Raw genomic sequence first — 71719 nt, 5'->3', positions numbered from 1 at the left:
TTGACACTAAAAAGAATAATCTCTTTGTGGTGAAATCCCCACCTGAAAGCTTCTTCATTCAGGTAGGGGGAAGCAGCTGATATCTTGTCATGTGGTAAGCTTTGCATTACACTTATTCTGTTGGCTGACCCGTTGAAATAGAGGAATTAAGCTGATAGATATTCGCCATCTTCTTGCAGCCAGCTTGGGACAAAACTCTCTCTTATCCTGCATACCTTTTAGATTCTGAAACAAGTAGGAGTTGTGGTCAAGCTTCGAGACATCTGGGTCTTGTTGACCAAAAAAACAAGTGCTTCACTGAGCTCCTTCATCACTGAAACTCAGGAACTTCTTGAGCTAATGCAAGAAATCTTCAAAAAATTCCACTATCCTCTCGATTGAGAGATGGGATGACATTTGCAGAATTCTCACGTGAAACCACCAGGCAGCACTATAGTGACAGCGGACCACAGTCTGTTAGCTAATTTGCAAAAATGGGTATTTCTGTAGGTTGTCAACATCTAGTAAATTACAAGTTTATTATTTAATTCAAACATCGGAGAGGAGTTATGATTCTCTGAGGTTACAAAGTATGCCAAAGCTATGTTTGTAAACAATCTGCAGTTGTTCAGTGGGAATCAAATATAAAAAGAAAGCGGAAATAGCCCAAGCTAAAACAAGGTATTAGAATACTTAAAATCATGGCTAACATGCAGAGAGGGAAAAAGCATTCCTGGGATTCAGCATTTCTGCATCACTACATGTCTGCACATTTCCTCTTCAGAAGCTGGACATCAACATTTTGTTTACCTTCTACCTTCACCAGTGTTACATATTTGATGCAGGACAACTGCAGAAAGGAGAGGAAAGAGAAAGAAGAGGAGGGGGAAGAAGAGAAGGGGGAGAAAAGGAGGAGGGAGAAGAGGAGGAGGCTAATTTTTATTCATCATTCATCAAAAAAACCTAAACATGAGGGTGAACCCATATAAATAGGGTCAAAAAATAAGAAATAGATTCCTACAAATAAAACAATTCCGAAAAGGTCCTAAAATGACAATTTGCAAATAAATCCCAAATGATAATATGCAAATAAATCCAATCAACATAAAATAAATCTAACTAAATAAATCAATCTAAAATAAAATCAGGCTGGCTGAATCGCTGGGATCACTGAGCTGGGGTGATCCTGTGGCGACCGGCCTGACCTGGCACTGGTGTCGCACCAACTCTCCTCGGGTGGAAAGAAGTCGACCTCGACGAAAGTGGCTCGGTAAAGCTCGGTAGTACTCCAACAAGTCGGGGTCAATCGACGGTCTCTCCTCATGCTGGATCCAAGTATAACCGGACTTTGGTCGTCCACGCCAACGAACCAGAAAATGTTGGATGCCTCCATCACTGTCAAAAACTATTTGCTCGGTTAAAAATAGAATCAATATACTCTTTTTGTGCTCGATGGAGGATAAAAGGAAAACGAAGATGGCATGGAATCAATAATAGGGTAAACATCGGGAGCAGGAGAGTGTGCAGCAAAGAGTCTTCAGGGATTGCAACCAAATCTATAATATTAAGAGTAAGGCTATGACCAAAATCAAATGGAAAGTCAATGGCATAGCGTCAGTGCCATCCTTGTGCAACACCCTGAATGGTCCAATACTAAGAGACTGCAATCCTTAAGACAGATCATTACGTAACCCAAGTTTTGAAATCTTTAACATGGAAATCAGCTTGCTTTATATTGAGCAGGACATGCATGAATGCCTTATAGATTTCCTGATACAACTTATGAATGTGTTGTGTAAATGCATATGCAAGTCAGAAATCCTAACATCAGTTTCGATGGGGTTGTGGAGGGCATATCCAACTATACTCATGGTAGATGGCAGACTCGCTACCTGATGTGCAAGCGAGCTAGGTGTAGTGTGGGTGCATCCTAGGTTTCAGGTTCGTCATACACTCTTCCTCAATGTCCTGATGTCATCGAGGTTTGGTTCATAGATTTGCTCCTCTAGTCATCTATGTTCTCCTGATCTTGCTGAGCATAACGAAATTTTTGCACATTGGGAGATAACGTGTCCAAAACCTTAGCATTGTGACACCGAATTTTGGAATGTGTTTTTGGGAGGCTCACCAAGGATTCCGTGCTATGGTGGTTCGGCCTGGGACATGGCAGGAGGAGGGGGCCTATGAGTAGTGGACCCTACAGGAGGTTTGGACCCTAGAATTAAGGCTCGTGGAGTGCTCCATGTGTCAGGGCGCCTTACAATGTGGATTAGTGTTCCATCGGTTAAGGAGATCATCTTGGTAGTTAGAGGCAGATATTTTCTTTAAGTCTCTCTTTCATCTCTACCCAATCAGTTATTCATGTTGTTGTCCTAGCTAACAGTTGTTCAGTGTTTTGCCAAAACAGCTTAGGCTCGACCAAGGAAGTTTCATTATAGCGAATCGAACTTTTTGTCTCAGACGACCGTCAAAAGTGGGGGCTCAACCCTAATGCCTCGCATTACATCTTCATCAGGGTTACGAGTTCTCTGGGTTCTACGGTATGTCGGTGACCTCTATCATATGAGGAATGGACCAGGTCCTCTAGGGCGAGGGTAGGCATAATGGTGACTTGGAACAGACCTATTAACAAGTTGTCTGCCAACCGAGCTTGTTGTTCTAGGATTTTTTAGGGTGTCGTCCTCTTCAAGTCCCGGTAAATGGGGAGTACTAGCTCTTTGGGATCAATAACCCTCTGAGTGAGCCTCAATTGAATCGAGTCGGGCATTAACTGGGTGACATTGTGGTTAGTCATGAATTTGGACATTGTTTGCTTGGACTTGGGCATGGTATTTGGATTGAGCATTCGTTTTTGGACTTGGATTAGTGTTTTGGACTTGACTTAGTGTTGGATAGCTTTTAATAGGGCTTCGATTTTGGAATCATGCTAATTGGGACTCAGGATGAGATGCATCACGACCACTATGTAGATGCATAAAATGAATGACAAAATATATGATCCGACCAATAAAAGGTTCCTAAGTAGACCTAATGCATGAAATGAATTCAAATTGCAAGTAGATACTCAATATAATCGGGAAGCTACTCAAGCATTGAAATTGGCTTTGATTACGTAACAATTCAGATAAGTAGTGCAGTCAAATAGTATAGTTTCAGTGTGTTGCAGGGTTGCAAGAGCCTCAAAGAACTTCCAAAGATTAGGTAGCCTACAATAATAACAAAGATAGGCCACTACTAGGGTTTTGGTGTTGTTGGAGTGGATGTGTTGAATTTTTGGAAGCAATATCAATAGAGCACATAAGAGTTAATTAATGTCTAAATCTAGACAAACAAATAAAATTTGTAGTAAGGGAAGAAACCTGACCTAGGTTAGGGTGACGACCAGAAACGCTGCACAGCAAGTAGGCTCGTCAAACGGCTCCAATTGGGGTTGATCCTCAGCAACAACGGGCAGGTCCGAAATGGGGCCTCAGCAGTGGCGTTGCAGGCCGACGGGCTTGGCCTATGAGGAGGAAATCGAAGTGGGCCCGGTGTTTAGGCCTGAAGAGTCGGGCCTGGTGGGTTCTTTGGGGGTGCGGGCGTGGCCCAATGAGAGAATCGGCTCGAGAGAGAAAATGAAGGTGGGGTAGGAGGTGAGGTTGGGTTCGGCCGTGAAGGAAGAAGAAAGGGGAGGAGAGATGGGGTTACCCTTGATCCCACAGAGGGGAAGGGGGGGGTGCGGTCAGTGGAGGAAAGAGGAGGGAAGGGTTAAGGGAATCGTGGCACGGGGCGGCGGAAGGAAAGGGGGCGGCGCTGCGATGGAGGCGGAGGCGGTCGCAACACGGGGGCGGCGCTGCGTGCGGGCGGCAGAGGAAGAGGGCGGCGCTGTGTGCGGGCGGAGGGGAAGCGGCGACGTCGGAGGCGGCGCTTGTGGTGGAGGCGGAAGCGGCGTGCGAGACGGGGGAGGAGAGGCGGAGGCGGCGGTGGAGTTACGGACGATCAGAGGAGGAAGATGAAAGGTACTCTTCTCTTTTTTTCTTTTTTTTCTTTTCTCTTTCTTTTTTTTTTCTTTTCTTTTTTTCTTTTTTTTTAACCCGATTGGGTTCGGGTTAGCGGGCGCACCCGCTCCGGGAACCCACTATGGGTTCGGCTCCATCGTGGGGCTTTGAGGGGAGGAGGTTGCAGGTGGTTACCTGCCTCCGCGGCGACCGGTGCATGGGGTGCGGTGGCGGTTGAAGGAGATGGGGGGCACAGGCGGGCGATCGCTGCGAGGAGTCGAGAATCGCAAAGAGGGGAAAGCAGCGGCGACGATCGGGACGATGGGCGCTCGGAAGTGGCAGTGCCCCTTTCCTCGGATCCGGATGAGATCGGCGACCGGGGACGCACGGGAGCGTGTGGAAGCGGGATACGACGGAGCGTCGATGAGTGATCTTGGCCACGGACGGCGACACTGAGACGCAATGGAGCGTGGCGGCTGGCGACGGGGACACGGGCGGAGCCTAGCGCGTCCCTCCTCTCTTCCGTGCCTGGGTACGACCACGGTTGGCCAGTGGCTCAGGGAGATCCGCTTCGTCGGGTCGCAGGGCACGCGGTTGGTGCTCTCGGCAGCGGTCGCGACGACGTTGGAGGTGTCGGACGTGCGCGGGGTGGGGTGGGGGAATCGTCTTAGGGGCTTTTCCCTTGGGAGAATGATGGCCACGGGAACAGGGATTCTTTTTTTTTTTTCCCTCTCGTCCGTAGCCTGACCCACGGCAGCCCAGAAAAGAAAAGGGTTTTGGCAACAGAGGCAAAACCGGGTGCTCTGATACCAAAGCTGATGCAGGACAACTGCAGAAAGGAGAAGGAAAGAGAGGAGAAGAGGAGGGGGGAGAAGAGAAGGGGGAGAAGAGGAGGAGGGAGAAGAAGACAAGGAGGCTAATTTTTATTCATCATTCATCAAAAAAACCTAAAACATGAGGGTGAAACCCATATAAATAGGATCACAAAATAACAAATAGATCCCTACAAATAAAACAATCCCTACAAATAGATCCATTTCCACAATTTTTAACGTTCTCATCTGCACCTCTATCCATCTCCTACATGTATGAAGCATGTCTCATAAGCATGGTAAATATAAACGCTACTTGTATAATGTATAGGCTAAAAGCCTAGGATTTTAGATTTTCTCTTCTTGTCTAAACTTGGTTATATAGTTTGAGCATTTGCTAAAGTTCCTTTTAACATTACCTGTTCATTAGTTGAGCAGTCTGCTATGTAAACATTTGTAAATAGGATCATAAACATAACCATGGTAGGGTAGCGTACCTGGATCCATGGATGACTGAACGATCAAAGCTTCATTTTCTCCCTCTTGACCCCTATTAAAACACCCGATGATGGAGACCGATTTTGTGTTCTCGTTATAGGCAGAGGGCTACATCCCTCTCTTTTATGATAAATAATCAAAGGTGATACGGAAAGTGCCAGTGGGCAGAGATAGCTGGAATCTGTGCGTGACAAAGATCATGGGCAGCAGGGGTGGAAAAAAGTGGTGTAAGCGAAATTTGATGTATGACTAGAATAAAGTTGGCACACTCAAGTTCAAGATGACACAATATTCGCTTGGAGGAGAAGATGATCAGGTGAGAACTAAGAAAAACTTAGAAGATAGTTTTAGCTCTTGACCCTTTTTCGTTTTTTTCTGGTTGAGATCTTCTTTTGAGTTTTGGCTTGAAAGTAAATGCCAGCTTGCCCAGACTCTCATTGACCCCGAGTGACGCATCTAATAAGATTGATGGTTTTTCTTGCCATCGTTATTGCAGCCCAAGTACGCTATCTGTCAGATTTTTCAGATCGCTCACGTGGCGGCTAGATTTCAAAGCACTGCAACGGACTCTCGTTCTCCAGGCACAGATCAGCGGGATCTTCCCCAAAACGACGTTGTACCACCAGGTATTGGGAGAAAAAAATATAGACAGGTCAAGATTTTTAATTTGATAAGTAAAATACGACATGGCATGCGCGCACGAGAGAAAATTTAACATTATCTAGAAATAATAATCACTTGAGCATTATCTCAGTTATTTAATCAGTTTTATGGGCCCTTCCTTAAGCATAATTACTTTTCCGTGCTTTCACTCAAAAATTATATTAAACTCAGGGGCGGCCTAATATATTTGGAGGCCTAAGGCGGATTCAGTGAATGAGGCCTTTTTTTAATAATAATTTTTTTTAATAAGTATAAAATACTTAGAAAAAAAATTGAAAATAGATAGCCATCAAGTACATTATTTCAACAAAAATGCATGTATGCAACAAAAATGCATTTTGATTTATTCTCGAGTCGAACATATCGTGCGTGTATGAATGTTGTATTTTACTTATCAAATTAAAAATCTTAACCAGTCTATATTTTTTCCTTCCAATACCTGATGGTACAACATCGTTTTGGGGGAGATCCCTCTGACCTGTGCTTAGAGGACGAGAGTCCGTTGCAGCGCCCTGAAATCTAGCCACCGTGTGAGCGATCTGAAAAATCTAACATATAGCGTACTTGGACCGCAATAATGATGGCAAAAAAAACCATCAATCTTATTAGATGCGTCGCTCGGGGTCAATGAGAGTCTGGGCAAGCTGGCATTTACTTTCAAGCAAAACTCAAAAGAAGATCTCTACCAGAAAAAAAGCGAAAAAGGATCGAGAGCTAAACTATCTTCTGAGCTTTTCTTAGTTCTCACCTGATCATATTCACCTCCAAGCGAATATTGTGTCATCTTGAACTTGAGCGTGCCAACTTTATTCTTGTCATACCTCAAATTTCGCTTGCATCACTTTTCTCCACCCCCGCTGCCCATGGTCTTTGTCACGCGCAGATTCCAGCTACCTCTGCCCACCGGCACTTTCCGTATCGCCTTCGATTGTTCATCATAAAGAGAGGGGTGTAGCACCAGTATCTTATTGCACTGTTGACAGGAGCTTATCCAATGGGATCGAATAATTCTTACTAAGAATCTGCATATAGGAAATCATCTGTAAATGTGGGCTCACTAAAAGTAAAATCTTGCAGTCCAAAGAACGGGCAGGCACCTGGCTGTATATATATGTTGTGAAGCATTACATAATCAAACCAATGTGGGCAAAAAGTAGATAATGTGTGTGTTTTTTTTCCGCGTCGAGAAATCACTGTGAGATGATTGGTAATCTCTTGTTTAACTATATCATTTATCCTGCTCACTTATGAAGTTTTCTGACACCTTCTCATGTTGATAAGGTATGGTGTAAATCTGCTTTTTACTCTAATTAAAATAAAAAGTACAAAAAAAAATATCGATTCTAATAATAAATGGTAGCAATCGCACGAGAACCAGTACCACCATAATAATTTATGAAGAAGAATAAAAAAGTGAATGTTTGCCAGATCACAGCAATGAAACATCTTTTGAAAGTTAGATTATAAAAAATAAAATTTTAGCGTAATTCCGATCGGATCACGGATTAAAAATAGCTGATCAATGAACCATCACCCAGATCTAAGGATATCATATCTCACTCATCCTTCATCTTCTGGGCGTGAGCACGAAACCGATCAGAGGGTCCAGATTTTTCAGAAGCAAAACAAAAATCATTTTTAAAGGATCTGGAACATCAGATCCGTTGATCAAATGGACGCAGACAGAGATCAAACAACATCATCATCATATATAGAATCATAGGTTTCCATGTATACCATGTAGTCGGTGGTGATGAAGGGATCGTTGACGGCGACGAGCTCGACGTCGTTGCTCTGGAGAGCCACTTTGGCCACCAATCGCCCGATCCTTCCAAATCCTATCAACATCAAAACCAAATCAAACGTCACAAGACATATATGCATCAGGATCTATCCAGACCCAAACTTGTGATAAAAATCGCTTAAGATCATATGATACTCTAAAGCAACCAAAAAGAGCAACAAGAATGCTCACCATTGATTCCGATCTTGATCTTCGCTGGAAAAAAAAAATCCAAAAACAAGAAAGAATGAGATCAGAATGCGATAAGAGAAGAAAACAGAAAGAGAGACATAGATAGATCGAGAGAGAGAGAGAGAGAGAGAGAGAGAGAGAGAAAGTTTTATTTACCCATGGTGATCTCGGAGACGAAACGAGTGAGATGGAGCCGAGAGAGAAGAGAGCGAGAGAGAGAGAAATAATGTGCGAGAAATGGTCGGGGTTTAGGGTGGTATATATATTCGTGGTATCTCTCTTTTTAGGAAACCGCCTGGTTTCTAATTTAAGCGGTTTTGGGTTCACTGTACCGGAGGAATGTGCACGCCACAAATGTTTGCCACGTGGCTGTTTATTACTGGGTCTCTTCCTCGCGCTCCGAGTGACCATTGGAAGCGTTCTCGTGACGCGCTTCAGGGACGGCGCGAGTCGCCAGGGGGCGGCTATCACGTGCCGTCAGGTTGGGCTCTCACGTGAGTTGTTGGTGGCCCACGGTTTTGCTTGGTGGCCTTGGAGGTAACGAACGTTACTCTTATTTTAAAAGTAGTGCACTATGGGGAAGGCGAAATTGTATTTGTTTTGATCTTGTGGTTCAAAAATGGCCTCGAGAGTACATTTTATGCTTGCTAGGAGAATTCAAATTGTCTTATAGATGTTATAGTTGTGGAATTCATGCATATATGCTTCTTGTTGTTGTAGACTAGTCCCTTTTTTTTTAATCTCTGTTGTATAAGATATCAAAATCCCATGCACTTTTTCATAAATATGATAACAATGGAGAGCTTTTTCTTTGATTAGTGTTTGTTGGATTAGTAGAAGATAGATTAGTGGAAGAACTTTGTTTGTAGAAAAAACTCTTAGGAGATAGAGTACCAGTGAGAAATAGAGAGAGATTGGATTGGATTAGGATTAATCCTAGAGAAGTCTATTTATAGACTATTCGAAGACCAAACAGATGTGATGGTTTCAAAGATACGTAATGTTTCGGAAATACCTATCTTTTCGAAAGCCAATATTATCTTCCAAAGAGCCACGACTCTTCTAAAAAAGGTGTCTCATAAAAGGGTATTTTAAAATATTTAAAACAACTAAAGGTTAGGAGATAAGAAAAAATTTAAATCTTTTTTTAAATTAATACTCCAACAGTCCCCCACAAAAGATTTAAATTTTTTAAAAATAATATATTAGAATATTTGGACAACTTGTCTTGTGCAATGGGTGAGGTGTTCCATGGACTTGAACCTCATTTAGTGTTGAAAGTATCTATCTAAAGAAACCATAGTGGATTAGACCTAGAATTAGGTTGTTTGACTCAGACTTCTACTTATCACATACACAATACGGATCAATTGGATCTTTATACGGTTAGCGCCATTTAAAGACCTTGTGCTTAGTACCTTGATTTTTTATGAGACGTTTATTAGGGTTAGCCCAAACTCCTAGTCGTGGCCTATATGACACTTCTCATATATGTAAGTCCTCTAAGGATATTTGTGACCTAATACTCTGCAAATTTTCTATCTTGGACTTATTAAGAGTATAACTCAATCTTTCCAATACATATTTTTGTCATTGATAAGAGCACTCATCGTAGGGATGAGAGGACATATACTCTGAAAAAATGTGCTCTAACATGATTACTGAATCAGCTTCATTTCTACCACATTGAACCTCATTCATTGGATCTCCAATCACAGAGATTGGGTATCTACTGTCGGTGACTAAATAGTGGGCTTAAGCCCCATCCCCCTCAATGAATCTAGGACTCCACTCCTAGATAAACCCTTGCTTAAATGATATGCCAAGTTTTTCTTAGACTTGACAAATTCTAGAAAAATGACATTACTCTTTTTGAGTTGTCTATAAATTTATGATGAATTCGGATATGCCAGTTCGTCTTTTTGTCAGTACTCTTTTGATTCGTAAGGTTTTGAGTTAGATTCTAGATTTTGAAATAAATGCAATAAAGAGCAATAATATCAATAAATTAAATAACCATATTAAGAAATATAACAAGTAATGTAACTTTATAATTTTTGCACTTTTTTCAAAGTAGCAATTTATATTTTGAGAACAGCTAATAATATGCACATGATTTCTATACAACTTTTAAAAATGTAGAAGTTTCTGCACATATTTTAAAGATGCAGAAAGTTCTGCACAAAAATTAAAGATTGCAGAAACTAGATTGTACAAAGTTTAATGCTATAGAAAATCTGCATGGATTTTGAAGCTGCGGTAATTTTCTATACGAATTTTTAATCTACAAAAAAATTTTTGCATAGACTTTAAAGTTGCAAAAAAATTCTGCACATATTTTAAATATGCAGAAAATTTCTGTATGATTTTTAAAGTTGCAAAAAATCTGCTATATCAAAACTGCTATATTTGACTAGAAACTGCTATATCATTATTTTATAGAAGTATTATAAAGGAATAATCTATTATAATAAAAATAGGAAATTGAAAAGAGCTAGCCTGGATCGAGGCGTGTGATATACACTGCCCTAAGAATGTGATTCGCCCCCACGTGCCGGTATGCTACGATCTCGTCCCCGAAGTACAATAATCCGACTCATCTCGATCCTCCTCTAACAAGCACGATCGCTGGGAGGCTTAATCTGATCGACTCCTTCAGTTGCCCAAAAAAAAAGAAAAAGATAAAAAATAAAAAGTTGACGAGTAGAAGAACTCTGCCTGTGGAAAAAACTCTCAGGAGACAGAGTACCAGTGAGAAAGAGAAAGAGATTGGATTAAATTAGGATTAATCTCGAAAAGAGTCTTTTTATAGCGTCTATCCGAATACCATGAGATGTAATGGTTTCGAAGGTACATAATATTTCAAAAATACTGTATCTTTTCGAAAGCCAATGTTCTCTTCCGAAGAATCACAACTCTTCTGAAAGAGGCATCTCATAAAAGGGTATTTTAAAATATTTAAAACAAATAAAGGTTAGGGGATAAGAAAAAATTAAATCTTTTTTTAATTAAAACTCCAACAGAAAGAAGCCACACAAGGGAAATGAAGAGATAGTTGGACCAAGAATAGAATGTGTTCTATATCTATGTTGAGTGAGGCATAAGATGCTATATTATTCTCTCAAAAGAGGCTTTATCGAACACATATCTTGTATGAACTGAAATCTTATGGGATGATGCAGTTTAGTTGTTCTTTGTCATTAGATTCATGCTTTCTTTCTCAACCATGTTGCATTTGGATATGCTGGCATCTTTCAATTATAACCAATCAATAAAAGAGAATGCTCGGAAACGTTGAGATTTATTGCCAAGCTCTAATCTAATTAGAATTTATTTAGTTTCTTGTTAGTTCTAATAACTTACGGACTCAGGTCCATGCTAAGTTAGTTGTGCATTATGTTCAACATATAAGAGTTTATTTTTCAGTGGAGGATAGTGATGTTTTCGTCTTTGAGTGAGAGATGGTGATGTGTTTATTTTGTAGTGGGAGAGAATGTATAATTTTATAAAGAGAAAGAGAAAGTAACATGAAGAGTTGGAGATTTTTTTTTTTTTGATAGGGAGTAGAGGTGCAAATGGGTTAGGTCGGACCGGATCATAAATGTCACCGATCAAACCGAGTTCCTTATTCGGATCCTAATTTTGGATGCAGATCTAACCCAATAGAAGATCGGGTCGGGTCCACAGCTACAATTTTTGACCTAGCGGGTCATTCGGATTGGGTCGGGTCGGATCCACTTGGTCCCAACCCAAAAAAAATTGAGTCCGTTTCGGATCAGTTTCGGACCCCATTTAACTTTAAAAATAAATATGAAATAGATTCAGTATTCATGCACAATGTGTTATAAAAATTTATGTATAATTAACAAATCCGAACCCCACCGAAACCTAAACGAACAAGCCGGTGAATTAGAGTCAATTATGAGATACTCTATCTTGTGGTGCTTGTATGGTAAGCCTAGAAGGAACTTTCAAATTGGTTGCAAAATTATTTTATATTGCAGTGCTGAGATACATCTTTGACTCAACAAACTATTTTCTAACACCAAGTTCAAGCACTGCTTAACTTCACTATTAAAATAATTTTCAATATTTGCACAAATCCCTTGTGTCCCAACCAAATGTTCCTTTCTGGCTCCTGGAAATGAAGTTTTGGGTGTGTTATAAATGACAGTAATTCAAATACAACGATTCATAATATCCATCATTTATAGGGATTTTAAGAGACAAAGGCCTGAAGGATGCCAACGCTCGGGGTGCGAATGTTAATAATGTTGTGGAACTTGCCCACACTGTTTGAAATACCACGTACGAATGTTAATGATCTTTTGGAACTTGCCCACACTATTTGAAATGCCATTCCATACTGGCTATTCCTAGAATGGATTCTCCCAATTGATCTATAGAAAGTGAGCTCTTGATCGTTGTTGTTGAACTTATTCTCTTCTCCAAACATGACACCAATATCTACATAGTTGCAGAAGAATCAGAAGAAAAAGAGTCAACATCTTCCACAATATCTATGAAAATGAAGTGTGCACACATGGCGGGAGAGAGAGAACATACCAGAGGCCATAGAACTCTGAGTATGCTTAGTCCTTAGTAGCCTCCATTTTCTAAAAGTAATAAGAAAAATTGTCCAAAATTGTAAGAAAAATCAAAAGGGTCAGGTCATAGAGTAAGAAACCCAAAATTGATCCAAAAATTAAACAGATCAGGTCAGGTTAGAATTTAGTAAAACCAGACTCAACCCAAAAATTAGAACAAGTCTAATTTTAGGACCCGACCCGGCCCCACGGATCTTTTAAATCGGGTCGGATCAGGTTTGAGCAAGTCGGGCTGGGTCAAGTCACGGGTCAACCTAGCCCATTTGACGCCTTAGTAGGGAGATTTTGCGAGACATCTTTGTGAGAGGGAGTGGAATTCATAGCTTTGGGCTTTATTTTTTTGAAATAAATTTATTTTCCCTCCCAAATATTTTCTTCCACTACTTTTGCTTGATTTAGTTGGTGTTTTCTTTGGATCTTGGGCTGTTGTGTTTGATGTACATCGAGTAATGTACCGTGCTATAGGAAAGACCCAAGGAATATTCTTCTAAAGATATACAACTATGGTTGGGCTTGTTTGCAAGTTATAGCTTCTAAGAATGAACATTAATGAAATTAATGTCCCTCCCCACCCCTCCTAATATATATAGAAACATTGATCGGGGCATGAAGTGGTCAAAGAAACATGTATTGTTTCAGGTTATTTGAACTATCCAATATTTTGACAATTTGATGCATAGGCTAGGGGTATGCAAATCATATAATTTTTGGTATCTAAATAGTTTAAATGTAGTAGATTATAGCTAACAGCTCGGATCATTAATATGAGATCCTTGTCGTCCTATCTAGTGCTGATCGGATATGAGTGGAGATCTACTCAAGTATAGCCAAATCTACCTCTCTCTCTCTCTCTATGTGTGTGTGTATATACAGAGAAAGATGGAAACTGTGTATAGACTTGCATAGACTTTTCGTAACACCCTTTTCCTTTTCTTTCTTTTTTTGTTGAGAATATATTAAGAAATCTTGTAGCTGGGCCGTCTTGGCATACTTAAGCCTTTCTTGTGTCATGTTGAGACATAATTTCTGGAAAAAGTATTGCACAAATTAGTGTATGGAAATACTATATGGAAAATATATCAAATAGAATATAGTAATATTGTCATCAGCATATTGTTACTGTATCATGATTTTAAGGACTGGTAAAATATTGCAGCAAATAGGTTATTCATGTTGCCTATCTTAGGCTATACGCTGCACATTCGAACTAGATAAGCGTACAAGGGATAAATGTTTTTTTTGTTTCATTTCAATTCGAAGTTTTTGGTTGCTTGCTTAAATTTCCCAAGGGAAAGCATCTTGAGTAATTTTTCCAGTTTCAATCATTTATGCAAGAATTCAAATAATATAAGGCATCTGAAAATGATCGAGAATTTTATCGACACATGCCATATGGTGCACATAAACCCAACCATGTGAAACCCAGATGCTATTTGTTTTAGAGGCCCACGCTGATGCAGTTGGCCGGTGTTCATGTGAATGATTTCATTCTTAACAAAGAAAAATAATATATCATGTGATATAGAAGAATCTCCAGACTTGATTTGACAATTTTGGCCACTACAAGTATGGACGAACATAGTCCAAGAGCAACATCCATCATATCTGAAAGCCTAATTGTTAATCAAACTTTTAGGTATCATAACTTGGTTATACAACGTCCGATCGAGATTTTCTTTTTTTTTAAAATCGGATAACATTTCGAGATCTACTGATATGACGTCCCTCCCTTTATGAGTGGCACCTTTAATGATCTGACTCAAGCATTGGGGCCTGAAACGGCTAGTCAAACCGAATGTTTTTTTTTTAAGTAAGACTTTGATTGGATGTATTTTTCAATTCGAGAAGAATCAGGTAAAACGACAAAAGGTAGAGTTAATATAGAAGTCGAAATCTACTTTCTAAAGAATTTTAGCTTTTTTAAGTTTATTTCTATTAATCATGCCTATTTTGTAAAAAGGAATTCTATTAGAACTAGAAGAAAAAAAAAATCTAATCCAAATTATGTAAAGGTGGACCTTACCATTATAAATAAAGACTATGCACTTCAATTTTAAATCAATAAATGAGAGCAAGTGAGTCTTAAGCTTTACTTTCACAATTATTCTATTTTCGAGATGGATAAATTGAGGAAATTTTTTTTCCCTCTGATTGGACCATGAAGTTGAGTAGATATGTTTGTTTGCTGGACTCTGGCTAGAACTGTTTCTGATGGTAGCTTCATCATTTCGGGCTTCTTCACACTATTTTGAGGCTTTAAAGGAGAATGTGCATGAGCTGACAAGTACCCTGAGCCCATTATACCTTGCACTGTTAAGACTGCTGGGCTCTGCAGATGCTTGTCTTCACATGGAACCTTCATCTTAATTTGGTAAATGGTGGGAGAACTTCATATAAAGCCAATGAAACAGTAAAACTTCTTCCATGCAGAAACAAATGAAGAACTAACCTCCATTAACACCTAAGATCAAGACTATGGAAGACCAACATATGATCTGCAGGATGTGCCATTGAAGAATTGAGTTAAAAGATAAAGCCATCTGCACTAACTCCTAAGATCACGACAACCTAAGGGAGGAAAAAGAAAAATCATGTTAGTAATTTGTCTTCACAATGGAAACTCTAATTTGGTCTTCCATAGCATCTCATTGAGGTTGACATATCAAAAGAAAAGAATGTGCGAAAGTCTTCAGCGAGGTCATATAAGCAAACATTGTATCAAAATATAGCATAAGGGGCATGTCAGAAATAGTTTTGATGAATTAATATAGAAGTTGTACATCAAGAATTCATGATTGTATTTATCAAGTTACATTGCCACACACTATCCTCCCATTAGGCTCAAGCCTAACCCACTTAGGAATGTACATGTGCCTATCATGTTGAAGCCAAGCTAACTTTCTTCTACTTGCCACCTATCACACCTCAATCCATCGATTTGGGCTAAGCACGTAATAGATGACCACACATCTCATTGGGTTTGGCCTCATAAGAGATATGCAAATCCTGCCAAAATTTCTAAATTGCAAAAATAGATTCTCCAAATAAAATTAAACAGGCAATCATAATTCAGAGCATCTCTATAATTTTATCATAATAATTTAAATAATAAAATTTTAATAATGCAAAAATTATTTAGATCGGCCGTCCAAGAATTTTCATTAATTCTATCTTCAAATCACCGTTGGACCAACATAGATTTTTGTTGTATTTAAAATTAAAATTTCAAATAAAAATCCACACACAACTCATGACCCTATTCACAATATTACTTAGCATCTAAAAAAAGACAAGAGGAAAAATAATGAGCAACTGCCCAGTAAATTACCTCTACACCTCTAGTGCATCAAGCATATAATATACAAAGAAATATTCAGATGAATGCAGATGTCATTATTGAGTATATAGTAAATTAAATTTGCAAATTAGGAAGAAGTTTCATAAATGCATGTAGATGATAATCTACTTGATGATTCATAAATTTCAAATATGAAAACTAGGTTTAATACATTTTATTGAGAAAAATATCTTTTTTTAATGAAATTTTTTAATAAAACTATTCATATTTTTGCTCTCTTTTGGTATTTACAACTATGACCATAATTAGGAAGGGACTAGTTCTGAATATATATTTGTCTTAGACCTAAAATAACTAGTTTGTGAGCATATGTTGGCAATGATCAGTCCCACTAGCTAGGCCCAAAATATAGTCAGATTTGAGAATAACCATTAAATCCATTTCCAAACCGGTTTCTCAATCATATAACAAACATAAAACTTTAAATGCCTATGAGCTTCCGAACAAGATTTGACAATTCATTTCATACATTTTCATGATGCAAAATCAACCAATATGTCGCTCTTGATATAGATAAAAAAAATCCAACATCATGCTTAAGTTGAGTGTTTCATGCTCAATCCATATTTAAAATTTTTCTTTATGCAATATAAATACAATATTTAGTTTTAAAGATGAAATTTCTATAAATAATTTTCATGAATTTTATTTTCAAATACTATTATTATGATATTCATTTTTCCAAATACATTCAAAACTAGGCAAAACTATATTTTAAATCAGATGATCATATAAAATGCATGGTAAAAATACTAGGGTGGTAGATATACTTACAAATCTAGATTGACAATATCCAAAAATTAGTCTCGACAAGGCTACGTAGGATCGAAAAATAAGTATGCCGAAGCATTAATTAGCATGATCCTTACAATCCTCTTCTTCCATTACATTAAGGCATATGGAAGGTCTCACTATGTTTGGAGACCCTTTCAGGGCTGTATGACCAACAAAGGAGATGTATATGGATCGAGTTCATGCAGCTTTATTGGCCTTGTTAGCAGGGAAGTGAAGGATTGAGGGAGAGAATAAAAGCAAGGAAGGAGGAAAGGAAGAAAAGTAAACAAAAAGAGATGTTTGGCAACTAGTTTGGTTGGCAGAAAAGAAAAAGATGGAGGAGAAGAAGGAAAGGAAGGGAGGGAGAACAAAGGAAAAATAAAAAAAAGTAAGGGAGGGGGATTCAAGGAAGATGAAGACACTAGGAGGGGGGATACACATTGTCCACACCGCGTGCTTGAGTATCATGATAGAACTCCTTCCTTGATGCAATTTTGACCCATAAGTTATCCTAATACATCATCAAAAGTCTATTAGCCTCTTTTCTGGATATAAGTATAACAAATTAATTGGCTATATGGATGCGCGAGCATGCCACCAGTTCTTACCAGAAAAGATGGAGAAGTTGTGAGTTTTATCATCTTAAGCCTTCAAAGACTCTCACTATTAGGATGCTGCCTACTTGTGGAAGGCAACAATTGTAGATTAGGTTACAAACTAAACTACAAGAAATTTAAGTTAACAATAAACTTAATTGATAAATAAAGATAAAATTTCATTGATTGATGATCTAGAGAAAGATCTCCTTCATTATTTTTATAATTTGATACTTATTAGTAGCTCCTCTTAGCTGCCACCATAGATTCTGAAGGATATATCCTGTCCATGGGTTGAAGGCTAGCTCCTCAGCTCCCATGTTAATAGGTCTTTAGCTAGTAGTCGAAGCAATGTCTTGCCCCCAAGCTAGAACTCCTAGGCCGATATGGTTATGTATATCTAAAGTTTGATCTACGCTCTAAAGTTAGCCTAGGGTTGATCAAAAAATCGGTATATGTTTGATTGATCTCATCTGGTGCACTAATATTCATCGATAGGCCATAATGCAAATTTTCAACCTTACCTTATCATAGTTCATATATTTCTAAAAGTTGGACTTCTCTAATATCCTAACACTCCCTTATTGCAAGTCCAGGTTAATCAGTTTGCTACTTGCATGTGAGTCGCCATCCACAGGCTTGATTCACAACCAAAAGACCAACTACAACAATTATAGTGACACGTTTTCGACTTGCTTTGCAAGAATGGCAGAGCAAATCTCCTGATCTCAGCACCATGGCCACTTGGCTTGGGATTGTTTCTACCGAGTCTCGTTGGCTCCCTTCTAGGTAAAACTCTATGATAACATCATACAACTACCATGTTTCCACTAAAAAGATTCCATATGGGATACCTAGTTTTCATGACCATGATGTCTTGGTGGGCTAGAAATAGTCTGCTTACCAAACGCAGTCCTCTGCCCTTGTTGAGCCCTTGGGCTAATTGCTCCCAACAACTCATCTTATGGCAATGGCTATTCATCGGAGACATCACCATTAGAACTATTGGCTTGAAGATAGCCGTATAGTGATATATTATTTCTTTTCCTGGGTAGCATCTTAACCGCTATTCGTATCCCACTGGGCATGCTAGAAAATTTGTTGGCCACTTTTCTAGATATATGAGTGCAACAAATTTAGTTTTATGGATGTGCAAACATGCCACCATTCTCATTGGAAAGGATATATAAGAAGTGGGTTCTAGCATCTTGAACTTTTAGGGACTTTTATTGTTAGGATGTTGCCTACTCAATGAAGGCAATGGTGATAGATTCTTCCATGAACTAAGCTCTAGAAAATTTAAGGGAAATATAAAATTAATCGATAAATAAAAATAAAAATATTTATTGATTGATGATCTGCAAAAAAAGTCCCCTTCACTGTTGTTACAATTTGATTTATCTCCTCTTAACTATGGGGACAGGTGTGGTTACTTAATTTTGACATTTATCTTTAATGGTTTGTACCAAGGGTCATGACACATCGGAGTAACTTTCCTTCCACTAATCATGTATTCTGGGTAGTGTTTCTACCGAGTTTTGTAAATATGGGCTAGTCCACACCACATTCTAAAATACTAGCAAAGGAGGCAATCATGGATAGTATCTACTTTGTAGGTAACTCGGCCACAGTGATCGAATAGATTTAGGGCGAGCACAGTACTGTCGACTGACACCTACTGCTTCGGAATATTTGCAGGCTCATGAGAGGGTTTGGCTTCTTCCAGGCCGCTCATGTCTATCGGAAGGTGAATCGTGCTACTGACTGGTATGCCTCTTATGCTGCGCACTATTTAGAAGAGTTTTTCTAGGAGAGTCTTCAGTCTGTTCCTCCCCCTCTTTGTCAACTACTTCTTTTTGGTCTCTCTAGGTGTACTCATGTGTATTTGGTGTGAGTCACTGTTGTATAAAAAAAGAATTTTTTGCTTACATACCCTCCTAAAATTGATTTTTGTATGTATATTCTCAGTGAACACTTATTTTGTTTGTATACTTTTTTTTCTTTTTTTTTATTTTTTACATATCTATCTATGCTATCTAATGCCGTTAAGAAATTAGCAGTTTAAAATTGGAATGATAAAAATACCCTTAGTCGGTAAACATGCAAAAAGAAACGTTTATAAAGATATACATGCAAATAGTAATTTTGGAAGGTATTCATGCAATTTCATATATTCAGAAGGGTATATATGCAAAAATTCTTTAATTTTTGCATAAATACCCTTCTAAATATTAGAATTTACATGAATATCCTCCAAATATATATTTACATGCATGCCCTCATGAAACACTATTTTTGTATGAATACCTTTGATAAAGCGATTCAACTAATATGATTAGCCAAAATTATATTTATTTAAATTAAAAATTAATTAAAATTATGAAAGTATCATTTTATTTTTCAAGTGGGTAATAAGTTAATAGGTCTCACTAAAAACTAATATCTCTAAGAAATTTTTCGATCTCTTTGATCCGCTCCTTCAGTTCTTCGTCCGGAATCAAAACTATTCTTTTGACTCTCTTCTCCACTATAGACAGGCCTTCATTATCTTTTTTGCATGAAAATTGTCAAGTCCTGCCTTTAGCTTTATGAATTATTTAAAGAAAAGTGTTGTAAGAGATTTCCAAATGTATGAGATTTGCGATGTTTAACTTTTAGAGTTGGAAAATTTCCCATGTGTAGACTAGTGGGTGATTTAAAATTACTATGATAAGATAGCCCATACACTATATCTTTTTTCTAGAAAACTGAAGCTCAAAAAAAGGGTGGCTTAAAGTACACAATTTAAAAGGTGACAATTTCTACTATATGGTCGCAGAGATTGTTAATAAGTCTGAAGGGTTCGAAGTTTTTTAATAATTTTGCTTGGGGATAATTGATGTTGTTCTTTTACCCATAAGTACAGCAGTAGTAAAGAAGCTTGATCATTGCAATCTATTATGTGCCTACAAGAGTTTTTCTATATTTTATTACATGTCCTCATATATGCATCTATAATAATAAATATTATAAGTAATATTTCGATGAAATAAGATATAGTGGTTGCTACAAATGAATAATGACGGCCAGCTATTGAATGAGGTATTTTCACTCGATTATCGAATAAAGTAGAATAATCCCACGATTAGTGAAAGAATTTTTATAATTCTTTTTATAAAAAGAATAGGGATTATTCTTTTTATTCAATTTTTACCCATCTCTGTAAGATGGATCAACAACAAGGTCCTATGGTTAATTTGGCCGCTCCTGGAAAGAAGCTAGTGAATTAGACCATGCAATTTCCATATCAATATTTCAGAAGAAAAGCAAGGAGGTGTAGGAATATGACAGAATAATGGTAATCCCATGATTAGTGAAAGAATTTTTATAATTCTTTTTATAATCTAATTATCGAATCAATTTTTTTCTTAAGCAATATTTTAATAGAAAATATTAAGGAGCAAACATAGAACAAATCTGAATGTTAAAATAGGTTAAACTAAAATAAAATTTAAATTTTTTTATGTAAACTCTCCTAAATATATGAAATTATATGAATATCCTTACAAAGTATTATTTGTATACATACCCTTATAAATGTTTTTTTTTTACATATTTACCCATTAAGGATATTGCTAATTTCTTCATGGCGTTAGATAGGGCTGCAAATAGGTCGGGTCGACCCGTGACCTGACTCGACCCGACCTGCATAAGACTCGACCCGACTCGAATTTTAGGACTCGCGGGGTCGGGTCATGTCCTAAATTTGGACCCGTTCTATTTTTCGGGTCGGGTCGGGTCATCCAATTTTGACCCGGACCAAGACCCAGGCCTGAGCCAACCCATTTTTTCTTTGGGTCAGTTTTTTATATTATATAGGCATGGACTCGACCCAATCCAATCCGACCTAATTTTCAACCGAGTCGGGTCCGGGTCCAAAATTAGGACCCGAGTAAGAAACCGGGTCAGATTGGGGTCACTCAGGAGCCGACCCAACCCGACCTATTTGCAGCCCTAATGTTAGATGGTGCGGCACATACGCATGAGAAAGAAAAAAATTAAAAGTATGCATGCAAAGCAAGAATTTTGTAAGGATATATATATATAAATATTAATTTAGGAGGATATTTATGTAAATTTTAATAGTTAGGAGGGTATTTACAGAAAAAAAAAAAAAAAGCGGTGGCGCCGCTCTTCGCCGAGAAGAGATGAAGGCGAGGCGGAGGTCGTGGAGCCCTTAGAGCTCTCTTTCTCCGACCTCCTCCTACACCTCTCCTCCGCTGCTTCCGCTCCCTCTAGGGTTTCTTCCTCCCCAGAGAGCTGGCGAGGCTTGAATCCCTCTCCGCCGCCGTGATGCAAGCCCGAGGTCCGGCGGGGCCCGGCATCTTAACTGTCAGGGGGATCTGGAGAGGCCCCGCTGGAGCAGGATGCTCACGCTCCTTGACAACAATGATCGCGCTCGAGTTCTCAAAGGTAAAACTGTTGATTGCATTCTGTTCTACCTTTTGATTCATCATAATTATGATAAGATGTTATCATCATTCTAGGATTCTGAAATCGATCTCGGTGTATTAAAAAAAAAATATTGATAAGTTTTTGTGGTGGAGTTTACGGAAAATCTTATTGGTTTATAATTAGTTTATCTTTCTGAGATTTTATGAAGAATTTAATCGAATCCTGCTATAGAATCATTGAAATGCTGTAGTTGTAGATGCGGTACATGATAATGGTGGGAATTTGTTGGGGTTTACGGTTTATTGGTCAGGGACAGACAAGGATTGAAGTAAGGGTAGGGAAAAGGAGGGGAGAAGAAAGATAAGGGATTTCAAAATTTTAAAGCACTCGCAGTTCCATTATAGTCGATCTTTTAATTTTCTTTGGGGGTTGATAAGTCTAATAGTCCTTCATCTCGTATTACATTACATTGTCATCTTTTTTCAATAAGATGTGCTTGGCTATGGAGTATAGCACTAAGTTAGACGCCATATAAGGATTAAGCAGACTTTAGCAATTGAGTGTCAAGATAAGATCTACCTTGTAAGGATTGTTATCGAATTCCTTCCTACAAAAAATTATGTCTGGAGGGGCCTTCCATAAACTTTAAAGGTCAGTTGGCATAAAGGAAGTTCTAAATCCATGCAGCTTGGGAGATCCCCTCTGAAATTTATTTGAACATGTAGAGAGTGCCAAAAAAAAAGATGACGACATTTTTTAACATAGGAAATTGTATGTATGTGTAAGACGTTATAAGCTAATGAGTTAAATTGTAATGTAATCTAAGGTACGCCGTACCGGTACCGGTAGGCATACCGGTCGCCTACCGGACCGGTATGGTTCCGGTTCGAACTGGTTTGAACTGATACTGAATTGGTACCGATAGAGCTAAGCGCACACGTGGAAAAAAGCCGTGTGCACGCGTCCGCGTGCGCCCGATGTTAAATGCCACTTTGTGGCATTAAATCTCCTGCCGCCCAATGCGGGCACGGTTTCTAGCGAGGAAAACCGTGCAGGCGCCCTGCCCCGCCCGCAGGCCGATGCGAACCAGCCCGGTTTGCACCGGTACGCCGCGGGAAGCTATAAGGGCCGGAACCGTTTTCCACGGATGAACTGTACCGATTGGCACCAGTACCGGTACGGTACGTGCTGAACCTGCCGGTACGGACCGGTTCAGCAAACCATGGTGCAATCCCATATTGGTGCATAAACATCATATAATTTTATTCCTCGATTAGGTGCATAAGCTTCCCAGCATGCTTAGCTTATAGTGGGATTCATATAGTGAGTTACTCTTTGGGGAAAAGGTAAAATACTAGAGCATCCAATATTCCAACTATATTTTGAAATTTTATTGATGAGGGGTAGAGGTGGCATTAATCATTTCTTTGCATGTTTATAACTGAATCAAAACTAATGGTCATTCATAATATCCCATTCATTAGTGTAAGGAATTAGGGTTAAATGTCTAACAACTCTTCTTTGTTTAGCATATCCTAACTATTGGTGGGCTTACTCCATGACTCTAGTGTCAAAAACAATTGACTGAAAAGATTAAATAAATTACTTTCTTTGGTAGGTTATCATTCATAGGTGGTCTACTTTTATGTAGTAACTTACTGTTATTTCTTTTTAACATCAATCTCCCTGAAGCAAGAATAACTTGTGCTTGAGGTTGTTTGGTCAGTACAACCTTATCCACATACAATCTTTTTGTTTGACTGCAATGTGGGGATCCATGTCACTGTCCAGGTAAATTAATACTTAGACTTAATTTGACATTTTTTAAGACTGTTTTCTCGTGTTTCTTGACACTTGGTTCACTGTAGGTGCCAATAGTTCATGTGCTGTAATATGTAACATGACATAACCCAACATAGGGATATTGTCATGAAAATAAGACTATGAACGCATATTACATTTATTTAGTTTTGATAAAAGAAACAAAGCTAGCAATGATGTTATAGCATTAGTCAAAGATTTTTCTTTCAACAACTGAAATAAAAAAGGAGAAAATTATTATATAAGCTTAGAGCTTGAAATCATGTTCCATTGGACAGATACATTTAAATGACCATAAGCATATAATCCAAAACTATCTGTGTCTTCATGATGAAAAAACCACATATTTCATATGTAATACTTTGTTACATAATTTTTACTAAAATTATTTGGTGCCAACCTGATGTATGAACATCATGGACTCAAACTTGTTGAAGCATTACTATTTGTAATGACTGAGCACTAAAGTCAACTAGCTTCTTGGAGAGCTATTTTGGCATAAAGGATTGGGTATATCCAACAGAGCAATGCTATATGTGGTATATTAGTTTTGTCGTTTATTTTACACAGTTAACATTTTCTTGTCTTATAATCATAAGTTATTTTGGATTAAATGCAGTTGCTCTAAAAAAAAATTACTTCAGACACTTGCTTTAACTTTTATTTGTTAAATTTTGAAGAATAAATGCACAATGATATACAGATATTCTCTCACCAATATTATCATCTTGAATATATATGTAACCATTAAAAAAAAATATGGGTGATGTTTATTTAAGGAGCATAGCTTAGGCAGTGATGTTCCTTTGAAGAATCTAGATAGGAATCTCTCCTCATTTTCCTTCAGTTAAAATATGGATAAGATTCAAGTTTGGGGTTGTCTTCAAGTGATCTTAGCATAAGAGAAAAAGGCAGCTACAGTGAAGAAGATAATCCATCTGTCAATGGATTCCAGGAATTCAATCATCACGAGTTCGAGCAGCTCAGCAAAACTTTTAAGTAGCTTGTCTTCACATGATGGACTTGGACTTTGTGTAGCACAAATCTGTGATAAGGCCATTGGTAGCAGAGAACTGGAACAGAGCATTATAAATATGGAAACTGCAAAGAGGTGCCTTGTTCACTATAATTCGATGTTGGATAACCTTATTCTCAAAGAGAACTATAGAATGAAAGGATCTATAAAGAAAGTGCATTCAATTAAAATTTGTCCTTCAAATTTTCATGAATCTACTATGTCAGGAAGCATTTTTCCTGTCAGAAAAGGAGCCCTTGGATGAGTTGCTTATAGAGAATAGCTTGATTGAAGATAGGTTCTGCAGAAATTTTTTATCCTGTTTATGGAAGCAATGGCATTATGGCTATGGAATCTTTACTATTCTAACAACACCATTATTTACATTCCTTGCCAAACAGATGTTTGTTCTTCTCTAACAGTCCAGAGTGCTCTTCTCCAGATGGGCATACATATCTGCAACTGTTTGACACTAAAAAGAATAATCTCTTTGTGGTGAAATCCCCACCTGAAAGCTTCTTCATTCAGGTAGGGGAAGCAGCTGATATCTTGTCATGTGGTAAGCTTTGCATTACACTTATTCTGTTGGCTGACCTGTTGAAATAGAGGAATTAAGCTGATAGATATTCGCCATCTTCTTGCAGCCAGCTTGGGACAAAACTCTCTCTTATCCTGCATACCTTTTAGATTCTGAAACAAGTAGGAAGTTGTTGTCAAGCTTCGAGACATCTGGGTCTTGTGACCGAAAAAACAAATGCTTCACTGAGCTCCTTCATCACTGAAACTCAGGAACTTCTTGAGCTAATGCAAGAAATCTTCAAAAAATTCCACTATCCTCTCGATTGAGAGATGGGATGACATTTGAAGAATTCTCACGTGAAACCACCAGGCAGCACTATAGTGACAGCGGACCACAGTCTGTTAGCTAATTTGCAAAAATGGGTATTTCTGTAGGTTGTCAACATCTAGTCAATTACAAGTTTATTATTTAATTCAAACATCGGAGAGGAGTTATGATTCTCCGAGGTTACAAAGTGTGCAAAACTATGTTTGTAAACAATCTGCAGTTGTTCAGTGGGAATCAAATATAAAAAGAAAGCGGAAATAGCCCAAGCTAAAACAAGGTATTAGAATACTTAAAATCATGGCTAACATGCAGAGAGGGAAAAAGCATTCCTGGGATTCAGCAATTTCTGCATCACTACATGTCTGCACATTTCCTTCTCCTTCAGAAGCTGGACATCAACTTTTTGTTTACCTTCTACCTTCACCAGTGTTACATATTCCAAATGGCAGTGGTCGAGATTGCTGAGATAAGAATCAGGACTTATTGTTGTGAACCTGGATTCATAAAGAGCATGGCATTTTCTGTCAGTAATTCCTCCTGAAGAAAGCAATCAAGAAATCAATTCACATAAGCAAGAATATTATCTAAAGCTTTACAAACTCACACCTCAAATCCCACCAAAGATGTGCAATAGTTGGTATTGGTGAGCACGGTGCTTGTTGAACCACATTCACTGTCTTTGAGGGACATGCTGGACCTGTCGAGCTTGATTGACCATGGATACTGATATCCATTTGCTGTCAAACCCACATGGGAAGAAGATCGTTGCATCCTAACACCTCTTGGAATGTTTCTTCCTTCCACTGATGGCCTCCGCCTGCTTGTTTGCCTTTCATATGAATCAGTTCGTTGCCTTGGTGCACTCTGTGACCGTGTCTTTGCCCTTGAAGATTCTGTGTTGGCCATGTAATTTGGGTAAAAGGGGTAGTCGAAAGAAGCTTGCGTTGCATCAGGTACAGACAAAGCTGATAAGTACTGGGGGCTGCTTTGTGCTGTGGTGAATGAGAACTCCTCAAAATGTCCACTGTAAACCCTCGGGCTCATATCAGTTATAGCTGATGGAGCAGGTGAGAACTGTTGGTATTGTTCTGCCCTGAAAGGTGGATGACCATTGCCATAATATGCAGAGATCCCATGATCTTTTGCTTCAGTTCGTGTGATGGAATAACTGTTTCTGCTCTTTGTAGTGCCCCTTGACTCGCCGAGATCCATTTCCACAATTTTAACATTCTCATCTGCACCTCTATCCATCTCCTACATGTATGAAGCATGTCTCATAAGCATGGTAAATATAAACCCTACTTGTATAATGTATAGGCTAAAAGCCTAGGATTTTAGATTTCCTCTTCATGTCTAAACTTGGTTATATAGTTTGCATAATCCAAGTGTCTTTTGTTATCTTATAAGATGCATTCAGTAATATTTTTACTGGAAAGTGGGCTTACATATGAATGTCGGGATCTGGGATGCTGTGGTGATCTCCTGTATATGGACTGCCGTTGTGAGATGACTTTGTACTCTTCAACCATTCGAATCCTCTGGGCACGTGCTCGGGCTTGAGCGGTCACCAGAGCCTGCATGCAGCGGAGGGTAGCTGTAGCTTGCTTCCTTACCAGATGGCCTCTCACCAATGCTTGCAGTTTCACTAGACCTTTCAGCGCACATAAAGCTTTCCTTGCCTGCAGATATAGATTACATTCATCTTCTCTATGTATAACTCAATGGTATCTCATCAAATTTTATTAGCCACATTATTGCCTTCTGTTATATACAATTGTTTCTCCTAAACATAATTTTGTGCCTGAAATCGCAGATCTTAGCCTTTGATTATCTATTTTAGAGCTCAGTTTTCCAGGTGACCCTACTTATTCTTATATTATTGCAAAAGTTCTTTTGTCTATGTCTTCTCGTTCTTTCTTTTACTTTCTTGCAATTCATTCTTAGCCCTATTTTATTACAGAACTTGGAATTATTTTTAAGATATTGAGAAGTCAAATGGCAGTATGAGAAATACTTAGGATTCAGGTTGACATACACATATGCTCTATCTTTTTGACTTTGTTTATATGAATGGTCTCATGTTTTTGATGTTTCAATTTCAATATTCTTAGAAGATGAGAACCAAAATTGCCATCTGTAATTCTGATGTCACTCAGGATGTTATGTATATTTTCATATACTTCTCATAATCAATCTTTTCAAAGTTTAATGATGCTTGATTTTCTGCACAGAAAAACGAAAGACCAGCAATGTGTCAAAGATATGAGAAATACCAGATAAGATCTAAAGGCAGCCTGAATCTTGATTGCAGCAGCCTCCTCAATGTTGCTGGATGTTTTACCGGTGGCAGCGGAGGTTAAACGCATCACATCTGCTGCAGCCTGGGCAGCAGCCATAGCAGCATCTGCTGCTGCAGCCGCTGCCACTGCTACAGCCATTGCGTGCCTCTGCTGATCATTCTCAGCCTCTGGCAGTGCATTAGCAGGTGCACTTACAGTTGGGTCTGGAGATCTTAAACCCTTCCCCGCTGCTGCTGGTCTCCGGAAGCTCCATCTCTTCTTCTCCTTTGGTTTGGGCACTGGGATTGGAGCTGATTGGGCCTCTGTCGGCAGTGGAGATGCTAAGTTATTACCTTTCTTCTTGTCCTCCCTCTTTCCTGTCAAGAAGCTTTTAAGCCATTTTCCTGCCTTCTCCATTGATCCTCCAAAGCATTTTACAGGAAGGAGTTGGGAGCCATTTGCACAGAAAAAGCTACACAAGACAAGGAGGCAAGCATCCATATGGCTCATATAGAAGGTGACTTGTATCTGTTTTTAATCTCTGGTAATTACAAGTTGGTCTTCTTTCTTCCGTCAGTTTGACTCCTTTTTCCTTCTCCTCCTTTTGTCTGTGTCACTATATCTCTTTCAGTGGGTTGATCTGGCTTGTTTGTTTGTTAGGACCAGGACCGCAGGAAAAGGAGAGAAAATTATGACCCTGGTAAGCCACTTGCTAGTCTGTGAGATTGATCCAATAATATCTATCGCCTCAATTCCCATCTTTCTTTTTAGAGAAGGGCCAGCCAGCCTTGACTTGTCATGAAGGTAAGTTGTCGTGAATGTATTGAAGGAATGGACATGGTTGGTAGGGGAAATATTGTTTTGTGGGTGAATGAACGGGCCAGAGGGCCATGTGGAGGAAACGTGCCGAAGATCCGCAGATAACACTTTTGGGCTGTCGGCATCTCATGTAAAGTTGGCTCCACTGCTAATTTACAGCATCCACTGCACCAGCTTTTAGCTCCTGATCCTAAAGACAAAAATTGTTCAACATCTCACTTTCTCATAGGAGGGTGGGCAATCATATGTCCTTCCAGGATGATGCAAAAATAGAAATCTACATCCTTGCATTGATGGTTAGAAATGTTTCAATTGGCACATCAATTAGTTGAGTTGATGTTTGATTAACTGCAACCAATCGCACAAATTAACCTTTTGTGAAACCCTTGCCTGTTGGATCTTGGATGATTACTGTGTGTCTGTAAAACTTCAGATTGTGTGGCCAATAAGGAAGGTTCCCCGGCCATTAGATGGATGGCCTTTCCCTACTAGCTGTATGATGTCGGGCATCTTTGTCAAGTTTAATGGAATTTTAAATTACTATGATATCTGGATGGAATTTGTCTGGCCTTACAGATCTTACACTATTTATGGGTTGGAGAAACATGACATTAATTTGTTTTATTGCAGCTATATCCATTGTGCTGTTATGGAAGCAAAAATCAAGGGTTGGATCTGTTGCTAAAGTGGATAAAAAGGCCTATCTGTTAAGTTGTGGGAAAAAAATTCTGTTGGTGATTCCTATCTACAGATTTTAGCATCATCCATTTCCGATGTCGTCAAATCTAAGTGACAATAGTGAGATAAGCAATTAGGGAATAACAGTGTCCCCACAGGAGGATAATTGAAGTGTATGGTGTGTATTATTGCACAATAACTTGTAGTTTAGTTGGCAATCACATGATGCTGCATACATTACTTCCCTTTCTGACCATATGCTTGCATGAGAGGAGCAGCATCCAGGTTCAAGCTCATATGATATTCCATTGGTCTGGAAGTGCTAATATATATGTACAATCTTTAATTAGATATGAGAGAGAGAGAGAGAGGACTTGTCCTACCAAATGATGGTACTGAATTTGAGGTTCACTTGTGCATGTACTTGAATGTTTTATAAGTTTGGATTCCTTCAAGGATAATGTTTACAAGTATGGATTCTTTCAAGCATATGTGGAGGGGATTTGAATCGATTCTTAGCTCTAAAATATAAAGCCATGGGACATGGATGAAGGTCTGAAGAAGGTTCAAGACGGCACCTTTTATAATCCCTGATGATTACCATATGATGACTTAGAAAATAGCCATCCCCTAGAGGTTGCTTCCTTTTTGTTACGTGTACCACCTCCCATCACATGTTTATTAACTTTATCCTACGGTTTTTATGGGAAGGTGAACCCCAGAGGCTGCAGGAAAGAAGCAAGGTGGCAGAAAAAAAAATATTAGAAAGGTGAACCACATGGCTGAAGCTGCTGCATGTGCATCATGGAATAAACGAAGGTGGAAAAGGGACCACTTCATGGCAGGGCATTTTAAGGCTTGGCCTCAAATTATGCAACAAGAACCAAGACACGAGTATATGCAGGTTTATCCCATGGCAAGGGGTGATTTTAGGCAGAGTATGTACAGAAGAATTTTACTTTGATTTGCCCAAGACTGTTCATTTATTTTTTATCAAGAACCAAGACACGAGTATATGCAGGTTTATCCCATGGCAAGGGGTGATTTTAGGCAGAGTATGTACAGAAGAATTTTACTTTGATTTGCCCAAGACTGTTCATTTATTTTTTATCATAGTATCAAAAGGTGCATTGTAGATTGTACTGCATGGTTAAACTAAACAATTACACAATGAACTTATGTAAACAAGATGTGCAACTTGATAATAGAGCATATGCGCTTTTATATGAAACCTCTTGCGTGAGTACAACCAGCAAAGTCAAAAGAAAAAAAAGATGGCGTAAGGGTGGAAAGGAGGCTATAAACCATGTCCAAAGGATCTCTTTCGAATGATAAACAACAAAGGAGACGATTCAGTCTACAGTCCTATTCGTCTCTCGATACACATGAGCAGCTTGAAATGAGCCACAATCTTTCGTCATTCTGTGGATATTCCTAAGTAGTGGGTGGCCATTGCCCCGTCGGTCCTTCATGGATATATTAATATTTTTCATTACATGCCTTTATTTGTTATCTATGCAGATTAAACTTCATGGATAATTTGCGCACCAGAAGTTGAGCAGCTTTGTTTTTCCTTTGTTTCAAGTAAGGTGGGCAGTTTGGGCTCGATTGATGATTTATACTTACCTTGCTAATTTAACATCCTTCTTGAAGTGCTTATCTCTCATCCAAGAAAGCTAAGGGTAGAAAGGAATCATGAAAGGTGTTGGGGTTAAGGGTGTAATGCAAATTCGATGAGGTGGGATGGTTGCTTGGTCAAAGGAAATAGATAGGAAATGCAAGGGCAGGGTATTGTGGGATATAGAGTGAGGATGCATGGGATTATAGGGGATAGATGCATGCCGGGAGCTTGCAATTGCCTTCCCTAAAATTCTGAGTTTCCCTTGACTACCTGATGATAACTAACAAGTTTGCACCCCCTTGAGCCCTTAAGTTTTAGGATCTTATAGATTCAGATGTGTACCATTCGAACACATTTCTATTATTATTTTTTATTTTTCTTTTTGACATATCCAAATCAAGCAAGTTTTGAACTCACAAGATCTTCTTGCCAAATTTGAATTTCTATGAAGATAAAATTATGCTAAACCAAGAAACAAATCTTTAATATCAGTTTTTCCCCACTATTTAGAAATATTCTTTAGGACCTGCATGGAAGATCGCTTCTAATCCAAGGGTGGAACATAAGGTTTGTGATCTGAAAATCCCAAACAAAATTCTTATGCTCTCTCTCTCTCTCTCTCTCTCTCTCTCTCTCTCTCTCTCTCTCTCTCTTTTTGGGCAGTTTGTAGAGAGGAGTAAAGTAGACAGTTTTTTCGGTTATAGTTTTAGGTTTTTGCCCCTTCCATCTTCTACCAATTAATTTATTTTTTATGATTGCATAAGATTTGAATCATCATTTTCCCCCCTAATTTCTAAAATTCTAAAAAAGTTTGCACCACCATTTTCTTTCAATATATGTTTTGGTCTTACAAGAATTTGGATTGTTTTTCTCATGCTAATTTTAACAAAAGATGAATTTTTTGAAGATGCGGATATTATAATTGACAAAATATTCCAAGATTGAAGAATTTCTTGAAATATTTTCAAGTTAATCGAAAAAGTTCCTTCCAGTTGTTTTAGGAAATTAGTAATAACTTATAATTGTTATACAAAACATTAGTCCTAAGTATGTTATAGACTTGGAGAATTCTTGACTGTTCTTGAATTAGATGATAATGTTAATTTATTTATCCTCCCTCCTTTCAAGTAAAATTCTTGCTCTACCACTACATAGATAAGAAACACGAATGGGTGAAGGTGTGCAGAAACTATTGGATTAGAAAAATCTTCTCTCATCTATATGCATATAAGAAAGATGGATTCCCATTTATTTACAAGTGAGGCCTCATCTTTAAGTGGTACCTTTGGTAGTGGGGTACCAAAAACATAAAAGAAGGCCCTTCTTTTTATTTGTGTGTGCCCATGCATGCATGTGCCTATGCATGTGTGCTATTATATAAGTCATTAAGCTGAGGAAGATATAAAAATTTATTTTGCAATGTAAACAAAGGCTGAAAGCAACACTTGAAATTGGAGTTAAATCCAAACTACAGTGTTGAGAGATCACACTTAATCTAGCCCTAGTTGTATACATTTTTCAGTAAAAATGAATAAAAATTATTCATTTTATTAATACATTGTGGCATCTCCATTTATTTATTAATAAATGGAGATACCACAATGACCCTTACCCTTTACATGGTGCCGAAGTTGGGAGGGCTTTCACAATGAGAATTCTTATCTATGATCACATCACAATTTATTCATAACCCATCAATTAACGTTATATTTATGGTTGGGTTTTAGTTACCATCCTTTCATCTTTTTAACCATACAAAATGATGAATACAACTTATTTCTAGTTGATGTACTTTTTATATAAGGTTTAATTGTAAACAATATTATGAAACAGGTCTTGTATTTGTGATGTGAGGGTTTGGTCCATTGACCGGCTGCACTTGATTTGGGCTTGTGGGCCGGCCCGAAGAGGCCAGCCTAGCCCTTCATATGCGCCGCACGAGATGAATCGAGAGAGAAGGACTCCAGCTGGGAGTCTCCTTCCTCCTAAATTTTGATCGCAATTGCGATTGGAATAGCAGTGTTCCAAGCCAATCCGAACATTGAAAAGTTTGGATTTTTGCCTATTTCAGATTTTCCATCCTCCTTCTTTGCAATCCATCAAGGTTTAGAGTTCGTACTAGCAAGCTTAGCGAATTATGTAGTAGAACTTTAGGTTTTTAGTTGTTTATGAATTTGTAACTTAGTAATCTTCTAAATATTGAGGATTATGGATTGGTATTTATATTTGATGTAGTTGCTCTGAATTGATATTGGTTATATTTAATGAATAATAAAATTAAATTTTTATTTATTATATTTTCTTTGAGACGAATTTGAAAGTTACGATGAATATGAAATCTAAATGTAATGTCAGTTTTGTGTTATCATGGGCTGTTATGTCCCAATTTTGGGTCGAAAAATGTGAAACCATAAACAATTTGATATATCATGAAGTATTCATATGGTGGCAATTTAGGATGGATGATTATGATAATATCAGCTAATGAGATGTTTGATATGTTATATATATTCTTGTCATCACTTGTTTAGAGATATTGACTCAAAATGATGTTAGCCATTATATACTTAAGATGGTTACATATTATTACCACAAATATCTAACAGAAAGAGCACCTATGCAGTTAATGAGAGGTATACATAAAATAATGATTTTCAATATATAAATTATGGTATTTGCAAGGGTGTCGATGCAAAAATCACATTTCAAAATAGCAATCTCTATGTATGCACTATTATCGATACTCCAATTTAATTTTTAATGCTTAGAATGACAATTTAAACTGGTTGCTGTCCAATTTCAGAGCTCAGCCTTAAAATTTTCATGATGTATAGCTTACTAAATTGTCAGGATATATTTAATTATACATGTAGGTCTTACTGAGTTATTGTTTTCCTTTTTCTTGTGACATGTACTTGCATGAGAAATGGGAAGGAACAAGAAATGGCAAAAAAAAAAAAAAGGTTAGCCACTTCAAGAACTCAAAATTACTTAGTTCTAGGGAGATCATAAATCATCTTTTTATGTAAATTTTCATATGTCCGAAATTCAATATGTACGGTATTGATGGCCTCTTACATGCATTTCTCCCTCTCCATGCTTCCTTGATCTCTCGCCCCTTCTAGACTAAAGCTCTAAGTTATATCTAAATCTCGCCTAATTCACAATTTTTATTTTAATTTGATCAATAAATGCGTAACTCAGGTATTCCTTCAAGTTGCATCAAGTTTAGGTTGATGGCCCGGGCGAGGAAAAGAGCCTAGTTGAAATTTATACGATTGATGTAGCTCCAATCAAACTCAACCCAAACCTCACTTGTATTTTTACGTTGTATATCTCATGGAAATATGACCTAATCCTTGCACAAAGTCAATGTATACTTATACTCACTTTCAAATAGAATATAACCTCTTCTAATCTGACCAACTTTGAGCTAACTTAGCCGAATCAATATTGCATTTAGTTGCACGTTTTAGAATAGGTGCCTCTTTAAGCCTGCTTGTCTCTAACCTAGCCCTTGATCCAAGCGTACATAAGAGTATGTGAAGCTAGACGTGACGAGCAACGCGTATAATTTTTTTTTCCACAAGATCACAAGATGTTCACATTTGGCAGCATGCCCCCAGCACCGAGTTGGTCAGCTTTTCCTGCTACAAGAGTAACATATTGCCACATAACCGCATTATTATATTTGTAGTTAAATGTAGACACATGGCAATACACTATGGAGTCCTCAAGCTCATAAAAAAAAAATTCTCATTAATTTTTTTAAAAAATAATTTTTAATTATTCGATATACTGTAAAAAAAAGTAACATATTTCAGAGTGAGTTATGTTTGGTTACGCATCTAATTTTCTAAAGAGTTGCATGTAATATATATTATATCCATGATAAAGAAAAAAAATTATCTATAGGTTTTGATAACTTAAAAATATTTTTGAAAAAAAAACTAATTTTTAATGTAGTTTTCTCATATTTTCTCTAAATTTTTATAACATATAAATATTTTATTTTTATATAAATATTTTTTTTAAAAAAAAAACTAATTTGTTGGGGGAAAATAAGCCGCTCCGAGATACAAGGGTATGCGGTCAACATGTACCTAACGATATCCGACCCGGAGATGCCCGACCAGGCGCTCTACTGGAAGCCGACCTGGAGGCATCTGCCCAGGCGCCCGGCCCGGCGTCCAACCTGAAGGCACCCGGCCCGGCGTCCGACCTGAAGGCGCCCGGCCCGGCGTCCGACCTGAGGATGCCCGGCCCGGCGTCCGACCTGAGGACGCCCGGCCCGGCGTCCGACCTGAAGGTGCCCAACCTGTATACTGCGGTCATATCCATCTACAGTACGATCAGGAACTATGCCCTACCGCCGCCCTGAACAATTAATGTGCATGGTCTCTGCAGACCTCCGACTGACTCAACAATTAATGCGCATGGTCTCTGCAGACCTCCGGCTTACTCAACAATTAATGCACGTGCCTCCAGCTATCTACGGATCTCAAGCCTTTCACGACAAATCGGCTCGGCAGCGTCTGATCAGCCATGACAACTCCTAGGCTCCGGCCTGATCTCCTACGGCAAGGCATTAATTCGCACGATCGTGCATTAATTCGCATGGCGCGCTCAATCATACGGTAACTTCGCCCCGTCATATCACAGGTAATCCAGTACCCCCCTATAAAAGGGGAGCCCTCTTATCTTAAGGGGGGGTTGGACTCAAAAACCCAAAACACACATCTTCTTTCTTCTTCATTAAGCCCCCTCTCTGACTTAAACATCGGAGGGGTTGCAGGTTTACCGAAAGACGCCGCTCGCCGACGGACCGCTTCCCGCCCTTTCAGCATCGGAGCTCCTCCTTCTCAGCCGACGGTCGCCCCCGAGTCCAATTTCCAGCAACAGTTGGCGCTAGAGGAAGGACCCGAGTCGTGGCCATGAAGTTGAGAAGTAAAGGAGCCTCCAATGCTTCTCGGCGCCCGCCAGCGAGTCCTGGACACTCTGTCCAGAACTTGCCACCTCCAGCCGATCCTCAAGTCCAGCCGGAACAGTTTAACGTTCTGGTGCAGCAGGTTCAGGCTTTGGCCGCCGCCGTCCAGGGGTTGCAACGCACGGAAGCCCCGCATATGCCGCCCCCGCAGGTCCAGGTCCAGCCAGTGCTTCCTCCAAATGGCCCGATGTCCCACGGCCAAAACCTCTACGGCTCCTCGAGGGCCAACAATGAAGAACGATGCGGCCGTCAAGACTCAGTCCGGGCATCTTCCCGGAGAGAGTTACCAGGGAGAAGCACGGACAGAAGGCCGCAGTTTTCAGAAGCTGAGTCAGCTCCGGACTGTCATGAGACGGAGCAGACTACCGTGGCAATCCCCCAGACTCAGGAACTCGACAGGAAGGTCGAGAACCTTGAGCGCCAAATTGAGGTGCTTCATAGCAGGAAGGCAAGGCGTGAGGGCGACTTCGAGTTTACCACCAAGTCCCCCTTCTCCCCCTAAATCGAGGACGAGCCAGTCCCACCGAGGTTCAAAATGCCTTAAGTGGAGCCCTACAACGGAACTACCGACCCCCTCGATCATATAGAGAGTTACCGAGCCCTTATGGCACTGCAAGGGTCCTCGGAGGCTGTGCTCTGCAAAGCCTTCCTAGCCACTCTTCGGGGTACGGCCCGGCTTTGGTTCTTGGGACTAAAGCCGAGCACGGTATCCCCCTTTGAGCAGCTCGGCAAGCAGTTCGCCACCAACTTTGCTGCCAGCCGGCGCCAGCGGCGGAAATCGGATTCCCTCCTGAACGTCAAACAAAAGGAGGGGGAATCCTTCAGAGAATATCTTGACCGCTTCACCGCTGCGACCTAGGAGGTCCGTGAGCTCGACCAATCGATCGCCATGTCGACATTAAAGACTGGGGCCCGCTCCTACAGATTTCTCTTCTCCATTGAGAAGAGTTTCCCCACTGACTTTACCGAAATGCTGGCCCGAGCTCGGAAGTACGCGAAGGTCGAAGTGGCCATCGCCTCTAGAAAGGGCGATCTCGAGCAGGCCTCGAAAAAGCAGAAGAAGCGTCGCGAAGAGCGCGGCCGCTTGAGAAGTCGGTCTCCCCGCCGAGACAAGGACCTGCCTCGGCTGAGGAGTCCACCTCGACCGCAGGGACGACATCGACCAAGGTCCCCGCGTCGACCGAGATCTCCACCGCGGCCACGAATGTCCTCGAGGAGGTACGAGAGTTACACCCCGCTGAATGCCCCCCGAGCAGAGGTCCTTATGGAGATAGAAGGTCGGGACTACTTCCGACCTCCTCTCCCAATGCGGGATATCGGAGCTCGGCGCAATCAAAGGAAGTATTGCCGCTTCCACCGAGACCACGGCCACGACACGGAGGATTGCTTTCAACTCCAGGACGAGATCGAGGTGCTCATCCGACGCGGAGTACTAAATCGGTTTGTGCGGAACCTGCGTGAGGAAAGAAGGCCCGCAAAAAATGCCGTACCACTTGAAAATCCAAATAACAACAGGCCTATCGCCGGCACCATCAACACCATTGGAGAAGAAAACTCGGCTGAAGAACCGACCAAGGAAAGGATCTCTCCGAAGCGCCTGCACACCTCCGAAGCCATTTCCTTCTCAGACAAGGACTTGGAAGGAGTTGAAACTCCTCATGATGATGTTGTGGTCATCTCTATGATTGTAAATAAATTTGATGTAAAGTGCGTCCTAGTTGATAATAGAAGCTCAGCAAATGTTTTGTACTACGACGCCTATCAAAAAATGGGGATGACGGAAAGCCAGCTTCGGAGAATGAATGCTCCACTTGTCGGATTCACCGGGGATTCGGTCCCAGTCAAGGGCGAGGTCGGCCTTCTTGTCACGGTCGGGCTCGCTCCTCGAGAAAGCACTGTGAGTACGGACTTTCTTATGGTCCGCCTGCCTTCGGCCTACAACGCCATTCTCGGACGACCAGGGCTAAATGCCCTCCGAGCTGTAGTTTCGACTTACCACTTGCTCGTGCGATTTCCCACCGACCAAGGAGTAGGCGAAGTTCGTGGGGACCAGCTGATAGCTAAGCGGTGCTATATGGCGACTCATAAAGCAAAGCAACCGGCCGAAGCCCCAAGCCAGAATAAGCAAGCGGCCGAGGTGCCGGCCCAGGCGTCAGACCAGGCCCTGCCTATCGAAACCCTGGAGGTGCGGGACGACCCCTACCAGGAACGGGTAGAATTCGGTGAGCTTCTTACCCAAATTCCATTAAAGCAAAACTGTCCAGGGCTAACTGTGCAGGTCGACTCTGGCCTGAGCACCCTCGAAAGGGACCGCCTGATCAATTTCCTGCGGGCCAACATGGACGTTTTCGCTTGGTCGTCTGCCGACATGCCGGGAATCGATCCCAAAGTCATGGTTCACCGACTTCAGGTGAAGCCAACTTGCAGGCCTGTGCGGCAGAAGAAACGGGGCTCCGCCTCGGAATGACAACGAGCAACGGCCAAGGAAGTGGACAGACTCCTCGAGGCTGGCTTCATCTAGGAAATCTCTTATCCAGATTGGCTCGCCAACGTGGTCCTCGTGAAGAAATTTAACGGAAAGTGGCGCATGTGCGTGGACTACACCGACCTGAATAAAGCTTGCCCAAAAGACAGCTTTTCACTTCCCAGCATTGACCAGCTCCTTGACTCTACCTCGGGACACCAGCTGCTGACCTTCTGGACGCCTTCTCGGGATATAATCAAATCCGAATGGCGCTCGAAGATGAGGAAAAAATAGCCTTCATCATCGACAAGGGCCTCTATTGCTATAAAATGATGCCGTTCGGGTTGAAGAATGCCGGAGCGACATATCAAAGGCTAGTCAGCAAGATCTTCAAAGATCAGATAGGCCGGAACATGGAGATCTATGTGGACGACATGCTGGTTAAGAGTCGGACGGCAGAGCACCATATAGCCGACCTCAACGAAGCGTTCTCCACTCTCAGAAAATATCAAATGAAGCTTAACCCTGCCAAGTGCGCTTTTGGAGTCACCTCAGGCAAGTTTCTCGGGTTCGTGGTAATTATCGTTGGAGTGATGAAATTGCGTTATAGCGCGATTTCGTCTAACAAGTTCAACCAATGGGGGATTGAAGCAAACCCCAAAAAAATTCGAGCGCTACAGAAGATGGTGCCGCAAAGACAATCAAGGAGGTACAGCGGCTCACCGGGCGGATTGCGGCTCTGGAAAGATTCGTCTCCAGGTCGGCCGAGCGATGCCTCCCATTCTTCAAAATCCTCAAGCAACCGAAGGATTTCTTGTGGTCGGAGGAATGCCAGCAAGCTTTTGAAGAGCTTAGGCGCCTTCTCGCCTCTCCGCCGCTGCTCACCAAACCCCAGCAGGGCGAGCTTCTCTATCTGTACCTGGCCGTCTTCCCGGTTGCGGTGAGTTCAGTTCTGGTATGAGAAGAGAACATGCTCCAAAGACTGCTGTACTACACCAGCCGGGTCCTGAGGGATGCTGAAACAAGATATTCCAAATTGGAGAAAACAACTTTTGCCCTGGTCATCTCAGCTCGGAGGCTCCGACCTATTTTCAGGCCCACACAATGGCCATACTGACCGACCAGCCCATGAAGCAAATTTTGCAACAGTCGGATCGCGCCGGGAGGATCATGAAATGGGCAGTCGAGCTCGGAGAGTTCAACCTTGAATACCGACCGAGGCCAGCAATCAAAGCCCAGGCGCTCGCCGATTTTATACTGGAGTGCACCTTGCCGGATGATTCCGAGCTTGCATCCACGCCAGCATCGGAGATCCCGAGGCAGCCATGGACTCTACACGTAGACGGCTCTTTCGACCTTGGGGGGTAGCAGAGCAGGCCTCATTCTCACCATCCCAGACGGTGTAGTCGTAGAGCAGGCTTTATGCCTCGAATTCCATCTCGAACAACGTGGCAGAATACGAGGCACTCATCGTCGGACTCAAGCTGGCGAAGGAGCTGAAAGTGCAGGACATAAAGGTCTTCAGTGATTTCCAGCTGGTCATGAGCCAGATTTTGGGAAATTTTGAGGCCAGAGAGCCAACAATGCAGAAATACTTCCGAAAGGTGCGGGATTTCATCTCCACCCTAGACTCCTTCAACATTCAACATATCCCCTGGATGGAGAACCTGAGAGCAGACCAACTGTCAAAGCTGGCAACTTCCCGCATGAGCGAGCTTCCTAAGGCAACAATGCTCGAATATCTTCAAATGCCCACCACGGAGGAGCCCGAGCCGACCCTCTGCGTCGAAACCGAGCTGAGCTGGATGGACGAGCTCATCAGCTACATACGAAATGAAGTCCTCCCTAATGATGAGCTCGAGGCTCGCCGAATCAGGCGTCTAGGCTCTCGATTCCTAATATACGAAGGCAAGCTCTACCGGAAATCTTTCACCTCTCCTCTCCTCAGATGCCTCCGTCCGTTAGAGGCAGATTATGCTATGCGAGAGGTCCATGAAGGGATATGCGGGAACCATCTGGGAGGCCGAGCATTGGCCCATAAAATCTTACGCCAAGGATACTTTTGGCCCACACTTCAAAAGGACGCAACGGACTTCGTCCGAAGGTGCGACCAATGCCAGCGGAACGCCAACATCCAGCGCTGACCCTCGACCCCACTGACCTCGATTAGTGCCCCTTGGCCATTCGCCCAATGGGGGATCGACATTCTGGAGCCATTCCCCCTAGCTACCAGGCAGAAAAAATTTCTGGTCGTCTCCATCGACTATTTCACCAAATGGGTCGAAGCCGAACTAGTGGCCCGGATCACCGAGCAGAAGATGCGGGACTTTGTTTGGAAGTCAATAATCTGCAGATTCGGGCTCCCCCGCATCCTTATATCTAATAACGGTCGTTAGTTCGACAATATCCATTTCAGAGAATTCTTCTCCGAGCTCGGCATCGATCACCGCTTCACCTCGGTCGCTCATCCACAGACAAATGGAGAAACCGAGGTGACGAATCGCACCATCCTTCAGGGGCTCAAAGCCAGGCTTGATTGGTCCAAGGGGCAATGGGTCGAAGACCTCTACAATGTCCTCTGGGCATACAGAACAACATTCCGGCTCCTTACCGGCGAGACCCCCTTCAACCTGGCATACGGAACAGAAGCTGTTATTTCTCTGAAAGTTGGACTCCCCTCACCAAGAGTGGAGCACTACAACGTGGCCTCCAACTCCTCCCAACTCAGGGGCAACCTGGACCTCGTCAAGGAAACTAGGGAGGCAGCCCGAGTTTGTATGGCGAGGTATCAACGCAGAACGGCACAGTACTACAACTCCAAAGTAAAAGTCAAGCTCTTCAAAGTGGGAGATCTCGTCCTCAGGAGGGCTGAAGCTTCTCAGCCCACTGAGCAGGGAAAACTAGCCCCAAACTGGGAAGGACCTTACCGGGTCGCGCGAGTCCAGCAGCCCGGAGCGTACAAATTGGAGTCTCTTGAAGGAACTTTCATCCCTCGAAGCTGGAACTCCGAGAATCTTCGGATGTACTACCAATAAATCCTTCGGGGGTCATCGACAAATGGGAATACAACTCTCACCCTCCACTTATGATAATTTGCTTACGATTCTCCATTAATTATTTCACTCTTCCTGATATTAGGATGTTCATGAATCCCAGGAAACCCGACCAAGCTCGGATGCCCGACCAAGCTCGGATGCTCCGGCCAAGCCTGGAATGCCTCGCCACGTCAATGCCAAGCTTGGTCTCGATCTCCCTCAAAAAAACTTCGACCAAGGTCAGGATGCCCCGTTGAGTCGACAGTGAGCCCAAGCTCCCTCGACCTCGGAAAGCGTCGCAGGTCGACAGTGCGTTCCTAGACCCCTCGACCTTGCGTACGATTCCTCGACTAAGGTCGGGATGCCCTGTGTGTCGACAGTGCGTTCCCAGACCCTTTAACCTCGGAAAGCATCATCAGGTCGACAGCGAGCCCAATCTCCCTCGGCCTCGTGCTCGGTTCCTCGACTAAGGTCGGGATGCCCCATTGAGTCGACAGTGAGCCCAAGCTCCCTCGACCTCGGAAAGCGTCGCAGGTCGACAGTGCGTTCCCAGACCCCTCGACCTTGCGCATGATTCCTCGACTAAGGTCGGGATGCCCCATGTGTCGATAGTGCGTTCCCAGACCCCTCGACCCCGGGAAGCGTCACCAGGTCGACAGCGAGCCCAAGCTCCCTCGGCCTCGTGCTCGGTTCCTCGACTAAGGTCGGGATGCCCCATTGAGTCGACAGTGAGCCCAAGCTCCCTCGACCTTTGGGAGACAACAACGGGGTAGGACTTTTGCGGACCCCCGTGGCCTTCAACAACGGGGTAGGACCTTCGCGGACCCCCGTGGGCTTCAACAACGGGGTAGGACCTTCGTGGACCCTCGCGGCCTTCAACGACGGGGTGGCTCCTGCGTGGACACCCCAGCATGCAGGCACGCCTAAAGCAGACAACAAATACACGTCATTCCCCATGGTCGGCTGGTGCGAGCTGCGTCATTGCGCGAGGCCCCGACCAAAGCGCCATCTTATTCCACAACAAACGGCATCGCCTACGGAAGCGGGCTACGGGCCAAAGAGCACATCGAAGAGCCAACCGTAGAACGGAATTGACCATCTCGACATGAGGTGCTCGGCTCTTACGGGGTGAAAGGTACCTTCCACCTAGCACCTGCATTATTGCATCTACTTGTTTGTATACCGATCGATAAAATTCCGACCAAGATCGGGACGTTCCTCGACCAAGGTCGGGATGCCCCTCTGAGCCAGCCATAAGCCGAGGTCTCCTCGACCTAAGGCATGATCTTCCTGCCACTAATGCACAAATTAGCTCGTACGAACCCCTTTGAATGAGGGCTTGGCCGAGTCTAAGCATCGGCCTGGGTCAACGCCGGCCTGTAGCGACGACTTCAAGCCTAAATATCTTGCCAAGCTCGAGAGTACCGAGTCATTAAGTCCCGATTATACTTGTAGATACCCCGACTAAGTTCGAGGCCAACAACTACGAAAACCTCAGCGATAGCTTGACTCTGGTCTACTGTCTCCTTGGGGACCGACTCAAAGTTCCCGTAAGCTTATACTTAGAAAGCCAATCCTAAAGACGACCAAAATCTTCTGGAAGATAAGACCTAGAAGCCCTCTGGGGTCTAAGGCTCGAGCTCAGCGCCCTGCCAATTCGAGTGCCGAGCTCAAAGGCTCGGCGAGATTCGAATCCAAGCTCAAAGGGCTCAGGAGCTCTGCCTATTTGGGAGCCGAGCTCAAGGGCTTGGTGAATTTCCTTGAAGTCCTAGCTCGGAATCTTCCCTATCGGATCTAAGTTTAACAGCTTAGCGAACACAATCGGGACCTAAGTCTACAGACCCTGAATCTACAAACGTGGCCAAGTTTGCGGAATTCGCCGAAGGAGGCCGAAGGAAATTTTAGTTTAAACGATCAAAAATTATCTACCTTGCAGAAGAAAGAAACGAGCACAAATTTAGGAAAAAAGAATTCTTTACTGATAGAGGCCCGAAGGCTAAGTACAAAACCAAGGTTCGGCTGTACAATTTTGGGGGCCGACCTTGTTTACAAAAAAAGAAGGAAAATGACAAATAGGAAATAAAACCCTAAATAACGGGCGCAGCTCCGAGGTCTTCTACAGCAGCCGCTTTGGCGCACTCGGTCGGAACCCCACCAGGTCCTTCCGCCGACCCGGCCGCGATAGTAGGAGCTTCGGCCGAGACATTGTCGGCAGCTTCGAGGGCAGCTTCAGGAGCTTCCTCGGTGGAAACCTCCCGAGTGGCCTCCCCGGCCCCTGGGACCTCGGCCTCAGCCAAGTCTTCGGGCCCATCTTCGCCCTTTTTGATCCCGGCTCCGAGCTGAAGCAGGTTGAGATCGAACTCAGGGCAGAGCCGCTTCAGCTGATTCCGGAAGTCTTCAAAGCCGCGGATGAGTCCGTCCACGGCTTCCTCCTCCAGTAGATCGCGTAACTCTTCTGACCCGGAAGAGTTGCACCGCCTGGTCGGCTCGCTCCCGGGCACTTCTCTCCCGAGCCTCGAGCTGCTCAATCTTAAGCTGAGCAGCCCTCGCCTCGTTCTGGTGGACGACGGCCAAAGATCGAGCCTCAGCCAGGCGAGCCTCGGCGCTGCGCAGCTTCGACCTGGCTAAAGTGTGCGCGGCCTTCTCTTCCTCGACCTCCGCAGTTAGCGACCGGAGTTCGCCTTCGCCGGCCTCTACTCTTGCGAGGAGCTCCCTCCGCAGAAGCTCGGCCTCACCGAGCTTCACCTCGGTCTGGCAGAGCTTCCTCTCGGCCTCACGGAAGCTCCCGCAGCTCGAGCCCCTACAGTCGGTGCTCAGGACCTCCCGAGCAGACCTGGAAAACCCGCCCTGGGCTATGCTCGCCTCAGCACCCGCACCAGATGAAGATCTGGTTTTCTTCCTCGGCTCGGGTGGGGCCCCACCAATCTCGGCTGCCCTTTTTCGGAAGCGAGCATAGAGGGCCGCGTTCTTGGTCACCATCTTCGGAACGTCTGTAAAGGCAAGAAAGAGAAAAGTTAGAATGTCAAAGAAGAGACAAAAGAAGAGCAAAACGAATAAAAAAAAGAAGAAAAAGAAGAGAGAACAACCACCACCACCCTTACCCTGAGGGCGCGCCGAGCTCAAGCCTACGTTGACTAGAGCGTCCTCGCTTACGAGGTCGTTCAGAAGAATGTTTTCCTCGAGGCCGTAAAAAGCGTCGAGGATCTTCTGCTCGTTCTCGGATAGCTTTGGAAGTTTGTTGGCAGTCTTGAGCCGAGCCTGCCCCCACCTGGGGTCGAACCCCCATGACCGCTCGGAGGACAAAAAGAAGAATTTCTCCGTCCACCCGTGAATGGAGGTCGGAGCGCCCCGAAAGAATGGCCGACCACCCCGAAGGGCAAGATACAGCCATTCTCCGTATCCCAGGTTGAACTTCAGTAAGAAGCACCACTGGAAAACGTTGACTGAGGTCGGTATCCCGTGCGCAAGGCACATGGATAGAAAACCGATGATCGTCCTCCACGCGTTTGGAGCGAGCTGTGCTGGGACGAGCTGATAAGTCGCCAGGAGCTCGTTCACAAACCCGTGGAAGGGAAACCGCAGGCCGGCCCAGAGTGTTTCCAGATACACCCCGATCCGACCCGGAGGAGGCCTCGTTATTCGATCCTCCGACCCCGCAGGTTCCAGATTGAACCCCCGCCGAGAGAAGAACCATTCCTCAGCCATCTCTACTTCCTCGCCACTCATGATGGACCCGACTTCGTCCGGACCACGACCTATCCCAGAAAAACAATCAAAAAAGAAGGGGGAAAAAACCAAAACCAGAAACCCTCCGAGCAGACGGGGGGGGGGGGGGGTAAAGAGAGCACCTACTGAAACTTCCGCCGGAGATGACAATGAATCGTAGGTTTGGAGAGGGAAAACCAGAGCAACCGCTTCGGGAGGCCGCCGGGAGAAATGAGGGGGATATCAGAAAACACCAAGTGAAGGCAGCCAAACAGAAGCCCTTAGGCCAAGTTAAGGGTTTATATAGACCTCTCCAACGGCCCGGATCGGCAAGACAGGATCCCGTCTCCCGTCCGGATCGTGCCACGCGCGGCCCCGAAAGCCGAAACGGCATATTAAATCAACGCCTTGAATGCAGAATCAGGGAAGCGCTGTATCGGATCGCGAAGCCCCATCATGAGCTCACGAAGCGAGGACGCTTCGAAAAGCGAAAGGGTGTCTACCCATCTCCTCCCATTAAAAGCGCCTTGAAATACGCGGAGCGCCGAAATAATTCAAAATCTTCCGGCCCGCATCAATGCGGAAAAAACAGTTACTTCCCGCGCCCGAGCCCGGTAGCAGCTCGAACTCGGAAGTCGGAGGGTAGTGTTGGGGGAAAATAAGCCGCTCCGAAACACATGGGTATGCGGTCAGCATGTACCTGACGATATCCGATTCGGAGACGCCCGACCAGGCGCTCTACTGGAAGCCGACCTGGAGGCATCTGCCCAGGCGCTCGGCCCGACGTCCGACCTGAAGGCGCCCGGCCCGACGTCCGACCTGAAGGCGCCCGTCCCGACGTCCGACCTGAAGGCGCCCGGCGTCCGACCTGAAGGCGCCCGGCATCCGACCTGAAGGCGCCCGTCTCGACGTCCGACCTGAAGGCGCCCGGCGTCCGACCTGAAGGCGCCCGGCATCCGATCTGAAGGCTTCCGGCCCGACGTTCGACCTGAGGGCGCCCGGCCCGGCGTCCGACCTGAAGGTGCCCAACCTCTATATTGCGGTCACATCCATTTATAGTACGACCAGGAACCATGCCCTACCGCCGTCCTCAATAATTAATGCGCATGGTCTCTGCAGACCTCCGGCTTACTCAACAATTAATGCGCATGGTCTCTGCAGACCTCCGGCTTACTCAACAATTAATGCGCATGGTCTCTGCAGACCTCCGGCTTACTCAACAATTAATGCACGTGCCTCCAGCTATTTATGGATCTCAAGCCTTTCACGGCAAATCGGCTCGGCAGCGTCTGATCAGCCATGACAACTCCTGGGCTTCGGCTTAATCTCCTACGACAAAGCATTAATTCGCACGATCGTGCATTAATTCGCACGATCATGCATTAATTCGCACGGCGCGCTCAATCACACGGTAACTTCGCCCCGTCATATCACAGGTAATCCAGTACCCCACTATAAAAGGGGAGCCCTTCTGTCTTAAGGGGGGTTGGACTCAAAAAACTAAAAACACACATCTTCTTTCTTCTTCATTAAGCCCCTTCTCTGACTTAAGCATCGGAGGGCCGGCACCGGAAACCCCGGCCACCGGCTTGTTGCAGGTCTACCGGAAGATGCCGCTCGCCGACGGACCGCTTCCCGCCCTTTCAGCATCGAAGCTCCTCCTTCTCAGCCAACGGTCGCTCACGGGTCCAATTTACAGCAACGTAATTAAATAAAAATATATATTTTTGAACACACTTTTTTTTTTTTTCTTCTTTTCCGCTGCCTTACGACTGGTGGTCAGCAAAGGCGACGTTTTCTTTAGTCAAAAAGAAAGAAAAAGAAGAGCGCGATTTCTACGCAGGAAACTTCCATCCACCTTCCGGCTTGCCAAAGGCGACACGGTAGCTACCTTCCACTATGCTTACTTAACTTAGTGCCCTCGGCCTACCCCGTAATAACTATAATGCCATTAGGGTGAGGTGGAGACAAGAAAAAGTTGATAACCTTAAATGATATATTTTTTTGGTAAACCTTAAAGACATATGGATAGCTGCTATGTCACAATCGAGTCTTGAGTTGTTGAAAGTAATAAATTGGGAAAAAGTTTCAAGTGTTTATGAATAAAAGTTTAGCCATGTAACCCATGATTACTACGAAAATAAGATAGTGAATCGGAGCAAGCCCAATGTGTCCAAGATATTCATGCAGGATTAATATGAAATTATGTTTCTATAGATCAAATGTGATGTTAATTATTTTTTTTAAAAAAATATTTTTTATCTGAGCTTTAGACATGTAAAATTAGCATAGTAGATAAAAATATAAATGGGTCGAATCAGATCATATTATCAGTGACCTCAATTCAATCCGACTTTTTATTCGAGTTCTATCGTCCTGAATTTTTTTTTTATTTTAGAAATTGCTATTAAACTTTTATTTCAGAAGATTGAATTCTCCCATTATTTTAAGATTTTTGCTAGATAGTTATTCTGAAAAATTGAATATTCCCGTTATTTTGTTTTACTAGGAGGATGGCGGCCGGAACTTTTCATGGAAATAGCCAGGTACATTCCCTTCTCGCTTCTTTCCTTTGTCCATCTTTATTATTAAAGACGGGCACCAGAGGATGAGATGAATTGAGCAAGCGACAGAGATATATATATAGAGAGATTTTTCTTGAGATCGTTTTAGCAGGGAGAAAGAAGATATGATGCTCCCAGGGGTGGAGCTGGCCCGGAAGCGGCGGGTGCACTGCCACAGCGGCGGCGAGACCCCGGCGGCGCGGAGATCGCCGGCGGATCCGACTGACATGCGCCTCCCCTACCTCCGACCGACCGCCATGGACGAGTCCGCCTTTGCCGCCCGCATCCGCCTCGAGGAGAAGCTCCGCGGCGTTGCCGGTCCTCCTCTCCCCGCCGCCGCCGCCACCACCTCCTCCTCCTCCTCCTCGTTTTCCTTCTCGCCGAGGTACGTTTCTTTTGCTCCTCACTTCATACATACAAGGAACTAAACACAGTTTTCTTTCTCTTTTGTTAACAAAAACTGTATAGGAATTATATAAAGATCGACAAACTTTGCAAATCAAATTAATCCAAAGAAGCTATGCGTTCTTTAAGCTAATAGTATTCTACTTGGCTGATGGCCATAGACGGAGGCAGCGCGAGGCATCCGATGGGAAGACAAAGCCCAAGAGCGGTGGGCTCAAGAGGACGGGATCGAGGACCGAGCTTTGTGCGGTGTGCCTTGAAGATTTCCAGTCGAAGCAAAGCGTCATGAGGCTGCCCTGTTCCCACAAATACCACTCTGACTGCCTCCTCCCATGGCTGGCTGCTCATGCTCACTGTCCATGTTGCAGAACGCCTGTTCCATTCTTCAATTGCCTCTCCTAGCGGAACAATGATTCCATCAAATGATGAAGTTTTTTGTAATTAGATCTTGCTTTTTCTTTTTTTTTTTTGACCTTTTTCTTTTGATACAGGGATTAGCTGTTATTGACATGAGTCTTCATTTGCTCACATAAAACGATTGATTTGATCCAAAAACACTACTGCATGAGGCTTAATTTTTAACAAATCCCATCACCTAAAGAAAAATGTTTCGTGTTAGATTTTTACTTTTATATTTTCATTATATGAGTCCTTCTTTTTTATTAGTTGAGGTGAAGTGTGTAAGTTGGATGAATAGGATATGGAACATAGCTTGAAGGCTTACTGGCTCAAATTCTGTTGGCAGAACCGAATATAATGGGTCAGTTACAAATGAGCTGCAGAATGTAAAAGTCAAAAATACGAGAAAAAAAATATTTTGATATGTACCAAATGAATTTGAACAGATCTTTGGTGTATAAGAATTTTTGCATATGCTTTGTATGCTAGCGATTTATGTATGGATTATGATTATAAAAAATTGCATATTATTATGAAAATGATATATATATCACATGATTGTGTATTTTAAAATTTTACAATGCTATTTAGCATTCTCAACCTATTTATATAGGTATAATTTATGAATATGAATATTTTACAAACTCTCATATAGCTATGACCGCTTTTATAAATGGAGGCTAGTCGATACTCTAGAGTTAGCATCAAACGAAAACAGCTCTTTGCCAACGGGTTAATGTTGGTAATGAAGATGAACTATGATTTCTTGTTGATTATGAAAATAACCGTATCACGAGTTATAATGACCATAGCACAAAATATTTATGAGTATTGTCTTAAAAGATAATATGGCTAAATAGCAAATATCTGATGATTATGAATATTTTAAATTGCACTTGAATTCATTTTTATGAACCTGCATTATATACATATATAATTGTATTATTACAATGTGATTTGTTATATTTTTATATCTACGAAATGTTTTATTTTACAGTAAAAGCTATTTTCTAAATGATGCACTAAATAATGTATAAACTTATTCTTGATTCGATAAGACGGTATACTTACTAAGCTACAAAGCCCACCCTTTTCTTTCTTCTTTTTAGATAATTAAGGTTGTTAGAAACATGAAGGGATAAAACTAGTGGAGGTCGACTTAATAAACTCCAAGCATAGTAGCATGCTAATAATAAATTTAGTTTATGATTATCAAATTATGACTTTTGTAACTTTGTATATTTAAATACTAAATTTAGATGCTCTGTACCTGTACTGCTTTACTTAATAAATAGAAAAATTTTGGACCACTTTTATTATTGTATAAATTGTTATACGGATTTTCTTTTGTGGGCTTCATGCTATTGTAGATGACATCCTAAAGTAGCACAACCATGTCATGTTCTAGATTTGGAGTATGACATCCCTAGTCTTTGAACATCTTATTGCTGATTTTGAATGCCCAGCTTTTTTTTTCTCTTTTCATCTCTTCTACTTTATTCAATTTATCTTTCCACTTTTTTTAATTCCTTATTCCAGGCAATTGAAGGATTTATTGGACTATATTGCCTTCACGAGCTCATGCTTGTGTTATACTTGAATGCTCTTTCATATCTTGGGAGCATAATTGCTAGTAACATGCATGAGAGAGATGATGTTGCTTTTAAGATGATTTCTGGCATACTTTTGATCCAAGCATGTCCTTTTGATTTTTGACTTCCCCTATATCTATGGTTTTTAAAAAAATTATTTTTATAAAGTATAATTTTCGGAGCATTTCCATTCACATTTGTTAATTTTATGGATTTTTCGCCAATACATAAAAACTAGATTACACATTTGTAAAATTCATAAATCTGAATCCAATGGCTGTACATCAAGCTAACAAAATGTAAATCACATTTACTTTTTTAATATTGATGAGCTTGATTGGGATTTTTTGGCTACATCCAACCAGTTTAGGTTTCTTCTTTACTATAATATCCGTTACATTATTCAAGATGTTAACTTGCTAACCAGTATAAGGGGTGAGGGTTTGTGAAATCCACCGTGAAAAAGAGATTTTAGCTAACAACTAAAATAAATGTTATAATTAATTTGTAACTATAGCCTGTCCTATATGGAAGCCATCAAAAAACAAAAAAACTCCTAAATCAATTTGTAAATATTAGTAGAACACTTCTCAACTGATAGCAAGTGATTTAAGGCTTCTCATTAAACCTAAAAAGTACAAAAATCTCTTTATGGAAAAGGATCAAACTCAATCCAAATCACCCTCTTTTGTCTAAGAAAAGGGAGGGGTTAAGCCCCACCCAGCAGCTAGCTAAGTATAGATGGATTCAACCCCAAGTCATTGGGTACTCGGCCCAATGATTTTCTAGCTCTGAGACCTCATAATGACTATATTGCCTAAAACTCAGCATATGAAATTTGTAAGACTTCAAGTTAGCTTAAAACAAATATCTTCATGTCATACACAGCCCATATTATGCTTCTAGCAATGCAACTGACTTACAAGATTCAAAAATGGACAAAATTCCTACACCTAATAAGAATCTTAGTTTGCATCACTCTCAAAAACAAACTAGATCCAATTAGGTTAACCAAATGACTTTGACCCAATTGTGTCCATCAAATATAGTCTAAGCCTAAGTACCAATAGAGAAAAAAAAAAGTTGTAATAGGTACAAGTAGTAGCAGCAACAAGGTTAATTATAAGCTAGGGACATGTTTTTCATTGCTTGCATATTTTCTTTTAGAGCATTAACATTAGGGCCAACTACCATAGAGATCACTTCCCTGGTCTGATTTTTGACCGTGAAACCTCATTCATATATCTGTTAGGCAATATTAGATTTATTACCGTGTTTTGGTTGACATTTTATTTTTTGTAATCATAGATTCCAATCTTGGATGTCTCCAAAGTGAAGAGGGATCCCAACCGGCTAATACCATAGTTTTCCCAGCCACATTCCCATCATTTTAATGGATAAATAGTATGAACCAATTCAAGAATGCAATGGAATGTAATTATTATTTATTTAAGGAATTTAGTCAAATCCAAATACCCTGTATTAGGTTGAAAGAGAAGGTTAATATGTTTAATAAGTTCCATATTTTGAGATGAGGGTTTGTTGAGTATTCTTAAAATTGCTAGTCCTGATTCCTAAACTATTTTAAGTACTTATAATTCATTAATCATATTGGAAAATGTATTTCAATAAGTTAGCATCATGTCTCACATGAGTGGAAATTAACAAAGACATGGCATAAGGGAGAATCCCAATTACCATGATAAAAATAATTTGGGCTTCATTCTTTTCTATGGATCAATATAACACGTGCTAAGCCTTACCACCCTTTTATGTTTTCCCATTCTAATGCACGGGAACTTGCTCCCTCCTACGTTGTGAAAGACCTCTCTCTATCTTATGAGGGAACCACACCCAAGGAGGATTTAGTTGCAGTCATGTTTATATAATAAATATAAACCTACACATTATTGTAGCTAAAAGCATGACTCCCATCCTTCTCCATTCTAATAAATGGCACACCAACGATATTTTTTTACTTTGCAGTGGGTCTCCAGCAAGGTTGTCTCCTTTCACCCTACCTATTCATTATTTGTGCTAATACTCTTTTCCGAGCTTTGGCGCAGTTGAGATGCTTTATTAGGGATTGTCTTGGTATTTGGGAGCAGAAGGGGCCCTAGTGTTACTTGGGAGTGCCGATCACCGGGTGGAGGCTTAGAAGGAGTGAGTGTGCTAGCATGGAATGGAGAATTCAGAAGCGCCTTGAGGGCTGGTAGGTTAGATCCTTGTCGATGATGGGTAGAATAACCCTAGTGAGATCCCTCCTTAGTTCTATGCCAATATACTTGATGTCCAACACCATCATGCCGTGAGTCTAGATGGCGAAGCTCGAGCAGCTACTCTGCAATTTTTTGAGGGGTACGCACGGAGGTGGGAATGGGATGAACCTGGTTGTGTGGGATCGGATTTGTCAGCTAATGCGAGATGGTGGGTTAGGTATCCAATCCCTGCCGGTGAGGAGGAAAGTCTTGATAGCCAGACATGCTGCAAGATTTTTGCTTGAGTTTGATAGCCTTTGGAGTTCTATGATGGGGCCAAGTATGGCCCTTAGACCTCAGTGAATGAAATTCAGACAGTGGGGAGCAGCTCCTTCATCTGGAGAGCAATTTGCGCTCATGCCCCAATGGTGATGGCCAACATGAGATGGTTGATTGGAGACGGACAAAGTTTGTCTGTTATGAGAGACACCTGGGTGGACGCTCTATCTTTGAGGCCCTGGCCGACTACTATCAACATTGAGGTGGTGGAGAGCATATGGGTCTGTGACTTGTTCCAAGCTAGGAAAAAGAGGTGGAACACAATTCTGGTTACTCAGCTTTTTTGCGGTCATCTTGCTGAGAGGGTGTGATCCCTTGTGGTCCCTAGGCACAGGGTGCCCAATGTGAAGGTCTGGAGATCCACCTGCAGTTTGAGGGTGAGGGCTAGGGATCTATCATCTCTTTAGAAGTGAACTAGCATAGAGGCATGACAGTAGTTGAATCTGGAGGCTCCGAGTTCATCCAAGGGTTGCTCTATTCATCTGGAAGATTTCGTGGTTCCACATTCTGACTAATAGTGTTTTGAGTAGAATGGACCTGAACATACCTCTGATCTACCTTGACTACAAGGTGGAGGAGTCCGTTGACCATGCCCTCTTCCAGTGCATGCAAGCGGCCTGAGTATGGAGGCTGGCTGGCGCCCCTCTAGAGGTGCTTCATCAGCAACCCCTGATCATACCTTCTTGGATTATCCACAGAGGTGATCCACTAGGCCGCTATCTAGATCAGTTGTTATTGTTGCCGTCTAAGTTGCGTACCATATTCAGTTGGTACGGAATGCTTGGATTTTTGGGGAGAGCAACCAGCCTCCGAGACTCATATTAGAGAGGGCTCTTATTCAGGCTGCAGAGATAACCCTCTTCCACATTGATAGAGTACCTTTGATAGCTTAGGACTCCTCCTCAGCTCTTGTAGCATCTAGGACGATGTTCATATCTTGGAAGCCCGTACCCTCAAGCTTCCTCAAGGTAAACTTTGAGGCTATATGCTGCTAGAGGGTAGCACTAGAGGTGGAACGGATTTTGTGATTAGAAGCCCAGATTCGAGACATGTCGCTGCAGGTGGTGTTCCGATTTTTGATATCTTAGATCCTAGAGTGGAATTGAGCGCCGTTTGGGCAAGTATTAGCTATGCTTAACATAGATTGGGAGCTGATTCTATTCTTGTGGAGGGCGACTCTGCTACAGTGATCTCGTGGCTACAGGGGCAAGCTAGAGATGTAGGTGCCCATCCCTTGTTACAGGACATTTGGAGCTTTTTGAGAGGAGGCACCTTATCTATTGTCACGCAAATCTACCGAAAAGCTAATGGAACTACGGACTGGATGGCTTTCTTTGTTGCCCATCATTCCAACGATGTACTGTGGACAGATTGTTCTCTTGCCCCAGAGGCATTTAGGAATATGCTGCTTTTTGATTTCTTTGGATGTATTTATACCAGAATAGTGTGAATCACCCGCTTTAGAAAAAAAAAGTAATATTGTGATTATACAAAACCTAAATATGATTTGGAGATTAAGAATTTTGTCTGGCCTCAAGCATAGACTAAATTTTGCACTAGCCAATTGAAGTCTGTGGAAAGCATATCAGCTAGCCCAATCCAATGACCTAGCATGAAATGACATGGTTGGCTAGTTGACATCAATATTAAAAGATGGAATATTTTTGTGCTTGGTAGAGCCTCTTTCTAGGTGGATGAAATGGTTGAAATCATTTCACTAATTTACACAATCCATTTTTTAGTAATAATGTCTCCACCAAAAATGCATCCACAACAGCTAATTTGATCGACCAATGAAAGGAAACACGTTCTGGGATGGTGGTCTCAAGCATAACATTTTTTGATAAATTAAATCATAACAACATAAGAGGTTTAAAAATTTGGGAATCCGTTTTCTTCAATCCATTTAGATTTCTTTGGGTCAAACACGTATTTGAAACATTTCCACAAGTGTGATTCACCTTTAATAAGTATACATCATAAGCAGTCAATATGGAAGCCATTCAGTTTTTTTTCACTCCTTATGCTTCCCCATGCGGCCTCGATGACAAGTTGGTCTAAAAAAGCAATCAAAACTTCCTTCAAATTATTTGGTTGTTCCGAATTTTTCAAGGTAGCCTTCAGATTCTACACTCCAATTCATAGAACTTGAAGGACTAGGTGATCTTATTTTCTTCCAATTCTTTGTTAGTGGGAGCCTTTATATATATATATATATATTTGTTAAGTAGGGATGGGATCCAAAAAAAATGAATTGAACAGAAGACAATTGTGAGGTAAGTGATTGGATGCAGGAATAGGCTCAAACCATCCTTTTTGTCTAAATGCATTTGAAAATTTGGAATATCGATTTTCTCTAAAAAAAAAGGAAAATAGTGTCTGACTTTTAATTCTCATCCGAAAGATACCTCTATACCATATGCTGCCTTCTTTAGTGCCTGTTTTTAGATTGTAGTTGATAAACACCTAGCTTTTCATAAGAGTGGGACTCCGCTTGATCTCCCTACGCACATTCAAAACTAAAAAAATAAAAAGAGCTTCCCCACTAGTCAAGTTCAATTGGATCTTGTATTGTTTAGTTCGCAGACTAGGCTTAATTAGTAGGAATCGAGATCCCACTGATGCATACTTGCCCATGAGCATCGACCAAGAGTTTTGTTGATTACATGTAGATCCCTAATATAAGACTTATCAATTCGATCATGCTTCAGTTTGGCCAAACTAAATTGCATTGGACTTCATTAAGATCAAATTGGAGAGGTTGTAATTGCCTATCATCAACACGCAATGTATTACAAAATAATTGCTGATTGAGCAAGGCCTTAGATCACCATTACCTAGCATCATAAACCATTTCATAATACATGTACATCCAGCAGTGACAGGGATTAAGACCTTTTTCAATCTTCATATGGATAGCTAACTCAAATATAAATAAACTCATCCATTTCCTCTTGGGACAGGATTTGGCATGATAGAATTGATTCAATTCAGGGGGAATTAGCGATACAAAGTGCCAATTTTCTTATTCCATGTGGCATGGAAGCAGCAGTGCATTGAAAGTTCTAATATGGCCGAGTCTCTTGGTATTTTTCTCCTGGAAAACGGTTGTTATAATTTAGAAAATGACCGTTGTCCATACATCAGGTCCCAAAATTCAACTTCAGAGACGAACTTTGATATGTCCTTCAGAAGCTTCTCTTCTTGAAACATTTGGTCTCAAATGACGGTATTATTGACTTCTGCTTGTCACCTAAAACCATAGTTTTGACATACGGCTTCTCATCCATCATTCCACTCGCCTGTTTATTATTATTGACTTGATCAAATGATAGACTTATGGTTGGAACACATGGCAAACAAAGATAGTCTTGCCTTGTTAATTGGACCGGAGAAGCTTCGATTCAACATTCGAATGCCAGATCAAAAAATAATCTGAAAATTTCTTTTCAAAATGGTTTAGATTACAAAGTTTTAATTTAATCCTTAGCTTTGTTAAATCGGTGTGCATGTGTAGATGAGAATGGCTGACATGCAAGATGAACCACATCTTTTCTCAATTAACAGGTGGTTGAGAGATGCAGTAATTTGGTCCTATTATGGCTGATCACGCCGTAAGAGGTGACGTTTACCAGCAGCTATGTTGGTATGTAATTTCTGTAACGTTTAACTACATGCCCATGATAACTTTTGATTCTTATAGATTTACAAATGACAATATTATATATAATGAAAACTCTTGGAGTTGGTCATGGAAAGCCAGGCTTTAGAAGTCCATCTATGAGACCTATGGTCTAAACATGTGTGGACATGGGGAGCCATACCGGTCGGTTCCGTCCGGTTAGACCTGGTATCAAACCATACCGGTCGCCGATCAGTATGGATTTCGGTACCGATTCGACGAACCTTCCTCTAGAATATTTAAAGATAGAACATCTAGAGATAACAAAAATAGTGGCACTCCAAAAGTTTCCAAGTCATACGGGGTAAAATAAAGAGGAAACATTTGGTCAAATTTTTACTTCAAAAAAATATATATATGGTCAAATTTTAGCCTATCTTCGCACCTTGGTCAAATTCTTATTTTAGTTAATCTAGCATTCAAATTCCAAGCAGCTCCGAAGTCTAATAAATCCTCTATCAAGCCACCACCAAGTCCCTTCCACCTCGCCTCTTTGCCTCTCTTTCCTTCACTCTGATTAATATCTGAACTCAAGAAATGGGCTGCCGTGAAGTAGTCCTAGTCTTGGTGGCCCTCCAAGCCACCACCACTATCTTGCTGCAGAGAGCAGCTGCAGGAGACTTTCTGGCTCCTCTTCTTGCCCCTGTTATCAGTACTGCTCTCATCTCTCTGTCCTCCCTTTCTGAACTAGTTTTGGTTCCTAGTCGTATTAATTTTGCTGATGTTTTCCTATTGGATTCAAAGTTGCTTAAAACTATCTGAAACAGCCTTACTTTCTTTTATCATGCTCCAATTTGGATGTCTTATTGTTCTCCTCATATAGGTTTCTCTCACAATTTCCATTTTGGCACCAACCTGCGTGAACAATTCCACTGGTTGAACCTTCAACTAAGTCTTTTTTTTTCGGTTTTTATCTATTTATAACTTGGGATTATGCTCCCCTCCTTTTTTTTCCTTTTTTTTTTTTGATGAGCCCGCACTTGGGATTTTGATAAAATAATGCTTCTTCTGGCGTTCTGAAATTCTTTGCTTGATCAGTTAAGGAAAGTTGAATGGATTCTGCTTTTCTGTCAAAGTTTTCTGAACATTTCTTTTAGTTGTGAGGTTTGGTGATTAACTTTTCTGCCATGGAAGATGATGCCATTGTTCTTGAATAATCCAAACTTCTTCGAACATTCCTTTTTGAAATTTTTGATGTCTCCATAGAACTTGATCTTTAATCTACATGGATACCTTCTGAATTTTGCCGGGTAAAGTTTTATGTTGTTGCATGAATGATTTGAGTCAAATTTTCGGTCTTTTGATTCCTCTCTGCAAAGTAAAGTTCAGTTAACCTTTTTTTTTTCCAATTTCTAGTTAATAACTCTTTTGTTTATTTATGTTCTTCATGACTTCCTTCCATCTGTAGGTTATGTTGTTGTTTTTTCAATGAAAGGTTTTTTAGAAGAACATGGATCTTATACGTGGCACACCATAAAATATTGTGCGACTCTCAATCACGACCATCAGGAGATGAACGTCCATCAAACAACTTGTGTCATATATGATATGATATGATATGCGCTTGTGGGCCATCTAGTTTGATGGCCATCCATATTCTCATATCGGCCATCAAGGGCTGCACAGCACTCTATGGTGCGTCCCATGAGCCATGAAGGATCTTATTTATTTCTAGAATCCAATCTCCTGCCACCAAAATGGTCCCTTTTTAGGAGACTCCTCCCTTCTTCCCCACCCTTGAAGTTTCTTTCGAACTTTTATGTTCAAGTATAGTTCACATGATCTAAATTTTCTATTCTAAAATCTTTTCATTGGATCACTTGGATCTACTATAGACTTCCAAGTAAAACCTTCTAATATATTAATTCTTTGGTGCGTTGTGGGTTTTGTTTTGCTTGTATTGGTGATTCACTAGATGCCACCTGTGATAACGTGGAGTGTGGGAAGGGAACCTGCAAGCCATCACTCAACTACACTTTTGGGTTCCTGTGCGAGTGCAACCCCAGCTGGTCTCAGTTCTACAACTTCTCCTCCTCTCCCTGCGTCATCCCAAACTGTAAGAGCTCTCTCTCTCTCTCTCTCTCTCTGTGTGTGTGTGTGTGTGTGTGTGTGTGTGTGTGTGTGTAGATATATCTAGATATATATGTAGAGGTATAGTCCATTAACATGGTCAGAATCTAGGAACCTGACCAAAGGGAGTTCTATTGTTTTGTTGAAACCTAGACTGGGCCATATAATCCTTTTATAAAAAAAAAGAAGAAAATAAGAAGAAGAAGACTAGGTCATATAATATATCAAGGACTTGAGAGACCTGTGAATGGGGCTCAAGCAAAAGGTGAGTTGAGAGCTAGGCCAAAAAAAAAAAAAAAGGGGACTACAAGACTTAATTGTGTTAGGATTTGCTGTGGGCAAGTCAAAAAAGAAAGCAAGGAGAGTATCCATAGATTCTGGTTCATTTGGGCTCAATCTAAATTCGGTTCAGGTTCAAGTCTAGACCAAATTTTTTCCTACCTGTGTATTGGTTCTTTGGTCTGTGGGTTGCAGACTGGTGCTTGATTAGAGCTGCGAAGTGTGAATTGTTGCTTCTGGACTTCAAAAGCATAGCATGAAAAGTCTTGGGTTAATGATGTAATCATAAGTTGCACAAAGGTTGAATTTTTAGCTGAAACTTTGGCGGCTAAACCGAATCAGCACTTGTTTGGATGCACAGATAATACTAAACTGAAAATGTTCTGTCTATAATTCTATATCTTTTGATCATCTTAATTTCAATGGTTTATTTATTTACTCATTTATTTAATTATTACTTTCCTTCAGGAGTAGGTAGGTGGCACAGAGGCCTCATGAACTATTCTCTTGTATCAACATAAAAGACTTCTTCAACTCAACCAGTTGGCATCTTTTTATTCAATATTAGTTTCTGCTCAAAAACTAAAGTTCATAAAAACTATTAGTATTTTTCCATCCAGCCTTTCCCCAGGTTCATATTGATTTTTTGTATTTTTCCATCTGCTTGCTATTTATCCAAGTAATTAAGGTTTCACTTGAGCCAGAAGACATTACTAAGCTAAAGAGTTGAGAGATATAATTTTCTCAATCAACTGAGGATATAAATAGTTAAATAGTTAAATAATACAATAAATGTCAAATAGTTAAATAATTCTATTAAATTCCTAAGCATAGCTTTTCTTTATGATTTTAATTCTGAATTATAAGTGCTGCTTCCAGGTAGCATCAATTACTCTTGCTCCAACCATTCAGAAGCTCCAGCACCCTCACCAGCCCCTCCACCAAATACCTCCATCTTTGACTGTAAGTATCACCATCTTCTGCGTTTGTTTTGATATTTTCTAAATATATGCAATCTTAATATTACTTCAACATTGAATATATGCATCATAATGGTTGTTTTTTTCCTCTTTATTTCCAATAGCATGCTTCTGGTCTTATTGTGGAGGGGGGAAGTGCGTAAAGACATCGACTTTCGAGCACCGATGTGAATGCGAGGAGGGTTTCAGCAACCTTCTGAACATAACCAGCTTCCCATGTTATAGAGACTGTAAGAACATCACCATGAAAGATAACAACAGATTAAAATAAATAAATGGGACAAAAGATCAGCTTTGTCTTTTAAATAACTGTGATCTTAAAAAACAATAATGGGGTGTTGCAGGTTCTCTTGGGGCAGATTGCGCAGAGTTAGGCATCACATTGTCGAATGCCACAACCCCATCTTCTCCACCTAGTCTATCAGACAATGGCAGTTCATTTGCTGGAGGTAAAAGAAATCTTGTAATTAAGCTGATATTGTTTAATTCCTTATCAAGTTACTAGTCTGACATTTTAAAATCAAGTGACACATTAAATGGAACATTTTATTGTGTTTACTCGACAGATTCCTTTGCACCAAACAACTTACTATGGTTGTTCATATTGATGATTTCTCTCATCATTGTTTGAGCAACATAGATGGAAGTCAGAGCGTCAGAGATGGGATTCTTCCACTGATATATAGATAGCATTCATAAGATGTTTGTCTTTAGATTAGATTTACACCACTGTTCATTTTGTTTACTTATTGGAGATTTTATGCAAATAACAGCTGCAGTGAACCATACACTGATGAATTTGGAGGTCTTGTGTTTCATTGATCCAAATTTTTGGATAGGAATAATGATTTGAATATGGATATATGTATATTTAATAAAACATGGAGTTCGCCATGTAGCCTTTCAGTTGATATTGGATTTGTCTTCAGCATTAGCATGGAGTCATATAAAATGATGAACATATTAGTAAGTGTTTATGTTAACGCTAACCCGGGCAAAAGCTTCATTTTTCAGGTAGCACAAAAGGCTTCATTTTTGAACCCCAGAAAAGAACTAAAGGCAAATAAGTATCATGAAACATAAACAACAATCTTCATCTTGCTTTCCAAGAAAAACTGTAATATTTCCCAAGATCTTATTAAGGATGAGGCAAAAAGCTGTTTTGTCTCGTAGTGTACTCTACCTATGGCAAGCCATCATTTACTGAATCCTCCATGCAGAAGGCATGAAATATTCTACGAGAGCAAGTGATGCTAACAGTATCCGAGCGGATAAAACCGATGTACCGGTGGGCTCCAGTACCGATTGAAATTGGTGCCGAACCAAAACCAAAAAAAAAAAAAGGCACGCGTGCATCCGCAATTTAGCCACAACATTAAATGTCTATGCGGCCCCGCGTGGGATCGCCACCTCAAGCGAAAAACAGTGCGAGTGCGGAGAACCGTGCGGGAGCGAGGTTCCTGCATGTGGAATCGTGCGCAGGCACGAGCGATTCTCCGCTAGCGCCTGCGCAGACGGGCTGCCCTGCACGCGAAAAGATTTTTTTTTTCTATTCTTTTTTTTCTTTCTGTTCTTCTTCCTCCTTCCCAAACTCTCTCCTCCTCTCCTTTCTTCCCCTCTTCCCTCTCTTCTCCTCTCCTTCCCCCCTTCTCCCGTAAGGAAGGAACCGTTGGAAGGGCCATGCGCGTGTCGGGATGCTCGGGAGGGGATCAGCCCGAGGTACGTCGAACCGTCTTCTTCTTCTTCTCTTCTTCCTCTTCTTCTTCCTCTTCTTCCTCTTCTTTCTTCCTCTTCTTTCCTCCTCTTTCTTCCTCTTTCTTCCTCTTCTCCTCTTTCTCTTCTTTCTTCTTCCCCACTCAGTTCCGGCCCCGAACCGTTTTACATGGATGTACCGTACTGGTAGGGTCGGTACCGGTATGGTATGTGTTGAACAGGCCGGTTCAGCAGACCATGGATGCTAGTAATAAGCTTGCAATTTTAACTAATGGAATCACGGTCTTGCTAGCATGGAATCATGTTATAATCAAAGCAAATGGGAGTGAGTTGTGTATTCAAATATGTTTCATGCATCTTGGTCATTTAGCTTGATTTTGAAGAGATGGATAAATATTGATGATTGTGATTTTAGTGCAAAATGTTATGACTTATGGCAGAAGAATCCGGCTTGGTTTATTTCGGAACACACACATACACAGAGAAGAAGAGGGAGGGGAGGGGGGAGAGGGAGAAAGCTGTACTTTGTTATCATTGATCTAACTCAGCAAGAAATTGATTAATTGCTCAATTTTTTTAGCGCAAGAACTTGATCAGTTGTTTAACGTATAGTTCTCGTATAATTTGATGAGGGCCAATCACAATGTATATGATGTCACACTATGTTCCACAGTGTCAAAAATTCTCAGTTGATGCTTGAGGATTAATGTAAAATTCAAGCAGAGTCACAAAGTAAGAACTAATTCCTTTTATGATTGGAACATATCTTCATTAATAAAGAACTTTGACTATATTCCAATACTTTAGCAAAGGAATTCATAATAAAGTATGACGATAGTAAACATATATCTTTTTTCTTTCTTCTCCACTTCTTTTATAGGCGCAATTCTTTAAGTATTCGAAGAAACCGACTAGAACCTTCTTCCATGGGCAATTGTACGATAACATCTTAAATTGGTTTATTTTCCGATATGATCTTTAACTCATATCAAAATAGGTGGTCGACAGTAGCAAAGCCATAAAAATATGATTGCCTTCGAGAAAAGCAAATTAGGAAGGTTCGACCTTGGCATGCATCTGATTCTTTAGACCTAATCACCTAAACTATGAGATGAATTGGGTTGGGCCTAGTAAATCTGGCCCAAGTTGCATGACGTTCCAATATTGATCTTGGGCCACATGTGGGATAGTTCTTAGTTCATGCTGCCCGCACGCTTAGCATATATCTAAGCCTCTACTATTCATGCTACTCCAAGCTATGAAAAAGGAGGTATTCTTCTCTAGAACCTTGACAATTTTTTTTTTTTTGGTAGAACACCTGATTTATATTAATCTCATCTCTACTATTATATATAATGGAGACTCTTGGATGGGCTCCACCTCCATTTTGACACTATTTTTGTTATATTCGTAGAAATACTTCTACCGAGAGAGATTGATTTAGTCAAGTCACCATACGGTAACCACCAAAAGCTTTAAGAAGTTTTTTTTTTTTTTTTTTTTTTTGCTACAACGGTAGCTCACACACTATGAATGTGGTTGCAGCCAACAAAATCAGAAAAGAAAAAATTGTATAAAGAATAAGGCACAAACATGTGATTTTTTCAGGTGAGACCTCCAGAGTGGTCTTCCCACGAAGTGTTTATACTCGTGCTGGTACTAGCAAAGGCTTGATTGTATGTCCAGAATGCAAGATCCCAAACTCAAACATAGGCCCACCTTTACTGAAATTACCAAGGCTTCAAGGATGAGGCTACAAGTACGAGTGATACCTTTTCGCTCAACGCTGGTGATGGCAATTGAGATGTTAGCAGGATGTTTGATGAAAGGCATGCTACAGGGGTTCTCTTTTTTTTTTTTGTGGTGAAAGTGGCAATTCATATAGCTCTACGTGAGTACATCCTACCAAATCAGAAGAAAGCAAAAAATACAATGGGGGCGAGAGCTCTACTGTGGAAGTCCAGCAGATCTCCCCAGAATGCCGTGCAACATAAAAGACGACCTAGTCTGCTGCTCTGTTCGCCTCTTGGAATACATGAATTGCCTGAAACTCGTCCATCTCTATAGCCAGCCTGCGAGTCTCATGAGTAAGAGGATGACCATCTCCATACCTGTCCGTACCCCAGATCCAATCGATAACCATAGATAAATCTCCCTCAAACCTCCACACCTGGTCGGCTAACACACTACCTCCCACGCCAGCAGATGAATACCATCTCTACCACCCAGCCTCCCCCAGATGAAGCTTTTGAGAAGCTGCTCAATGGTCCTCAGAACCGCCACTAGGATGAAAGAAGTAGAGAGTAGATAGGTAGGGATCGAAGAGAGGACTGACCGAACCAAAGTAATCCTCCCAATCATAGAACCCTACCAAGAACCCGAGCATCCTGCTGAGCCGACCGGGCTAGCAACAAACAGTCATCCGCAAAGAGTAAATGAGAGATCGAGGGAGCACCCACCACTGGCCTGGAAGTCTCTAACTCCTGAGTGAGCACAACCTGATGCAATGATCTGGATAAAGCATCCGCACAGATAATAAACAAAAAGGGGGAAAGTGGGTATCCCTGCTGCAACCCACCCGAAGACACAAAGAAACGGAAAGGTGTGCTATTCACCAGGATGGCAAAAGAACGAGCCCTGACACAACCCACAATCCACTGAATCCATATCTCCGAAAAACCAAACCCTTGTAGAGACTAATGCACAAAGTCCCACCGCATCCTATCATAGGCCCTCTCCATATCAAGCTTGACTCCCATCAACCTCCTCTTCATCGAGGCCCTCCCCAAATCGAACATGAACTCCTAGGCTATCAGAACATTATCGGAAATGCTCCGACCACCTATGAAGGCCCCACTACCATCCAGTACCTCCAGAAAAACAGTGGTGGAACCATCTGGCCCTGGCGCCTTGTCCCCCTCAAGGGACCACACCACCTCCCTAATCTCCTCCTCCGATACTGGCCTAATCATACAGCAATCTTCTCCTCCGACACCCTCACAGTAGGCATCGGTATCTCCACTCGACTCCCTTCCCCTAACTACTTCGTCCACCTCGCTCTGAAGAAGCTCTCCACAATCCTCCGAATCATATCAGGATCATCCGACAACTGCCCATTCTCACTCCTGATGACTCTGATCCTATTCTGATGTCTCCTGATCACCATCGCTTGATGAAAAAATCTGGTGTTCTTCCTCCAAGATCCACTAGACCCTGGACTTCTGTCTCCATAGTGTATCCTGCTACCTAAGGAGGGAATCATGTAAGGCCAAGTGCGATCTAAGCTCCCCCACCTCCTCCTCTGATAACCCTTCCCTCTGTGCTTCCTGAGACTGTAATCTATCAATGGTCTCCTCTTCCTTGTCTGTTCTCCTGAAAATGTTCCCCACCTCCTCACGATTCCACCTTCGCAGCCGCCTCCTAGTCAACTCCAGCCTTCGGGACACCAGATACATTGCATCACCCCTAACCGGGATACTCCATGCCTCCCTCACCATCTTCCAGAACCGTGGGTAGCACAGCCAAAACTTCTCAAATTTGAAAGGGGATCGAACTAGGATATGTGCCTTAGTACTCACCAACAGTGAACTATGGTCCGATGCAATCCTCGATAGATGTCTGACATGATAATCAGGAAAGCTCTGAACCCACCCAGCTGTAGCACATACTCTATCTAATCTCTTCCAGACACGTGCCCGCCCCTGCTGATTGTTGCACCATGTGTACCTAGAACCCGAGAAGCCTAAATCAATCAGTCCATTAGACGCGAGAAAGTCCTGGAACTCCTTAATCTTTCTTTTGAGGGAGAAGGGTCCCCCCCCATCTTTTCCTGGGGATCAATAATGCAATTGAAATCTCCTGCCAACAACATAGGATAGCCATGACTAATCATCTGAGAAGCCTCCTCCCATAATGTCCTCCTAATCCTCTAATCAGTGCTAGCATACACCGCTGACAGAACCTAAGGACTCCGATCACCCTCCGAAATTACCAAAATCACCTCTTGAATGCAAACATTGAAGCAGTCCAATCTGCACCGGCCCTATCCCCAAGTGATAATAATGTCTCTTGACAAACCTTGAGATTCTACAGCATAGAACCGCTACGATCTCGGTAGCGCCCTTCTAGCCTTCTGTAAACTGCCTCCAGAAAGCCAGGTCTCAAACAGTACACAAATATTCGGGTTGTGCTGCTACACCAATCTGCGAAAAGCCAGGACAAAGGAGGTTTTTTCCGCACCACAGCAATTCTACAAAAGAATCTTCATAAATCACCCAAAGAAACCGTACAGCTCGCAACTCCGGAGCTGTTGCTACCACCTGCATCCACTTCTATACCCCCTTCATCTCCTTGAGGTTCATTGTTCACCCCCTTCGATGAAGCCATTAATTGGAGAAGAATTTGAAGATGTTGTCCTCTACTATTCCCTTGTGCCATATGGCACACGGTACCCACAGAAGCCATGCCACAAGCTTCAGTCTCCCCCTGCTTCCTTCCACTATCAACAGAGTCCCTCCCAACCACCAAATCCACAAGTTTCCCCTTCCCCAGAATTGGCACAAAACTAGAACAAGGCCCGCTGCTCACCCGCGCCATTTGGCACAGTTTAGATAGTGAGGCAGCGTCTGAAAAGAGACTTACCTCCTTCTCCGAGCCACTGCCGATGCCACCTTCCCCATCACCCAGTCGGGCCGCCACCTCCCCCGGACTAGGCCCGAGCGTCGCCGCCGTGTCTCGCTCCGACAGATCCGCCGCCACCGAGAAGGCACGGGTCAGCCGTCGTCCATGAGGTTCCACCTCCCCGTGTCGAGGAGCATCACCACCCTGCAAGACCTGTTGCTCCGCCCAAGGAGGCCGTCCGTGCACTGACACGAGGGGCGGTGGTGAGCTCCTGCTCCTCCGACAAACCACTAGCAGACCGCCTTTCGCAGAGGAGCAGAAGCATCCATCTCCACCTTCACCCTCGCATAACCATATCTATGCCTCTGCTCCGTGTAGTCATCCAGCGCCAGGGGAATGCCGGCCCTCGCTGCGATCCTAAAAATCGTCTTCTTCTTCCAGTAGTCCAACGGCAGCCCAGGGAGCTGAAGCCAGACAACCACCCACCCGCCCGACACGTGCCAAGTTCTATTTTTTTCAGTAGAGGCAGATGTGCTGATAGAATTAATTGGGAAGAACTAGCAACTCTTAAGGTGTTGGTAACAATGGCCCTTCTCTCAGCTGTTGAATATGATGACCATGATGCACATGAAGATGGAGAGGCTTTAATGCGGCGAGATGGCCCTGTTTAAAGATCTCAACAATTACACAGATTTACCTAAAACCTTTTAACCCTATGAATTGGAAGCAGCTGAGCATAATTGGTTGTAATTTATGCTTTGGCTTTCTAGGGAACCAAGAAGCTTCTACTCCTTCAGAAACCTGTCGAGACTGCTCGTGGATATCTGATGGAAAAACTTTGGATCATTCTCCCGTGGGTTTATGACAAGAAGATGACCATTTCTTTGACCATCTGATGACGAGCCAATGCATGGATTACCCTCGGTCGCCAAAGTCACATGGACTGGTGCATCCTTAGCATGTGTTTTGAATCGTACTCCTGAAAAGCATGTTCCACGGGCAAAGCACGTCAACATCCGCTTCTTTTTCTTTTTTTGTTATAATAGTCGCTCACGTTAATCTGGCATGAGTGCAACTGAATCAAGAAACATAATGTGGTATAAAAATAGGGGTATAGTATCAGCCCATATCCATGAGACCTCTTCAGAATGATGGGCAGCAAAGGAGGCAACCCAATCTGCCGCTCTGTTTGCCTCCCGATATACATGAGCAGCCTGAAAGGAGTCACAACCTCTTGCCATCCGTTGAATATCCCTAAGGAGAGAATGGTCGTCGCCCTATTGCTCAGCATCCCGGATACAATCAACTACCATAGCGGAGTCTCCTTCCAGAATGATATCATCAGCCCCTAGAACACTCCTCACATAAGTGCTGCCCTCTCATGCCACCTTAAGTTCCGCTTCTATAACTGTCGTGTTACAAATGTGCCGCCCACCTGCGGTAATCAATCTGAAGTTGTGATCACGGATCACAAACCCCGTTCCTCCTCTATCTCCTCCGGCTAACACACTATCGTCGAAGTTCACCTTGAGGTAACCAGGAGATGATGGTTCCCAAGTGACAAAAGTGACTCTAAGTGCTATGACAGCAGTGTGGGAACTCCAGATGTCCCTAGCCCTCCCAGGTGAAATTGCCCTAGTAGTGTTGATGATCTCGACCGAATGACGGATAGCTCTGTCAACCACAACTCTCGGGGATGCCCTCCTACCCTCAAAGGTGCGAGCATTTCTTCTAACCAAATATGGTAAACCAAGTAGGCACAGGTGACACCCCACTCCATCGTCTCCGGTCTCCTCATAGATACCCTCAGGTGATGTAATAAGTCCTCTGCCGACCCCCATACTTGCGGCAAAGGAAGTGCCACACTCCTCCACGCTTGCATCGGCCGAGGGCAGCTAAGAAGAACATGACTAATAGTCTCCTCCGTGTCGGGGCAATCCTTACACATTGGAGTGGTCATGACGCCCCTTCTTATCAGTATACTACGGATCGAAAGACATCCCCAAGCCACATTCCAGATGAATAAGGCCACTCAAAGGTGAACACGCAGCCTCCATATCCACCCACCCTCAATATGCCGGATGGTCTTCTTCCTCATCAATGCCTGCAGGTCTCTAGCATGCACCCTCATCCTCCCTATTGGAGTCCAAACCAACTTGTCCATCGTCTCCCCAACAGGGATCGGAAGATCCAAGACGCTCTCAGCTAACCGCTCCCCAAATGCTTCTCGAATCAGCACCTCGTTCCATCCGCCCGCACCAGGGGTAATCATATCACTGACCCTACACCTCAATATCTGTTTGCTGTGTATAAACATAACAAAAACAGCAACATGCATGCATGCATGCAACCATGCACAAGGACACACAAAGATAGGCTGTTAGCCGTGCAATGCGTGCAGTTACATGGGCGATCAGCGCAGCCAAACAAACCTCATATTGGAGAAGCAGCAAGACAGTTTGGAGGTTGACATGTGTCAATTAAATACAGATGATGCCTTCTCAGGGCAGTGGCAAAGGAGGGAATTGGAAGGGGGCTTTTAGAGATCCATCATGAAGTATTTATTACTTGGGAAACTAGTGCTGCATATCGTGAAGAAACCAACTCAAGGACTGAAATTGAAACAATTGAAGAGCGATGGGATCTAATTCTTCAAAAATCATCAAGTTCCCTTTATGGTTGCTGATAATGAACAGATAGCCTGAAGACAAGTTAACAAAATTCAAAAGAACTTACAGACAAGAGGTTAACACAAATTACGAGAATAGATTGCTCATAGACCAATCCAAATCCTGGAGAGGGCGGGATTGAACCTGTCACCAGTATTCAATATTCAGCAACTTCACTAACTCAACCAGTTGGCACCCTTAGCAGCAGACAGAGCAATTTGTTTCATGGTTTTGAGACATTGGATGAAGATGGCCGTATAATTTTTAGCTTTTGCTTACCTAGTGGAAAAATAAGAATAAGAAGAGGGAGGAAAAGGAAAAAGGAAAAGACAGTCAACAGGTGGTTATAAGAACAGGATGGTGAAGATGGCCTGTGCATGCAGCATCATCTCCATGCAGCGGTATCAGTGGTTGGTGCAGCGGCTGCAGGCATTGCAATTGCAGACAATGCCACCATTGCAACATCTGCTTCCACGAAGAATGACAGCATGTTTTCATTGAGGAAAGAAAGCAACTTAACCTTGTATTGGCATGACATTGAGGAAAGAAAGCAACTAACCTTGCATCAGCCTTCGTGCCGAGACTTATCAGAAGGTGGAAAGCAAAGGCATTGGGCTGAGGATAGTGGAATGACAGGAGTTGGGATTCTAGGAGCTGAAAGAGTACAAGATGCACATGCAGGAGTGTCCCGCCATACCATCCTCAGCAATGAGATCGAAGCTCAGAAGCAGCGGCTCACCTGCCAAAGACTTTCACAAGGATGTCGGCAGTGAATCTGGGAATTGGGTTCATCTCCTGTACAAAAGAAAGGTAAGAAGAAGACATCATCAATAAAAAGAGAAAAGGATCCCCTCGATTGTACTTTTTTTTTTCTTCATGCCCCTTCAATCTTGTTGGGCGTTCAGGTTGGAAATATCTGGATCCATGTACATATAAAACACTACTTTTTACAGCTTTTCACTTCTGTATATAGGAATCATGACAGAGCCAGTGGCACACTGGCATGAGGACCCACTTTGTTGAAAGAGAACAGCAATGAGAGCTTTTCATAACTTGAGATAGAGGGATATGATTGCAAAATTTTGTATAAATATTTGCCAACATATAGCTTTACCAATTCAACAGCAATCTTGCACATGCAAAAACAGGAGCATTTAGGGCACAGTAAAGGCCACTTTGAAACAACTTGCATTTCAAAAGCTGAGAAGCAGTTCAACTATCAGAATTGCTCCTCGATGAGTAATTACAATATATCAGCGAAAAAGTAGTGCAAGCATCTAAAGTTATGTAAGAGCCAGATAACAAGACGATCAAGTATGTTTTCAGGAGCATCTTGGGCCTTGACAGTAGAAAGTGACTGAGAGGACCCATGGTGAGGCTGATCACTCAACAGCAGCAGAGAAAGTAAGCAAGGAGATGAAGAGATTGATGACATCAAGATACAAGGAGATGGCAGCGCAAATGTATTGATCATAGGTGTGGCGCTTGATTAGGTTGTCAGTGTCGTAAACAATGAAGGCAGAGAAGACAACCGATGCCACACACCCATAGATTGCCCTTGCGATCTTTGTCAGTGGAAAGCAAAGCTGCTGGCCATCAACAGTAACATAGGTTAGGTTCAAGAGAGTGGCTTACATGTGAGAAGGGAGAGGAAAAACATGGTTAACAGTCTAATTACCTGGATGATGAGAAACACCAGCAGAACCAGAAGGCAGGAAAACAAGAAAGGATAAAGAAAGGCAAAATCATGACCTTTGCGGACAGCCCAGAATGTGTAGATGGTGAGAGCAACAAGGATCGTGGCTGTCAGAATTACAGCTTGCAAAAGAGCTCTACCTGTAAACAATTTTAGGACTTGGTAACAAAACTGGTTGTTAATAGATCCTTTGACAAGTCACTACTTCAGGTTATGAAGCAACATTTGACAGTTTAAAGATATCATGCTAAGAACGACAAAGCACCAAAAGGAGATAGAACTACATATAAACAAGATTTATCCATCTATTAAGCATCTTTTATTCATTTCCCTAATCATGTTGTGTCCAATGTTTGACAGATAGGAAGAGCCTACAACATTGTACTAAAGACAAATACAATGATTAAAAAAATCCATAGTTTTATCCATTTCCATCAGGGTTCCACTTTGAGAATCTAAGCTCCGTCCATTTGAAGTTGCATTCTGAGACTTGTCCTTATTTTCAAATTTCAACCAAGAGTATGTCAAAAGCATGCAGCCCTACTTAACGTTCAACAAAAAAGAATAGGCAAACAGGACCAGCTGATATATGACCTTCTGGATTATTGTCAATCTAGTTGTAAAAATTCTAATTTAGTCTGTATGGTGTAATTTTAAGCTATTCTCACAAGTGGATCCCATCGGAACGAGCATTAACCCTGACTCCAGAACTCATAGATGATAGGATACATTCTGCTATGTCTGGCTAGACTCAGTCACAAGAGAGAGCTGATGCAAGCATGCATACTTAGATAATGTTTCGAAATATACCAGCCTTAATAAATGGATCAATTATAGAGCTTCTGATGCCCATTCTCTTATATGACCAGAATGCTCAAGCATCTCTTTGGTCACATAACTTTCTTGTAGTAAGCATGCATACAGTCCCCCAAAAGCAAGATGGACTGATATGCTGTGGGCCCTCTACAAAGGAATAACTTTCTTCTAGCCAGACCCCTTTCTTTCCTCCCTTATCCCTGCATTGTTTGATGCATTCAGAACCTGAATGTTCCTCTTATATCAGACATGTGAATCAAGTACAAAAGTTCTAGGATATCAACTAGAAGGGCCAACTTGAGGGTATGGAAAAATCATCTAACGCTTAGTTAATTTGTCGACTATTTCATAAGGCCAACAAAAATGAAAGTCTGAACTTTATACAATAAGATAACATACTTCTATAATTATTTTTCTCATCCTCTTTCTCTCCACAACATCACTTTGGCTGAAAAATCCAAGATCTCCTAAATATTTCATAACTGTAATTTAAAAATTTAAATTTGCAAAACAAACAAAACAAAGAGCTGTAATCTGGAAATCTAGAGATACAAAGGAGGATAAAGTGTTTTAACACACATGATCTTTTTGACATCAACAAATATTCTATGCCTCTCTATGCCAACAACCTGGAGATGTGTTGGATTTCTGGTAGGAAAGTATCAGTAATGGAGCCAAAACCCAGCTAAATAGAGCATAAATGGATGGATATTGAATTAGAAAGTTAAGGCTCACACTGCTTCAATATTCTGA

At 41.8% G+C, this 71719-nt stretch overlaps 4 protein-coding genes and 1 long non-coding RNA gene across 12 annotated transcripts in view; 3 read left to right on the top strand and 2 right to left on the bottom strand.

Moving 5' to 3' along the window:
* Positions 1-25468: 25468 nt before the first annotated feature.
* LOC120108701 (protein IQ-DOMAIN 14-like) lies at positions 25469-28179 on the bottom strand. Its single transcript, XM_039122383.1, has 4 exons — positions 27630-28179; positions 26802-27035; positions 25963-26610; positions 25469-25850 (listed from the first exon to the last, which is right to left on the bottom strand). Exons 1-4 carry the CDS (start codon positions 28143-28145, stop codon positions 25830-25832), a joined length of 1419 nt encoding a protein of 472 aa, XP_038978311.1. The 5' UTR covers positions 28146-28179; the 3' UTR covers positions 25469-25829.
* LOC113461314 lies at positions 26971-31183 on the top strand. Of its 5 annotated transcripts, XR_003383526.2 has the most exons (5): positions 26971-27080; positions 27170-27211; positions 27588-27980; positions 28076-28179; positions 28296-29002. It is a non-coding gene; the product is annotated as an uncharacterized LOC113461314 (long non-coding RNA). The 5 variants fall into 5 exon arrangements; XR_005509949.1 differs by having other exon boundaries at positions 27170-27980; XR_005509950.1 differs by adding an exon at positions 29085-31183 and having other exon boundaries at positions 27042-27980; positions 28296-28335.
* Positions 31184-47481: 16298 nt separating this feature from the next.
* On the top strand, positions 47482-48851 carry LOC103697316 (E3 ubiquitin-protein ligase RNF165-like). Its single transcript, XM_008779154.4, has 2 exons — positions 47482-47893; positions 48075-48851. The coding sequence occupies exons 1-2, from the start codon at positions 47634-47636 to the stop codon at positions 48313-48315; spliced, it is 501 nt and encodes a 166-aa protein (XP_008777376.1). The 5' UTR covers positions 47482-47633; the 3' UTR covers positions 48316-48851.
* Positions 48852-56418: 7567 nt separating this feature from the next.
* On the top strand, positions 56419-60353 carry LOC120108702. The gene is made up of 6 exons (XM_039122384.1): positions 56419-56775; positions 58039-58179; positions 59352-59435; positions 59557-59682; positions 59797-59901; positions 60019-60353. Exons 1-6 carry the CDS (start codon positions 56661-56663, stop codon positions 60081-60083), a joined length of 636 nt encoding a protein of 211 aa, XP_038978312.1. The 5' UTR covers positions 56419-56660; the 3' UTR covers positions 60084-60353.
* A 9254-nt stretch (positions 60354-69607) lies between these two features.
* The window catches only part of LOC120108703 (protein LIFEGUARD 2-like), a 6967-nt gene continuing 4855 nt past the window's right edge, over positions 69608-71719 (bottom strand). For 2 of the 4 annotated variants that reach the window (XM_039122388.1, XM_039122386.1), the window contains exons 3-4: positions 70133-70290; positions 69608-70040 (exon numbers count right to left, since the gene is read on the bottom strand). In XM_039122388.1, coding sequence (XP_038978316.1) covers positions 69837-70040; positions 70133-70290 — 362 coding nt within the window. In that variant the 3' untranslated portion in view covers positions 69608-69836. Of the gene's footprint in view, positions 70044-70132; positions 70291-71719 lie in introns of all 4 variants that reach the window. The other 2 variants (XM_039122387.1, XM_039122385.1) reach the window with 1 other exon arrangement.

The sequence above is a fragment of the Phoenix dactylifera genome, unplaced genomic scaffold (assembly GCF_009389715.1).
Source record: "Phoenix dactylifera cultivar Barhee BC4 unplaced genomic scaffold, palm_55x_up_171113_PBpolish2nd_filt_p 001503F, whole genome shotgun sequence".
Classification (NCBI taxonomy): Eukaryota; Viridiplantae; Streptophyta; class Magnoliopsida; order Arecales; family Arecaceae; genus Phoenix; species Phoenix dactylifera.
The sequence above is the reverse complement of the archived record's forward strand: the minus strand, read 5'-3'. Positions and strand labels throughout refer to the sequence as shown.

Bases quoted from the DNA above. Each gene is read 5' to 3' on its own strand.
- LOC120108701 (XM_039122383.1), bottom strand. From the start codon at position 28,145: ATGAGCCATATGGATGCTTGCCTCCTTGTCTTGTGTAGCTTTTTCTGT. The intron at 26,611-26,801 runs GTAAGCCCACTT...TCATACATGTAG, and splicing joins CCAGATCCCGACATTCATAT to GAGATGGATAGAGGTGCAGA. The intron at 25,851-25,962 runs GTGTGAGTTTGT...TTATGAATCCAG, and splicing joins CATCTTTGGTGGGATTTGAG to GTTCACAACAATAAGTCCTG.
- LOC103697316 (XM_008779154.4), top strand. From the start codon at position 47,634: ATGATGCTCCCAGGGGTGGAGCTGGCCCGGAAGCGGCGGGTGCACTGC. The intron at 47,894-48,074 runs GTACGTTTCTTT...TGATGGCCATAG, and splicing joins TCGTTTTCCTTCTCGCCGAG to ACGGAGGCAGCGCGAGGCAT.
- LOC120108702 (XM_039122384.1), top strand. From the start codon at position 56,661: ATGGGCTGCCGTGAAGTAGTCCTAGTCTTGGTGGCCCTCCAAGCCACC. The intron at 59,436-59,556 runs GTAAGTATCACC...TATTTCCAATAG, and splicing joins AAATACCTCCATCTTTGACT to CATGCTTCTGGTCTTATTGT. The intron at 59,902-60,018 runs GTAAAAGAAATC...TTTACTCGACAG, and splicing joins TGGCAGTTCATTTGCTGGAG to ATTCCTTTGCACCAAACAAC.